We start from the raw sequence: 55,574 nt of genomic DNA on the forward strand, positions 1-55,574 counted from the left end.
ATGCAGCATGATGAGGTGTGGATACGCCCAATACTATGTTGCCTTATGTCATCAGGTAGCTTGTCACCCGTGTCTTATGGAACATGATGAGGTGTGGATACGCCCAATACTATGTTGCCTTATGTCATCAGGTAGCTTGTCACCCGTGTCTTATGCAACATGATGAGGTGTGGATACGCCCAATACTATGTTGCCATATGTCATCAGGTAGCTTGTCACCGTGTCTTATGCAGCATGATGAGGTGTGGATACGCCCAATACTATGTTGCCTTATGTCATCAGGTAGCTTGTCACCCATGTCTTATGCAACATGATGAGGTGTGGATATGCCCAATACTATGTTGCCTTATGTCATCAGGTAGCTTGTCACCCATGTCTTTATGATGAGGTGTGGATATGCCCAATACTATGTTGCCTTATGTCATCAGGTAGCTTGTCACCCATGTCTTATGCAGCATGATGAGGTGTGGATACGCCCAATACTATGTTGCCTTATGTCATCAGGTAGCTTGTCACCCATGTCTTATGCAACATGATGAGGTGTGGATACGCCCAATACTATGTTGCCTTATGTCATCAGGTAGCTTGTCACCCATGTCTTATGCAACATGATGAGGTGTGGATACGCCCAATACTATGTTGCCTTATGTCATCAGGTAGCTTGTCACCCGTGTCTTATGCAACATGATGAGGTGTGGATACGCCCAATACTATGTTGCCTTATGTCATCAGGTAGCTTGTCACCCATGTCTTATGCAACATGATGAGGTGTGGATATGCCCAATACTATGTTGCCATATGTCATCAGGTAGCTTGTCACCCATGTCTTATGCAACATGATGAGGTGTGGATACGCCCAATACTATGTTGCCTTATGTCATCAGGTAGCTTGTCACCCGTGTCTTATGCAACATGATGAGGTGTGGATACGCCCAATACTATGTTGCCTTATGTCATCAGGTAGCTTGTCACCCGTGTCTTATGCAACATGATGAGGTGTGGATACGCCCAATACTATGTTGCCTTATGTCATCAGGTAGCTTGTCACCCATGTCTTATGCAGCATGATGAGGTGTGGATATGCCCAATACTATGTTGCCTTATGTCATCAGGTAGCTTGTCACCCATGTCTTATGCAACATGATGAGGTGTGGATACGCCCAATACTATGTTGCCATATGTCATCAGGTAGCTTGTCACCCATGTCTTATGCAGCATGATGAGGTGTGGATACGCCCAATACTATGTTGCCATATGTCATCAGGTAGCTTGTCACCCGTGTCTTATGCAACATGATGAAGAGGGTATACGCCCAATACTATGTTGCCTTATGTCATCAGGTAGCTGGTTACGCGTGTCTTATGCAGCATGATGAGGTGTGGATACGCCCAATACTATGTTGCCTTATGTCATCAGGTAGCTTGTCACCCGTGTCTTATGCAACATGATGAGGTGTGGATACGCCCAATACTATGTTGCCTTATGTCATCAGGTAGCTTGTCACCCGTGTCTTATGCAACATGATGAGGTGTGGATACGCCCAATACTATGTTGCCATATGTCATCAGGTAGCTTGTCACCCGTGTCTTATGCAACATGATGAGGTGTGGATACGCCCAATACTATGTTGCCTTATGTCATCAGGTAGCTTGTCACCCGTGTCTTATGCAACATGATGAGGTGTGGATACGCCCAATACTATGTTGCCTTATGTCATCAGGTAGCTTGTCACCCGTGTCTTATGCAACATGATGAGGTGTGGATACGCCCAATACTATGTTGCCTTATGTCATCAGGTAGCTTGTCACCGTGTCTTATGCAACATGATGAGGTGTGGATACGCCCAATACTATGTTGCCTTATGTCATCAGGTAGCTTGTCACCCGTGTCTTATGCAACATGATGAGGTGTGGATACGCCCAATACTATGTTGCCTTATGTCATCAGGTAGCTTGTCACCCATGTCTTATGCAACATGATGAGGTGTGGATACGCCCAATACTATGTTGCCTTATGTCATCAGGTAGCTTGTCACCCGTGTCTTATGCAACATGATGAGGTGTGGATACGCCCAATACTATGTTGCCTTATGTCATCAGGTAGCTTGTCACCCGTGTCTTATGCAACATGATGAGGTGTGGATACGCCCAATACTATGTTGCCTTATGTCATCAGGTAGCTTGTCACCCGTGTCTTATGCAACATGATGAGGTGTGGATACGCCCAATACTATGTTGCCTTATGTCATCAGGTAGCTTGTCACCCGTGTCTTATGCAACATGATGAGGTGTGGATACGCCCAATACTATGTTGCCTTATGTCATCAGGTAGCTTGTCACCCGTGTCTTATGCAACATGATGAGGTGTGGATACGCCCAATACTATGTTGCCATATGTCATCAGGTAGCTTGTCACCCGTGTCTTATGATGAGGTGTGGATACGCCCAATACTATGTTGCCATATGTCATCAGGTAGCTTGTCACCCGTGTCTTATGCAGCATGATGAGGTGTGGATACGCCCAATACTATGTTGCCTTATGTCATCAGGTAGCTTGTCACCCGTGTCTTATGCAACATGATGAGGTGTGGATACGCCCAATACTATGTTGCCTTATGTCATCAGGTAGCTTGTCACCCGTGTCTTATGCAGCATGATGAGGTGTGGATACGCCCAATACTATGTTGCCTTATGTCATCAGGTAGCTTGTCACCCGTGTCTTATGCAACATGATGAGGTGTGGATACGCCCAATACTATGTTGCCATATGTCATCAGGTCACCCATGTCTTGTCACTATGTTGCCTTATGTCTTATGTCACCCATGTCATGATGAGGTGTGGATACGCCCAATACTATGTTGCCTTATGTCATCAGGTAGCTTGTCACCCGTGTCTTATGCAACATGATGAGGTGTGGATACGCCCAATACTATGTTGCCTTATGTCATCTTGTCACCCGTGTCTTATGATGAGGTGTGGATAGCTTGTTGCCTTATGTCTTATGTCAATGTCTTATGATGAGGTGTGGATACGCCCAATACTATGTTGCCTTATGTCATCAGGTAGCTTGTCACCGTGTCTTATGCAACATGATGAGGTGTGGATACGCCCAATACTATGTTGCCTTATGTCATCAGGTAGCTTGTCACCCGTGTCTTATGCAACATGATGAGGTGTGGATACGCCCAATACTATGTTGCCTTATGTCATCAGGTAGCTTGTCACCCGTGTCTTATGCAACATGATGAGGTGTGGATACGCCCAATACTATGTTGCCATATGTCATCAGGTAGCTTGTCACCCGTGTCTATATGATGAGGTGTGGATACGCCCAATACTATGTTGCCTTATGTCATCAGGTAGCTTGTCACCCATGTCTTATGCAGCATGATGAGGTGTGGATACGCCCAATACTATGTTGCCTTATGTCATCAGGTAGCTTGTCACCCGTGTCTTATGCAGCATGATGAGGTGTGGATACGCCCAATACTATGTTGCCTTATGTCATCAGGTAGCTTGTCACCCATGTCTTATGATGAGGTGTGGATACGCCCAATACTATGTTGCCATATGTCATCAGGTAGCTTGTCACCCGTGTCTTATGATGAGGTGTGGATACGCCCAATACTATGTTGCCATATGTCATCAGGTAGCTTGTCACCCGTGTCTTATGCAGCATGATGAGGTGTGGATACGCCCAATACTATGTTGCCTTATGTCATCAGGTAGCTTGTCACCCGTGTCTTATGCAACATGATGAGGTGTGGATACGCCCAATACTATGTTGCCATATGTCATCAGGTAGCTTGTCACCCGTGTCTTATGATGAGGTGTGGATACGCCCAATACTATGTTGCCATATGTCATCAGGTAGCTTGTCACCCGTGTCTTATGCAACATGATGAGGTGTGGATACGCCCAATACTATGTTGCCTTATGTCATCAGGTAGCTTGTCACCCGTGTCTTATGATGAGGTGTGGATACGCCCAATACTATGTTGCCTTATGTCATCAGGTAGCTTGTCACCCGTGTCTTATGATGAGGTGTGGATACGCCCAATACTATGTTGCCTTATGTCATCAGGTAGCTTGTCACCCATGTCTTATGCAGCATGATGAGGTGTGGATACGCCCAATACTATATGTCATCAGGTAGCTTGTCACCCATGTCTTATGATGATGGTGTGGATACGCCCAATACTATGTTGCCTTATGTCATCAGGTAGCTTGTCACCCGTGTCTTATGCAACATGATGAGGTGTGGATACGCCCAATACTATGTTGCCTTATGTCATCAGGTAGCTTGTCACCCGTGTCTTATGCAGCATGATGAGGTGTGGATACGCCCAATACTATGTTGCCTTGTGTCATCAGGTAGCTTGTCACCCGTGTCTTATGCAACATGATGAGGTGTGGATACGCCCAATACTATGTTGCCATATGTCATCAGGTAGCTTGTCACCCATGTCTTATGCAGCATGATGAGGTGTGGATACGCCCAATACTATGTTGCCTTATGTCATCAGGTAGCTTGTCACCCGTGTCTTATGCAACATGATGAGGTGTGGATACGCCCAATACTATGTTGCCATATGTCATCAGGTAGCTTGTCACCCGTGTCTTATGATGAGGTGTGGATACGCCCAATACTATGTTGCCTTATGTCATCAGGTAGCTTGTCACCCGTGTCTTATGCAGCATGATGAGGTGTGGATACGCCCAATACTATGTTGCCTTATGTCATCAGGTAGCTTGTCACCCGTGTCTTATGCAACATGATGAGGTGTGGATACGCCCAATACTATGTTGCCATATGTCATCAGGTAGCTTGTCACCCGTGTCTTATGCAGCATGATGAGGTGTGGATACGCCCAATACTATGTTGCCATATGTCATCAGGTAGCTTGTCACCCGTGTCTTATGCAACATGATGAGGTGTGGATACGCCCAATACTATGTTGCCTTATGTCATCAGGTAGCTTGTCACCCGTGTCTTATGATGAGGTGTGGATACGCCCAATACTATGTTGCCTTATGTCATCAGGTAGCTTGTCACCCGTGTCTTATGCAGCATGATGAGGTGTGGATACGCCCAATACTATGTTGCCTTATGTCATCAGGTAGCTTGTCACCCGTGTCTTATGATGAGGTGTGGATACGCCCAATACTATGTTGCCTTATGTCATCAGGTAGCTTGTCACCCGTGTCTTATGCAACATGATGAGGTGTGGATACGCCCAATACTATGTTGCCTTATGTCATCAGGTAGCTTGTCACCCGTGTCTTATGCAGCATGATGAGGTGTGGATACGCCCAATACTATGTTGCCTTATGTCATCAGGTAGCTTGTCACCCGTGTCTTATGCAACATGATGAGGTGTGGATACGCCCAATACTATGTTGCCTTATGTCATCAGGTAGCTTGTCACCCGTGTCTTATGCAACATGATGAGGTGTGGATACGCCCAATACTATGTTGCCTTATGTCATCAGGTAGCTTGTCACCCGTGTCTTATGCAACATGATGAGGTGTGGATACGCCCAATACTATGTTGCCTTATGTCATCAGGTAGCTTGTCACCCGTGTCTTATGCAACATGATGAGGTGTGGATACGCCCAATACTATGTTGCCTTATGTCATCAGGTAGCTTGTCACCCGTGTCTTATGCAGCATGATGAGGTGTGGATACGCCCAATACTATGTTGCCTTATGTCATCAGGTAGCTTGTCACCCGTGTCTTATGCAGCATGATGAGGTGTGGATACGCCCAATACTATGTTGCCTTATGTCATCAGGTAGCTTGTCACCCGTGTCTTATGCAGCATGATGAGGTGTGGATACGCCCAATACTATGTTGCCTTATGTCATCAGGTAGCTTGTCACCCGTGTCTTATGATGATGAGGTGTGGATACGCCCAATACTATGTTGCCTTATGTCATCAGGTAGCTTGTCACCCGTGTCTTATGCAGCATGATGAGGTGTGGATACGCCCAATACTATGTTGCCTTATGTCATCAGGTAGCTTGTCACCCGTGTCTTATGCAACATGATGAGGTGTGGATACGCCCAATACTATGTTGCCTTATGTCATCAGGTAGCTTGTCACCCGTGTCTTATGATGAGGTGTGGATACGCCCAATACTATGTTGCCTTATGTCATCAGGTAGCTTGTCACCCGTGTCTTATGCAGCATGATGAGGTGTGGATACGCCCAATACTATGTTGCCTTATGTCATCAGGTAGCTTGTCACCCGTGTCTTATGATGAGGTGTGGATACGCCCAATACTATGTTGCCTTATGTCATCAGGTAGCTTGTCACCCATGTCTTATGATGAGGTGTGGATACGCCCAATACTATGTTGCCTTATGTCATCAGGTAGCTTGTCACCCGTGTCTTATGCAGCATGATGAGGTGTGGATACGCCCAATACTATGTTGCCTTATGTCATCAGGTAGCTTGTCACCCGTGTCTTATGATGAGGTGTGGATACGCCCAATACTATGTTGCCTTATGTCATCAGGTAGCTTGTCACCCGTGTCTTATGCAGCATGATGAGGTGTGGATACGCCCAATACTATGTTGCCTTATGTCATCAGGTAGCTTGTCACCCGTGTCCGCCCAATACTATGTTGCCTTATGTCATCAGGTAGCTTGTCACCCGTGTCTTATGATGAGGTGTGGATACGCCCAATACTATGTTGCCTTATGTCATCAGGTAGCTTGTCACCCGTGTCTTATGCAGCATGATGAGGTGTGGATACGCCCAATACTATGTTGCCTTATGTCATCAGGTAGCTTGTCACCCATGTCTTATGATGAGGTGTGGATACGCCCAATACTATGTTGCCATATGTCATCAGGTAGCTTGTCACCCGTGTCTTATGCAGCATGATGAGGTGTGGATACGCCCAATACTATGTTGCCATATGTCATCAGGTAGCTTGTCACCCGTGTCTTATGCAACATGATGAGGTGTGGATACGCCCAATACTATGTTGCCATATGTCATCAGGTAGCTTGTCACCCGTGTCTTATGCAACATGATGAGGTGTGGATACGCCCAATACTATGTTGCCTTATGTCATCAGGTAGCTTGTCACCCGTGTCTTATGCAACATGATGAGGTGTGGATACGCCCAATACTATGTTGCCTTATGTCATCAGGTAGCTTGTCACCCGTGTCTTATGCAGCATGATGAGGTGTGGAGGTGTGGATACGCCCAATACTATGTTGCTTATGTCATCAGGTATGTCATCATGATGAGGTGTGGATACGCCCAATACTATGTTGCCTTGTCACAGGTAGCTTGTCACCCGTGTCTTATGCAGCATGATGAGGTGTGGATACGCCCAATACTATGTTGCCTTATGTCATCAGGTAGCTTGTCACCCGTGTCTTATGCAGCATGATGAGGTGTGGATACGCCCAATACTATGTTGCCTTATGTCATCAGGTAGCTTGTCACCCGTGTCTTATGCAGCATGATGAGGTGTGGATACGCCCAATACTATGTTGCCATATGTCATCAGGTAGCTTGTCACCCGTGTCTTATGCAGCATGATGAGGTGTGGATACGCCCAATACTATGTTGCCTTATGTCATCAGGTAGCTTGTCACCCGTGTCTTATGCAACATGATGAGGTGTGGATACGCCCAATACTATGTTGCCTTATGTCATCAGGTAGCTTGTCACCCGTGTCTTATGCAACATGATGAGGTGTGGATACGCCCAATACTATGTTGCCTTATGTCATCAGGTAGCTTGTCACCCGTGTCTTATGCAACATGATGAGGTGTGGATACGCCCAATACTATGTTGCCTTATGTCATCAGGTAGCTTGTCACCCATGTCTTATGCAACATGGTGTGGATACGCCCAATACTATGTTGCCTTATGTCATCAGGTAGCTTGTCACCCGTGTCTTATGATGAGGTGTGGATACGCCCAATACTATGTTGCCTTATGTCATCAGGTAGCTTGTCACCCGTGTCTTATGATGAGGTGTGGATACGCCCAATACTATGTTGCCATATGTCATCAGGTAGCTTGTCACCCATGTCTTATGCAGCATGATGAGGTGTGGATACGCCCAATACTATGTTGCCATATGTCATCAGGTAGCTTGTCACCCATGTCTTATGCAACATGATGAGGTGTGGATACGCCCAATACTATGTTGCCTTATGTCATCAGGTAGCTTGTCACCCGTGTCTTATGCAACATGATGAGGTGTGGATACGCCCAATACTATGTTGCCTTATGTCATCAGGTAGCTTGTCACCCGTGTCTTATGCAGCATGATGAGGTGTGGATACGCCCAATACTATGTTGCCTTATGTCATCAGGTAGCTTGTCACCCATGTCTTATGCAACATGATGAGTGTGGATACGCCCAATACTATGTTGCCTTATGTCATCAGGTAGCTTGTCACCCGTGTCTTATGCAACATGATGAGGTGTGGATACGCCCAATACTATGTTGCCATATGTCATCAGGTAGCTTGTCACCCGTGTCTTATGATGAGGTGTGGATACGCCCAATACTATGTTGCCATATGTCATCAGGTAGCTTGTCACCCGTGTCTTATGCAGCATGATGAGGTGTGGATACGCCCAATACTATGTTGCCTTATGTCATCAGGTAGCTTGTCACCCATGTCTTATGATGAGGTGTGGATACGCCCAATACTATGTTGCCATATGTCATCAGGTAGCTTGTCACCCATGTCTTGCTCCCATGCAGATTTTGTATTTGCCAAGGAAGGCGGATTAATATTCTGTATTATGTCGTACAATCTGGAGATTGTGCCCTTCAGATACGGGTTAAGATCTAAGCACCTCTCGACTGGACACTATGAGGCTCGAGTGGAAATGAAGGGAAATGTTCTTTAGCAAAGCTGTGAGTTTGCAGGTACCTAAAAAAGTGGGTATTGGGAATATTATGGTCAACCCCCAGAGTATTGAATGAGTCTGATGTGTTGTCAATAAATAGGTTACAAATAAACACCAGACCGTTCCTATGCCAGAACTGGAATGCCATGTCAATCTGTGATGCTGGGAAGAGATGATTAGATGTTAATGGAGAGAAGCAGCTTGTTTAAGGCTAAAGTGATTATGGAATTGGGACCAGATCTTAAGGAATTTATTGACAATGGGATTCAAAACATGGGAGCCAAGGTCCATGGGCAGTGGGGAGCACAGGAGAGAGACAGGAGAAGTTGGAAGTCTTGACTGTAACCCCATGATGGCCCAAGTTGGACCATCCTTATTTTCAAATGTAGAAACCCAATAAACACATGTGACATATTTGCCAATAGTAGTGTAAAACATTGGGAAGGACCAGTCCACCTGCGGTCTTTGGTCTCTCTAGATATACCTTTCTCATTTGTGGATTTGACTTATTCCAAATGAAGTCGGAAATGCAGCTGTCCAGTTGATTGAACATCAACTTTGGCAGAAAAATGGGAAACATTTGGAATAAGTACAAACACATAGGTGGTACAGTCATGTTAACAGAATTCTTCCGACCTGCTAATGAAATGGGAAGAGACGATCACCTTATGAAATCCTGCTTAGTGCGCTCCAGGAGTGTTTTGAAGTTATGTTTCAACAGAGCCGTAAATGAGTGTGTGACCTTTAATCCCAAATATGTAAAGACCTGATGCTCCACCTTAAATGGAAAATTGTCATACCCAATACCTTCTGCTAATTCATTATTGGGGAGGAGCAGACTTGTTAGGTTTCACTTTTAACCAGATAATGTCCAAAACCTTGTAGCATGTCCAAGAGATGGGGTATAGACTCCACAGGGTTAGAGATGGGGTATAGAGATGGGGTATAGAGATGGGGTATCGACTCCACAGGGTTAGAGATGTATAGAAGAAGATTGTTTGAATATAAGGACACCTTGTGAGCAATGTTCCCCTTAATATTCCCTTAATCCTCTCCTCCGCATGCAGGCCGATAGCAAGAGGCTCACTAGCCATATCAAATAGGAAAGGGGATAAACAACAACCCTGCCTGGCCCCCCTGTGGAGAGGGAAGTAGCTGGAGGTAACAGTGTTGGTGCGAACAGAAGCCACTGGGAATCTTCATCCAGGAAAGGAATGACGGGCCAAACCCAAATCTCTCTGTACTGTAAAGTGATATTCCCTCTCAACCCAGTTGAAAGCCTTCTCATCATCAGGAGAGATGACGACCTCTGGCTGTTGAGTTGAGTGGACAGAATAGAGAACGTTAAATAGCTGGCGCATAATATAGAAAGATTGTCTACCTGAGATAAATCCGGTGTGGGCCGAGTCACTGTCTCTAAACGGCACAAGAGGACCTTAGTGAGAATTTTATAATCACAGCACAAGGGGCTTATAGGGTGGTATGAGCCACAGTCTAGGGGATTCTTGTCCTTTTTAAGCAAAACCAAAATAGTCGCCTGGGTAAGTGTCTGGGGCAGTTTCTGATTAGAAAGGATGTCATTGTACATTGAGCTGAGGATAGGGGATAGTTTTGAGGAGACTGGTTTATAAAATTCAATAGGGAAGCCATCAGGCCCAGGAGCTTTACCGCTCTGCATGGACTGGATTGCCAGAGTAGCTTCCTCATCACTTATTTAGGCATCCCATGTTAGTTTGTTCATCAGAATTGAGACAGGGGGTGTACAGAGTGTCTAGAAATGCATGTATACGAGATGTGTCAGGAAGAGCCTCTGACGAGTAAAGAGCAGAGTAGAGTTGCTTAAATTGATTGTTGATTTCTTTGGGATTGGTAGAAGTTAAATCAGCTGCAACACAGATTTCAGGTTTGGTGCTGCGAGCAGCGGATTGTTGAAGCTGGTGAGATAACAAATTGCCAGCTTTCTCTCCTTGTTCATAAAATGTCTGCCTCGACTTAAACAGAAGCTGCTCCATTTGTCTAGTGGAAAGCTTGTCAAATTCCAATTTGGTGTAGCAGTCTCTCTTTGTAGAGTTCAGGAGTCGGAGAAGAGGCATATCTGTTGTCCACATCTAGAATGAGTTGAGATGGCTCCAATAAGCGTTTAGTGTGCTGTTGTCATACTCTGTGTATGAAATGATTTCCCCTTAGATAAGGTTTTATAGGCTCCCACACAGTAGAGTGAGACATGTCAGGGGTGACGTTGATCTGTAAAAAGACATCAATGTGAGTTGTATTTTTAAAAGACGCTACAGGATAGTAGTAGTGGGTCAAGTCACCACACGCGTTGTGACACAGTACTGTCCGGAAAGCGGATATTTAGCTGGACAGGGCTGAGATGGTCTGAGATAACAATGCTGTGATTGGCTATTAGTTACAAAAGGAAGAATTCTATTGTCCAGAAGGAAAAAGTCAAAGAGTATGAGTGGTGGACTGGAGAAAAAGGAGTATTGTTTAGCAGTGGGATTGCTCCTTATCTGTGCATCAGACAAATGATAGGATTCTAGAAATGAGTTGATCACTGCGACTGATTTTGAAATGACATTGTTGGGCTTTGGTCTGGATCTGTCTAGACATGGATGTAATACACAATTCAAATCTCCGCCCAATATCAAATGATGAGAGTTGAGGTGGGGAAGTATTGCAATGAGGCCAGATAAAACTGTAGCGTCATCCCACTTAGGAGCATAGAGGTTAGCCAGAACAACCTGTGTGCTAAACAATTTCCCCATTACTATAACATATCTGACATTAGTATCTGAAATGACTGTGGAGGATACAAACAGGGCCTTTTCTGATAAGGATGGCTGCCCCTCTGAACTCGGCACCAAAGTTGGAGTGAAATATTTGGTCGACTCATCCTCTCTTTAGTTTGATTCCTAATAAAATATTACTAAATTAACACGGTAGGGGAGGTGTTCGTAAAATATTAATAGTAAAATGTTCGCCCTTGTCACGACTTCAGCCGAAGTCGGTTCCTCTCCTTGTTCGGGTGGCGTTCGGCGGTCGACGTCACCGGTCTTCTATCCATCGCTGGTCCACCTTTCATTTTCCATTTGTTTTGTCTTGTTTTCCCACACACCTGGTTTACATTCCTTCATTACGTGACGTGTATATAACCCTCTGTTCCCCCCATGTCTGTGTGTGGAATTGTTTGTTGTAAAGTGTTTGTGCATTTCTAACTGGTTTGCGGCGGGTTATTTTAACCCGTATTTTGTTGTTTCTGGGTGCAGTTTGTTTTGCCTAAATAAAGTGTTCCGGTTGTTACCTATGTCTGCTCTCCTGCGCCTGACTTCCCTGCAGCCAGTTATGCACCTCTTACAGCCCTGGACAGGAGCACCGATAAAACGTGTCTTCACATGTTGCTGCTCACCAGCGCCCCCTCGCAAGTCACTTCTTTAATGTTAGCAGAAAACAACGGGGTGTTTTCCAGGGTCAACTCCAAGGTTCTTTGCACTCTGGGAGGGTGACACCGTGGAGATGTTAACCGTGATGGAGAGGTATTGGAGCGGGCAGGCCTTCCTCGGGAGGACGAGCAGCACAGTCTTGTCAAGGTTAAGCTTGAGGTGTTGGGCTGACATCCAAGCTGAGATGTCGGCCAGGCATGTAGAGATGCGTGCCACCACCTGGGTGTCAGAAGGGGGGGAGGGAGAAGAGTAGTTGAGTGTCATCTGCATAGCAATGATAGGAGAGGTCATGTGCCAAAATGATGGAGCCGAGTGTAGACTGGCAGAGAGATGCTGCTAACAGAAGATGCTACTTAATCATGGATACTTCATCTTCTATTTAATCATGGATATGGAGATTATTCAATAAACACACGTTGCTATACATTGGTACAGTAAATTAGAGGAAGATGGCAGTGTGTGAGCTTTTAATTTATTAGGTGAGTGAGAGGATTATCAGTACAGAATGAATCTTTGTTTTGGCTCCACTTATACTGACTGAATGCTTCTGCTGCATAGTGACAATGTTGAATGGTTACTCATTATATTACTGTGGAGCAGCACAACATGTAGCACCTGCTCAGTGGAGAATGTATTCAGAATGCTATGGAAATGGGTTAGCTGTTAGCTACGGGAGAGTCTACTCTGTGGTGCGGTGGCGTTTTGCAGGTGTGTCAAACAGTTCGTACCTCTGTTTGTGTCAGTAACTGTATTTTGTCTGCATGTTGCATCATGCTGGAGCGCGGGGCTGGGGCCCTGTGAATTATAGGTGTGAGTGTCAGAAAGCTTTCAGGTCCCTGGCTGTAATTGCTACCTAGCAGAACAGGAAAGAGGAAACCCCTCAGTCTGTCAACAAAAGCCCCGCTCCCCACCTCCCCCTGTCAACCAATAGGAATACCACTTCCACTCCGGGGCTTGACGTTCGTCCTTCAAAATAGGGGCGACTTCCTCTCTTTCCTCCTTTACCCTTCTCATTACAGGAGGGTCACTTGCGAGTGACTTTATGAAGTCAGCATCATTATGCACCAATCAGGTCCTTTTCTGAGGAATGTGTTGACCCAGCACTAAATATAACCCTGGTAATTAGAGCTATCTCTAGCAGCTCTCCTCTCTCTGTCTCCGTCTCTGGCTGTGCTAGTGGCCCACTCCAGATCAGGCTCACGAAAACGCAGGCAGGAGAAAACTGGTATAATTGGCTTCTTTTAAGAGAGAGAGAGACTGAGGGAGAGTGGACGAACGCGGCAGGGCCGGTTGTGTGTGTGTGATAGAGAGAGAGAGAGACAGCCAGTGAGTGGATGAGATGAGTTTTCTAATTGGCCAGTGTGGAGATAAGGGACCCCTGGGAGTGCTGTGTAGTGCTGTGCGGAGCCATGCACGAAGAAGTAGAGTAGCAGCACAACTGCTTGTTGTGTTTTAGTACACTGAGTGTCTTTCCATGACACAGACTGACCAGGTGAAAGCTATGATCCCTTATTGATGCCACTTGTTAAATCCATTTCAATCAGTGTAGATGAAGGGGAGGAGATGGGTTAAAGAATGATTGATACATGGATTGTGTATGTGTGCCATTCAGAGGGTGAATAGGCAAGACAAAATATTTAAGTGCCTTTGAATGAAGTATGGTAGTAGTTGACAGGCACACCGGTTTGAGTTTGTAAAGAACTGCAGAGCTGCTGGGTTTTTCATGCTCAACAGTTTCCCATGTGTATCAAGAATGGTCCACCACCCAAAGGACATCCAGTCAACTTGACAACTGTGGGAAGCATTGGAGTCAACATGAGCCAGCATCCCTGTGAAATGCTTTGGACACCTTGTAGAGTCCATGCCCCGATGAATTGAGTCTGTTCTGAGGGTGAAACTCAATATTAGGAAGGTATTCCTAATGTTTTATACCCTGTGTATATTGTATACAGTGCACAAAGTATCTGTTTCTCTGAGGGGTTTATTCAGACCTACAGTCAAGTATCTGTTTCTCTGAGGGGTTTATTCAGATCTACAGTCAAGTATCTGTTTCTCTGAGGGGTTTATTCAGACCTACAGTCAAGTATCTGTTTCTCTGAGGGGTTTATTCAGACCTACAGTCAAGTATCTGTTTCTCTGAGGGGTTTATTCAGACCTACAGTCAAGTATCTGTTTCTCTGAGGGGTTTATTCAGACCTACAGTCAAGTATCTGTTTCTCTGAGGGGTTTATTCAGACCTACAGTCATTTAATTGTCGAGAGCCATTCATCCTATTACGTTTCACTATGGCAACTGAAGCTTTCTGTTGAGATCTGGATAGCTTCCCTGAACTGTAAAGGACAATGTCCCGCCTGTCTGCTTTTCTGCCTGGTGTTTAGGCCATTCACCACAGTAATTATATTGTCTGTGGCATAATGCAAGGCATTGTGGAGATATTCATGAGTTATCTTCAGAAATGCAGAGTGAGTGAGTGAGTGAGAGTGAGTGAGTGAGTGGTGAGTGAGTGAGTGAGTGTGAGTGAGTGAGTGAGTGGTGGTGGTGAGTGAGTGAGTGAGTGAGTGGTGAGTGGTGAGTGTGAGTGAGTGAGTGAGTGAGAGAGAGAGAGAGAGAGAGAGAGAGAGAGAGAGAGAGAGAGAGAGAGAGAGAGAGAGAGAGAGAGAGAGAGAGAGAGAGAGAGAGAGAGAGAGAGAGAGAGAGAGAGAGAGAGAGAGAGAGAAATGTCTCATTCTGAAAAAAAGTCTGGAGTGGTAAACACAGATAAACAGTCTTGCTGCCTCAGGTCACCACACAGTCAAAACACAACACTTCCAGAAGAACCTTGTCATTCATGAAGAGGCTTGAATATAGCCACACACACACACACACACACACACACACACACACACATGTACTCTACCCACACACAGACCTTTTCCAGCGAGCCCTTCATTCTCTAGTATGGCCTTTGTGTGTTTCTCAGCAGGCATTAGCATGGTTATAACCACTCCCATTTCCAGGTAAAAGACACTCTTCAGGGCCTCCCGAGTGGCTCAGCGGTCTAAGGCACTGCATCGCAGTGCTAGCGGCGTCACTACAGACCCGGGGTTGGTTCCCAGGCAGTGTCTCAGCCGGCTGCGACCGGGAGACCGATGAGGCGGCGCACAATTGGCCCAGCGTCGTCCAGGTTAGGGGAGGGTTTGGCCGGCCGGGATGTCCTTGTCCCATCGCTGTCTAGCGACTCCTGTGGCGGGCCGGGTGGAGTGCACTGTTATGAACCCCCTTTTCACATCAGTTTAGGGGGGAGGGAAACGAGACCCTAACATATCTCATGCAAATCACAACAGTGAAAAGGAACAGTGAGAACTAACAGGAATCCACAGACAACCTAAACCTACCATCAAACACTTTAGGTTTATTGTCAAGCACAGGGTAATGGGGTGTGGGGAAAAGGGGCTGAGCTGGACCCAAGGAAAGAAATAATAAATATCCCAAAACCCCTAAGCTAGTCTTACTGGGTAAAGAACTGCTAGCTAACTAACCAATAAAATACAGGGGTGGTCCACCCAGTTCTAACTGGGGTATTTAGACAAAGATTTGCCCAAGGGTGACTTGGCTGGTTATCCCCTTTTCCCACCAACCAACCAATAATGTACATACTGCCCAAAGGGTGACTTGGCTGGTTATCCCCTTTTACCACCAACCAACCAATAATACACCACAGCAGTACATACTCACATGATAACAGACAACGTTTTCCTACGGGTAATGTATGCCCAAGGGTGACTTGGCTGGTTATCCCCTTTTCCCACCAACCAACCAATAATACACCACAGCAGAACATACTCACATGATAACAGACAATGTGAGATGTATCTGCACAAACAAACTAAACTGTGGGGTATGAAAGAATATGTGGTCTTCAGCAAATCCATAGAGAGAAAGCGAGAGAGACACTGGGAAAACAACGGACTGGGTTTTTAAACCAAGGGAAAGGGGATGTAATTGGGTAAGGGAAACAGGAGGAGGTGTGTCTTCAGAATGATATGACTGATGACTGCCACCTGTTACTAGAACAGAAGAGAAATACAAATACCCCCAGGATACCTGTATCCGTAACATGCACGCTGACACGGTCGCCAGGTGTACGGTGTTTCCTCCGACACATTGGTGCGGTGGCTTCCGGGTTAAGCAGGCATTGTGTCAAGAAGCAGTGCGGCTTGGCGGGTCGTGTTTCGGAGGACGCATGGCTCACGACCTTCGCCTCTCCCGAGTCTGGGAGTTGCAGCGATGGGACAAGACTGTAACTACCAATTTGATATTGCATAATTGGGGAGAAAAACAAAAATACAAAACCAAAAACCAGTCTTATTAAAGAAGGGTCTTCCTATAGGGAGAGGAGCGCTGTTGAAGACTGTTTTGTATTATTATTCATCATCATCAGGATATTATTCATCAGAATGGTTCTCCACAGTACATTGAATATGGACGTCACTCTCACTGGCCCTCTGTCCGTCTGTATGCCTTTCTCTGTCTCCTCTCGCTCACTCTCCCCTTCTCTCTCTATTTCACTCTCCCCCTTCTCTCTCTCTATTTCACTCTCTCTCCCCCTCTCTCTCTCTACTCCTTTCATCATTTCCTCTGAAGCAGCACTAATGCAGCCATCCTGCCGTAGCCAGTTTGTTGAGCAATCAGACAATATCTGCCCAGCATTGAGTTCATTTTTCTGAGGCAAATCTATTCTGAATATATTTAAGCCTAGTTCTTTTCTGAGGATTTTTGTACCGTACTTCACATTTCTTTATGTAAAACTGGGAGTTTTTTTGACTGCATGGTTTATTTTTGTCAGGTAATTTTTGTCAAGGTGAAATCTGCTGCTCATTGTATTCCAGATGACAGATAATGATGTGTCATATTATCACTGTCATTCTCCCTTGGTAGATGTACCTATCTATTCAAAGCTGGATGGTTCCTCTGAAGACTCAGGTGTTTATTGTGGAGAGAGCGTTGCTCTCAGATGGCAGCACAGGGTTCAACTACCTGCCCTGATCCGGGGTGACCGGTCAGACAGAGAAGAGCGCTCTTGAGAAACTGTCTGAAAAGGTTATTCTGTCTTTATTAAAGACGAAGCAGATTATTCATACACTCTTAATATTTCAACAAGGCATGGCAAACAAAGCACTAGACAGGAGAAGGCAAAGGTTTTGTGTCAGTGGAAAGAGATGATATCTTTCTGTAGTAATTGGGATGGAGGAGACGTATGATTTGTAACTCAGTGATATAACTGTATCATACAGACTGTCTAGAGGGGCATCCTCCATGTGCAAAAAGCACCCAGTTCGCATTTACGTTTTTCTGTCATTATTTGTCTATTTTCTATCATAATATTGCTACCAATGGAAGCATCTCGAGGTTTATATATGATCTAATGTCCTGTATAGATCATACTGGAGGAAGTAGCCCATCAGTCAGAGAGAGCTACTCTCTGTGATGTATCATAAAGGGCCTTCTCTCAAGGCCTGAAACTGGTTCATGTACTTCATCAATGGAAGAAAAGTGCAACTTCATTTTAAGTAGAGTGAGTTGTATTGAGGCCTTGTAAAACACCAGCTTGTACTTTAAAACTCTGTGTGGTGGAGCCATTGGTTCTTTGTTTATGTCCTCTGGCACCAGCTAAAGCCTCTTGTTTGTGTTCCAAATGGCGCCCTATTCCCATAGGGCTCTGGTCAAAAGTAGTGCACTATATAGGGAATATGATGCTATTTGGGACACTGCCTTTGTTTGATCCTCTTCATCTTGTGTGTGTTGTGTTTTAATCAGATCTGGTCATCCTTCATGCTGTGTGTGTTGTGTTTTAATCAGATCTGGTCATCCTTCATGCTGTGTGTGTTGTGTTTTACTCAGGTCTGGTCATCCTTCATGCTGTGTGTGTTGTGTTTTATTCAGGTCTGGTCATCCTTCATGCTGTGTTGTGTTGTGTTATATTGTCTGTGTGTTGTGTTTTATTCAGGTCTGGTCATCCTTCATGCTGTGTGTGTTGTGTTATATTCAGGTCTGGTCATCCTTCATGCTGTGTTGTGTTGTGTTATATTCAGGTCTGGTCATCCTTCATGCTGTGTGTGTTGTGTTTTATTCAGGTCTGGTCATCCTTCATGCTGTGTGTGTTGTGTTATATTCAGATCTGGTCATCCTTCATGCTGTGTGTGTTGTGTTATATTCAGATCTGGTCATCCTTCATGCTGTGTGTGTTGTGTTATATTCAGGTCTGGTCATCCTTCATGCTGTGTGTGTTGTGTTTTATTCAGGTCTGGTCATCCTTCATGCTGTGTGTTGTTGTTTTATTCAGGTCTGGTCATCCTTCATGCTGTGTGTGTTGTGTTTTATTCAGGTCTGGTCATCCTTCATGCTGGTCATCCTTCATGCTGTGTTGTTGTGTTATATTCAGATCTGGTCATCCTTCATGCTGTGTGTGTTGTGTTTTATTCAGGTCTGGTCATCCTTCATGCTGTGTGTGTTGTGTTTTATTCAGATCTGGTCATCCTTCATGCTGTGTGTGTTGTGTTTTACTCAGGTCTGGTGGAGGTGGTCTGCAGTGTCTTCAGCGAGGCAGCCGTCCTGTACGTGGAGAGAGAGGAGAGGCCTGGGAGAAAGAGTAGCCATGATCTCCTGTTGTCTCTACTGGACACTCTGCACAATGTACTGACCAGCACATCCAGAGTGGTGCGCATTGCACTCCAGGTATGCTAAACGTACAGTATCTAGGGCTGCACAATTACTCCACTTCACATCGGAATCATGTGCAATATCCATATCGCAAGAGATCCATATTGCATGCAATACCTTGAAGCGCCACTCAGCCGCGTGTAACGTCTGTTTTCATCGTTTACTCTGTTTGTCGTCTCTCTCCCTTTCTCTTGGGGCTGCTTCCCACACATACCAAGCCCCGCCCCCTGTCACTCAAGCAGCACAGCTCCTCCTCCTTCCTGTTAGAGTCGTTCTATATTTGCATGCTGCTCCGTTACCCCGTTCCGCTAATGGAACCCCTCGCCAACAGCCAATGAAATTGCAGGGTGCCAAATACAAATCAACAGAAATCTCATAAATCATATTTCTCAAACATACAAGTATTAGGCAGCATTTTAAAGATACAATTCTCGTTAATCCAGCCACAGTGTCTGATTTCAAAAATGCTTTACAGCTAAAAGCTCCACAAACGATTATGTTCAGTCACCACCAAGCCACAGAAAAACCCAGCCATTTTTCCAGCCAAAGAGAGGAGTCACAAAAAGCACAAATAGAGATAAAATGAATCACTTACCTTTGATGATCTTCATCAGATGTCACTCATAGGGCTTCATGTTACACAATACATGTATGTTTTGTTCAATAAAGTGGATATTTATATCAAAAAATCTAATTTCACATTGGCGCATTACGTTCAGTAGTTCTAAAACATGCAGTGATTGTGCAGAGAGCCACATGAATTCACAGAAATACTCATTATAAATGTTGATGAAAATTCTAGTGTTGTGCATGGAACTTTAGATACACTTCTCCTTAATGCAACCGCTGTGTCAGATTTCAAAAAAACTTTACGGAAAAAGCATAATCTGAGAACGGCACTCAGAGCCTAAACCAGCCAGAGCAATATCCGCCATGTTGGGTAGTCAACATTAATGCTATTTATGAATATAAATATTCACTTACCTTTGATGATCTTCATCAGAATGCACTCCCAGGAATCACAGTTCCACAATAAATTCTTGTTTTGTTCGATAATGTCCATCATTTATGTCCATTTATGTCCAATAGCTTCTTTTGTTAGGGCGTTTGGTAAACAAATCCAAAAGCGCGATCTGGTCCAGTCGGACGAAACGTTCAAAAAGTTATATTACAGGTTGAAGAAACTTGTCAAACTAAGTATAGAATCCATTTTTAGGATGTTTTTATCATAACATTTCAATAATGTTCCAACCGGAGAATTCCATTGTCTGTAGAAAAGCCATGGAACGAGAGCTAACTCTCGTGACCGCGCGTCATAAGGCTGTGACACTCTGCCAGACCACTGACTCAAAGAGCTCTCATCCGGTCCCACTTCACAGTAGAAGCCGTATTCAAGTTTCTAAAGATGGTAGACATCTAGTGGAAGCCTTAGGAAGTGCGTCTTGACCCATATCCCTCTGTGTATTCGATAAGGCTGAGTTCAAAAACTACAAACCTCAGATTTCCCACTTACTGTTTGGAATTTTTCTCAGGTTTTTGCCTGCCATATGAGTTCTGTTATACTCACAGACATCATTCAAACAGTTTTAGAAACTTCAGAGTATTTTCTATCAAATGCTAATAATAATATGCATATATTCGCATCTGGGACTGAGTAGGAGGCAGTTCACTCTGGGCACGCTATTCATCCAAAAGTGAAAATGCTGCCCCCTATCCCAAATGAGTTAATATAAATCATTATATTTCTATGATTCCAACAGTTCACGCAGGGGTTTTAGTGTATATCGCATGTCAAATTGCAATCGCAATATTCCGTAAGACAATCGCAATATTTGGTAAGAAAATCGCAATTTTATTTTTGGCCCATATCGAGCAAATCTACCTGTATCCATAATCTCTTTTCGAACAGGCCGGTGAAGGGGAGGTTAAGTGTGTGTGTGTGTGTGTGTGTGTGTGTGTGTGTGTGTGTGTGTGTGTGTGTGTGTGTGTGTGTGTGTGTGTGTGTGTGTGTGTGTGTGTGTGTGTGTGTGTGTGTGTGTGTGTGTGTGTGTGTGTGTATTTATTAGGGATCCCCATTAGCCAACACTTCTTACAAAAACAAGTAGTGATGAAGTCAATCTCTCCTCCACTTTGAGCCATGAGAGACTGACATGTTAGCTCCCTATGTATTTTTAAGGGCCAGCCGTGCTGCCCTGTTCTGAGCCAATTGTAATTTTCCTAAGTCCCTGTTTGTGGCACCTGACCACACGACTGAACAGTAGTCCAGGTGTGACAAATCTAGGGCCTGTAGGACCTGCCTTGTTGAGAGTGCTGATAAGAAGGCAGAGCAGCACTTTATTATGGACAGACTTCTCCCCATCTTAGCTACTGTTGTATCAATATGTTGACAGTCAACTTGCTCAATTTCCACACCAACTGCACCCGTGGTTCCGGTGAAGGTTGATAAACATGACACGGAAGCTCTATTAGACTCCGGAAATATGGTTACCCTTGTAACCACGAGCCTGCTGTACCAGTATACTGAATGTGGCAGGGAGATGTCCATTTCCTGTGTTCACGGGGACACAAAGCGGTATCCAACCGTTTGAGCCAACATCGTGACGCCACAAGGGAACTGCCAGATGATGGTGGGTGCAATAACAGAGTTGCCGGTACCTCTCCTACTGGGACAAGATTGTCAGCTGTTTGCGGCCCTGTGGGGGCACGAGCTGAGGAAGAAGGTTAGAGCCCGCCGAAGACGAGAGCGAGGACGACCCATCGCCTTTGCGGCCCGGGAGCAAACGGTTGATCAACCTATATCTACGGGTCCGGAGTCAGAGTGGGTGCCGGAACCCAACCCACAGGAGGAAGAGCCCAGCCTCACCCTCCTCGATTTCGAGGGGCCAGTCGAGACACCCCCTGGAGGCCAACTGAGGGGACAATTCGGGACGGCCCAGTGGGAGGATCCTAACTTGAAAGCCGCCGCAGCCCAAGTGATAGCGGTGGATGGACAGCTACTTCCGGGGGTGAGTGACTGGCGATACCCCCATTTCCAAATCAAGAATAACCTTTTGTATCAGGTGTCGCGCCAACAGGGGGAACTTCGAGAGGTTTTGTTGCTACCCCGACGGTACGTGGGCACTGTTCTTCAGCTGGTCCACACCCACCTGTTGGGGGCGCACCTGGGAATGGAGAAGACCTGGGAACGGATCGCCGCACGGTTCCACTGGCCCGGGATGAGGAGGGCCGTGGAAGATTACTGCCGCAACTGCCCAGAGTGTCAAATGACTGCCCCAAAGGCACACTTCCGAAACTCACTGGTCCCCCTACCGATCATCGGGGTGCTCTTTGAACGCATCGCCATGGACATAGTGGGACCCCTGGTAAAAACAGCACGAGGACACCGGTACATCCTGGTAATAGTGGACTATGACACCCGTTATCCTAAGGCTATTCCCCTATGGGGGTATCCAAGGGAATCGCCCGGTAGCTGTTCCACCTCTTTAGCTGGGTGGGCATCCCGAACGGGATCCTGACAGACCAAGGTACTGAGTTTATGTCCCGCCTCATGAAAGATTTGTGTGCTCTCCTGCAGATCAAGCGGATCCGGACCGCCGTCTTCCACCCGCAGACGGATGGGCTCGTTGAGCGGTTCAATTAAAACGCTCAAAGAAATACTGCGGAAGGTCATCGAGCAGGACGGGAAGAACTGGGACCAGCTACTACCCCACCTAATGTTCTCAATCTGAAAAGTACCCCAGTACACTGGATTTTCCCCTTTCGAACTCTACTGGACCTCGCCAAGGTGGTGTGGGAACCCCAACTGACCCCCTTACGCAGCGTGGTAGAGCACGTGGAGACGATGAGGGAGAGGATGACAGCCATATGGCCAGTCGTGAGGGAACATTTGGAGAAGGCCCAATGCGCCCAAACCCAGGTCTACAATCAGAGAGTCCAGCCCGAGAATTCCAGGTGGGAGACAGGGTATTGGTCTTAATCCCCACGGTCGAAAGTAAGTTCCTGGCAACATGGCACGAGCCATACGAGGTGATCGAGAAGCTGGGACCTGTCAATTGCCGCGTACGGCAGCCGGGGATGCGGAAGCCCCAACAGATTGTAGAAGTGGCACGAGAGGACAGCCTTGCCGTGTTATGGTCAAGACCCAGGACGCCAACGGTACCAGTGGTGGACCTGAGCAATGAGGACCTCAACCCGGCCCAGAAGCAAGAGCTCAGGGAGCTCGTCGATCGGAACATGGCTGTGTTCTCCGAGAAGCCAGGCCGCACGACCCTCATTGAACACCACATCTGTACCCGGACCAGGGAAACGTTATGAAAGAGGCCATAACGGATTCTGGAGGCCCTAAGGAAGGCAGTTTAAAAGGAAGCGGAGGCTATGCTGAGGATGGGGGTCGTTGAAGAGTCTCACAGTGCATGTTGCAGCCCCATCGTGTTGGTGCCCAAACCGGACGGTAGCCTGCGCTTCTGTAATGATTTCCCGGGGTGTGAACGACATAAGCTTGTTCGACACCTACCCCATGCCGAGGGTGGACGAACTCATAGACCGATTGAGAAAGGCCCGGTACATCAGCACCCTTGACCTGACCAAAGGATATTGGCAGGTACCATTGGCAGCCTGGGGTTATCCCCAACTTTGCGGCTATAGCTTCCCCCCCCATCACCGATCTAACCAGGGCCCACCTCCCGAAAACAGTGAAATGGACGGACGAGACAGAAGTGAGCCTCCTGAAATAAGCACTGGTCTCCCATCCGATTCTCGTAACGGCCGATTTCCAGGTGCCGATGGGGAGGAGCACCCCATCATGTACATCAGCCGAAAGCTGATACCTAGAGAAAAAAAGTACTCTATTGTTGAAAAAGAGTGTCTAGCGGTGAAGTGGGCACTAGACACTCTCAAGTATTACCTGTAAGGTACCCACTTCACCCTGGTCACGCACCATGCTCCCCTGGTCTGGATGTCCAGGGGAAAGGACTCAAACGATCGGGTCACCAGGTGGTTCTTGTCCCTTCAACGCTTCTCTTTTTCTGTTGTGCAGAGGTCAGGGGCGAAGCATGGAAACGCGGATGACCTATTGAGAAGGGAGACATACGTCACACTGATGACAGAGTTAGGGGGGGGGGTGTGCTGGACGTGCCAGGTCCCGACGGGCTCTCCGGCCAGGACTACTTGGGGCTGATTGGGGATTGGTGAGGAATCAAGGGCTGATTGCTCACCACCTGTACAAGTCGCATAAAGTTGCCAGAAGGGCAGCACACAGGGGAGGGACTGGGGAAGGAAAGGACTCCCGTATAGTTGGGGACGGTACCAGAGGTAACAGGAGGGAGTTCAGTTTTTTACATTTTGTCAATGTAAATTGTCCGGTGGCGATTTTAGGAGTTGTTCAGCAGTCTTATGGCTTGGAGGTAGAAGCTGTTGAGGAGTCTTTTGGTCCTAGCAAAGCACCCCCACACCATCACACCTCATCACCGTGCTTCACAGTGTCTCTGAATGTCCTTGAGTGGCCCAGCCAGAGCCCAGACTTAAACCTGATCAAACATCTCTGGAGAGACCAAAAATATAATTGTGCAGCAATTCCTTCCAAACCTGACAGAGCTTGAGAGGATCTTCAGAGAAGAACGGGATAAACTCCCCAAATACAGTTGTGCCAAGCTTGTAGCATCATACCCAAGAAGACTTGAGGTGCTTCAACAAATACTGAGTAAAAGGTCTGAATACTTATGTAAATGTGATATTTCAGTTTATTTTTATTTTTATACATTTGATAAAAACTTGTTTTTGCTTCGTCATTATGGGGCATTGTGTGTAGATTGAGGAGGGGAAAACACTATTTAATGCTGTAACGTAGCAAAATGTTGAAAAAGTCAGGAGGTCTGAATGCTTTCTGAATGCACTGTATTTTATATATTTGCCTCTTCTCAACTTCCAGTGGGATGAGCAGTAAGAAGCAAATATATCCCATTGAAGTTCATCTTTTAGACACTAAGGATTCACAAGGTCCCCCACCCGAGGGACACTCCATTGTCTCCCACTGCCCCTCATTAGCTTTAGTTGTCCTCTACAGAGCCTTCGTCCACTTCCTGGTATACATATTTATGCAGCCCGGACATTGGGAGAACAGAGGAGACGAGAGGAGAGGGGAATGACATAATGGAAATCAATTCTCTCACTGGAATGAAAAAATGCAAAGCTCATTAAAAGGGCTTCTGCACAAACCAAATTCATTTAGGTAATAATGATAAGGAAGGAAGAATATGTGGCCAGTGTCGTCTTCAAGTTGTCTCGCTCTCTCTCTCTCTCTCTGATTCACTCAGAATTAATATTTTAAATGGATGAGGAAGTTAATCGAGAAAGTTCTACATGCTTCACAATTAAGCAAAAGAAGAAGAGCTGAAAAAATAGCATGGAATAATAATCACATTAACTGCAGACAGCCAATCTTCCTTCCCAAAGTTTTGTGCTGACCGAAAAACCTGCTTAAAATAAGCCAGCAGTCCCTCAGAAGGAAAGAGAGAGAGAGAGAGCAGGGAGAGGAGAAGAGGGAGGGAGTGAGAGGAGAGGAGGGAGAGGACAGAGGGGAAAGGAGAGGAGGGAGAGAGAGAAAAGGAGGGAGAGGAGAGGGAGGGGTTGAGAAACCAGAAGAGAACCAGATGGAGAGTGTCTTTCAGTCTAACCCAACCAACCAGCCAGTCTTATTTTGATTTGTTCTACATCTATTTCCATCCACCAAAGGGAACAGCCAGTTTGTCATAGAAATGAAATCTACCTCCCAGGAGGTGACTGCTGTTAAGGCCAGGCATTTGTTTTAAAGGAGATTTGAAGATTTGAATATGTTAAGGGTGAGACTAATGGTGCTACAGCTGTCTAACAGGACTAGTAATACTGTTCTACTGTACTAACCTAAACAACACTGTTACAGCTGTCCAACAGGACTAGTAATACTGTTCTACTGTACTAACCTAAACAACACTGTTACAGCTGTCCAACAGGACTAGTAATACTGTTCTACTGTACTAACCTAAACAACACTGCTATAGCTGTCCAACAGGACTAGTAATACTGTTCTACTATACTAACCTAAACAACACTGCTACAGCTGTCTAACAGGACCAGTAATACTGTTCTACTGTACTAACCTAAACAACACTGTTACAGCTGTCTAACAGGACTAGTAATACTGTTCTACTGTACTAACCTAAACAACACTGTTACAGCTGTCCAACAGGACTAGTAATACTGTTCTACTGTACTAACCTAAACAACACTGTTACAGCTGTCCAACAGGACTAGTAATACTGTTCTACTGTACTAACCTAAACAACACTGCTACAGCTGTCCAACAGGACTAGTAATACTGTTCTACTGTACTAACCTAAACAACACTGTTACAGCTGTCCAACAGGACTAGTAATACTGTTCTACTGTACTAACCTAAACAACACTGTTACAGCTGTCCAACAGGACTAGTAATACTGTTCTACTGTACTAACCTAAACAACACTGTTACGCTGTCTAACAGGACCAGTAATACTGTTCTACTGTACTAACCTAAACAACACTGTTACAGCTGTCTAACAGGACTAGTAATACTGTTCTACTGTACTAACCTAAACAACACTGCTACAGCTGTCCAACAGGACTAGTAATACTGTTCTACTGTACTAACCTAAACAACACTGCTACAGCTGTCCAACAGGACTAGTAATACTGTTCTACTATACTAACCTAAACAACACTGCTACAGCTGTCTAACAGGACTAGTAATACTGTTCTACTATACTAACCTAAACAACACTGCTACAGCTGTCTAACAGGACTAGTAATACTGTTCTACTGTACTAACCTAAACAACACTGCTACAGCTGTCTAACAGGACTAGTAATACTGTTCTACTATACTAACCTAAACAACACTGCTACAGCTGTCTAACAGGACTAGTAATACTGTTCTACTGTACTAACCTAAACAACACTGCTACAGCTGTCCAACAGGACTAGTAATACTGTTCTACTATACTAACCTAAACAACACTGCTACAGCTGTCTAACAGGACTAGTAATGCTGTTCTACTATACTAACCTAAACAACACTGCTACAGCTGTCTAACAGGACTAGTAATACTGTTCTACTGTACTAACCTAAACAACACTGTTACAGCTGTCCAACAGGACTAGTAATACTGTTCTACTGTACTAACCTAAACAACACTGTTACAGCTGTCTAACAGGACTAGTAATACTGTTCTACTGTACTAACCTAAACAACACTGCTACAGCTGTCTAACAGGACTAGTAATACTGTTCTACTGTACTAACCTAAACAACACTGCTACAGCTGTCTAACAGGACTAGTAATACTGTTCTACTGTACTAACCTAAACAACACTGTTACAGCTGTCTAACAGGACTAGTAATACTGTTCTACTGTACTAACCTAAACAACACTGCTACAGCTGTCTAACAGGACTAGTAATACTGTTCTACTGTACTAACCTAAACAACACTGCTACAGCTGTCTAACAGGACTAGTAATACTGTTCTACTGTACTAACCTAAACAACACTGCTACAGCTGTCTAACAGGACTAGTAATACTGTTCTACTGTACTAACCTAAACAACACTGTTACAGCTGTCCAACAGGACTAGTAATACTGTTCTACTGTACTAACCTAAACAACACTGCTACAGCTGTCTAACAGGACTAGTAATACTGTTCTACTGTACTAACCTAAACAACACTGCTACAGCTGTCTAACAGGACTAGTAATACTGTTATACTGTACTAACCTAAACAACACTGCTACAGCTGTCTAACAGGACTAGTAATACTGTTCTACTGTACTAACCTAAACAACACTGCTACAGCTGTCTAACAGGACTAGTAATACTGTTCTACTATACTAACCTAAACAACACTGTTACAGCTGTCTAACAGGACTAGTAATACTGTTCTACTGTACTAACCTAAACAACACTGCTACAGCTGTCTAACAGGACTAGTAATACTGTTCTACTGTACTAACCTAAACAACACTGTTACAGCTGTCCAACAGGACTAGTAATACTGTTATACTATACTAACCTAAACAACACTGCTACAGCTGTCTAACAGGACTGGTAATACTGTTCTACTGTACTAACCTAAACAACACTGTTACAGCTGTCTAACAGGACTAGTAATACTGTTCTACTATACTAACCTAAACAACACTGCTATAGCTGTCTAACAGGACTGGTAATACTGTTCTACTGTACTAACCTAAACAACACTGCTACAGCTGTCTAACAGGACTAGTAATACTGTTCTACTGTACTAACCTAAACAACACTGTTACAGCTGTCTAACAGGACTAGTAATACTGTTCTACTATACTAACCTAAACAACACTGCTACAGCTGTCCAACAGGACTAGTAATACTGTTCTACTGTACTAACCTAAACAACACTGTTACAGCTGTCTAACAGGACTAGTAATACTGTTCTACTGTACTAACCTAAACAACACTGCTACAGCTGTCCAACAGGACTAGTAATACTGTTCTACTGTACTAACCTAAACAACACTGTTACAGCTGTCTAACAGGACTAGTAATACTGTTCTACTGTACTAACCTAAACAACACTGTTACAGCTGTCCAACAGGACTAGTAATACTGTTCTACTGTACTAACCTAAACAACACTGTTACAGCTGTCCAACAGGACTAGTAATACTGTTCTACTGTACTAACCTAAACAACACTGTTACAGCTGTCCAACAGGACTAGTAATACTGTTCTACTGTACTAACCTAAACAACACTGCTACAGCTGTCCAACAGGACTAGTAATACTGTTCTACTGTACTAACCTAAACAACACTGCTATAGCTGTCTAACAGGACTAGTAATACTGTTCTACTGTACTAACCTAAACAACACTGTTCTACTGCTGTCTAACAGGACTAGTAATACTGTTCTACTGTACTAACCTAAACAACACTGTTACAGCTGTCCAACAGGACTAGTAATACTGTTCTACTGTACTAACCTAAACAACACTGTTACAGCTGTCCAACAGGACTAGTAATACTGTTCTACTGTACTAACCTAAACAACACTGTTACAGCTGTCTAACAGGACTAGTAATACTGTTCTACTGTACTAACCTAAACAACACTACAGCTGTCTAACAGGACTAGTAATACTGTTCTACTGTACTAACCTAAACAACACTGCTACAGCTGTCCAACAGGACTAGTAATACTGTTCTACTGTACTAACCTAAACAACACTGCTACAGCTGTCCAACAGGACTAGTAATACTGTTCTACTATACTAACCTAAACAACACTGCTACAGCTGTCTAACAGGACTAGTAATACTGTTCTCTATACTAACCTAAACAACACTGTTTACAGCTGTCTAACAGGACTAGTAATACTGTTCTACTGTACTAACCTAAACAACACTGCTACAACTGTCTAACAGGACTAGTAATACTGTTCTACTATACTAACCTAAACAACACTGCTACAGCTGTCTAACAGGACTAGTAATACTGTTCTACTGTACTAACCTAAACAACACTGCTACAGCTGTCCAACAGGACTAGTAATACTGTTCTACTACTAACCTAAACAACACTGCTACAGCTGTCTAACAGGACTAGTAATGCTGTTCTACTATACTAACCTAAACAACACTGCTACAGCTGTCTAACAGGACTATAATGTAATACTGTTATACTGTACTAACCTAAACAACACTGCTACAGCTGTCCAACAGGACTAGTAATACTGTTCTACTGTACTAACCTAAACAACACTGTTACGCTGTCTAACAGGACCAGTAATACTGTTCTACTGTACTAACCTAAACAACACTGTTACAGCTGTCCAACAGGACTAGTAATACTGTTATACTGTACTAACCTAAACAACACTGTTACGCTGTCTAACAGGACCAGTAATACTGTTATACTGTACTAACCTAAACAACACTGTTACGCTGTCTAACAGGACCAGTAATACTGTTATACTGTACTAACCTAAACAACACTGTTACGCTGTCTAACAGGACCAGTAATACTGTTCTACTGTACTAACCTAAACAACACTGTTACAGCTGTCCAACAGGACCAGTAATACTGTTCTACTGTACTAACCTAAACAACACTGTTACAGCTGTCCAACAGGACCAGTAATACTGTTCTACTGTACTAACCTAAACAACACTGTTACGCTGTCTAACAGGACTGGTAATACTGTTCTACTGTACTAACCTAAACAACACTGTTACAGCTGTCCAACAGGACGAGTAATACTGTTCTACCCAGGACAAGACTTGCACTTGGTTCATCTCAGACCTCAGCCAATATTTAGCAGATGTGATGAAACCTAGCTCAACACAGTGCTGCCTGTGCCTGTCCGCCTGTGTGTCTGTCCGTCTGTCTGTCTGTTTGTATGTCTCAACACCCAATATATAATATATATAATAATATATGCCATTTAGCATTAACATCTCTCTGTTTTACCTCTTTCCTACAATATTGATTTCTCATTGTCTTTACTGCTGAGACGAAAACAATAACCTAGTGTTGTCAATCAACAGTTCTGATCTGAAGCCAGTCAACTGATCTCTCTCTCTGTGTGCTTGTGTGCTACAGGGAGCTGAGTCCCAGGGAGAGACCCAGGCTGCAGAGGACCTCCTGCTCATCAACAAACCTCTGACACAACTCACATCCCTGCTCATTCAGATGGTAAGACATGGTGTCTGTCTGTCTGTCTGTCTGTCTGTCTGTCTGTCTGTCTGTCTGTCTGTCTGTCTGTCTGTCTGTGTACCTGTCTGTCTGTCTGTACCTGTCTGTCTGTCTGTCTGTACCTGTCTGTCTGTCTGTACCTGTCTGTCTGTCTGTACCTGTCTGTCTGTCTGTCTGTTTGTACCTGTCTGTCTGTCTGTTTGTACCTGTCTGTCTGTCTGTTTGTACCTGTATGTCTGTCTGTACCTGTCTGTCTGTCTGTCTGTACCTGTATGTCTGTCTGTACCTGTATGTCTGTCTGTACCTGTCTGTCTGTCTGTCTGTACCTGTATGTCTGTCTGTACCTGTCTGTCTGTCTGTCTGTATGTCTGTCTGTACCTGTCTGTCTGTCTGTCTGTCTGTCTGTCTGTCTGTCTGTCTGTCTGTCTGTCTGTCTGTCTGTTTGTACCTGTATGTCTGTCTGTACCTGTCTGTTTGTACCTGTATGTCTGTCTGTACCTGTCTGTCTGTCTGTCTGTTTGTACCTGTATGTCTGTCTGTACCTGTCTGTCTGTCTGTCTGTTTGTACCTGTATGTCTGTCTGTACCTGTCTGTCTGCCTGTTTGTACCTGTATGTCTGTCTGTACCTGTCTGTCTGCCTGTTTGTACCTGTATGTCTGTCTGTACCTGTCTGTCTGTCTGTTTGTACCTGTCTGTCTGCCTGTTTGTACTGTCTGTACCTGTCTGTCTGCCTGTTAGTACTGGATGTGTTATTATTACAGTTTAAAAAACAGTGCAGTGTATTTATATAGGATATCCAAAAATACTTGATATAAGTTGTTTGAAAAGTGCTGGAGCCCTCAGATCAAGGGGTTTGGAAGAGCTAGCCACTGCCAGGTAAATGCTGGTTCATCTTTGCCAATATTATTCAACATGACACAAATATGTTAGGAAAAAGTAATGATCCATTCCCAGTGTATTTTTGATGTGATTTCCATTCTAATTGAGTGTAGCTAGTCTTATGATAATACATCAAATAGTCAGCTTGAAATAATTCATTTCAAACAATATTAAATCATATTTTCATTGTCAGTCATGACTTTTGACCAAGCCCCTGAAAACTTGACCTGTTGCTGATACAACATCATAAACTGAGTGGATTCTGAACGCATCATCAATAATGGACGACCCATTGTGGTTTAATGGTTTCTGCTGGTTCTGTGATATAAGAATCTATAGAAATAGATTTATGAATAATGATGACAGCGTCTTGAGATAGATGGCTCCTGCGTTTTAAAATGAAGAGTTGAGGTTATTACATAGTTAATTGTATTATTAGCCCCATCATTCCACTGTGAAATAGGCTTAAAATAAAAAGCATTTGGGATTTCCGCCGGCCTTCGTATTTCTCAAAAGTATTTCTCATTCACGGCTAACTTTGGCCTTGAGGTTAGGTCAAGGTAACTCACCTTCATAAAGTACCAGGGGCTTGAAGGATTGACGACTTCCAGTGGACAGGTTGTATCTGTTGCACATGGTAGTGCCACACTCCTACACAGTACACACACATAGCAAAGCAAAGAGGTCACACACACACAGAGTACACACACACCATATAGCCTCCCCCCTAGAGTACCTCTGGTCCACCATACTCTCAGTTGGTATTTCTGAGTGAGTGAACTGAGTGAACACACACACATAGGAACACTCTGCAAGCCTCCCCTCTGGCCATGTAAATCACACAGATGGCATAGGAGAACAGACCCACTGGGAGGGCCTTTTAAACGCTTTATGCCAGCACGCCCCGTGGTGCTGCATGGAGCCCACTCTGTGTTTACCCCTGGCCACAGACACGCAGACAGCCTGTACTCAGACCCAGGATTCATCCACCTCCACAGCCCCAGTCTCAGGCCCAGCCAAGCTGTCCCTCTGAGCCGTAGGGGAGTGACTCAATCTACCAGCCCCACCCACCTCCCTCCACCACAATCACTACCACCACCACCACTCAGTGCACCAGCAGCCCAGACTGCTAGCCTTGTGTCAACATATTTCTGCATAAAAACAGTGAGCTGAGAGCATGACAATGTGCCTGTCTGGAAGTCAGCGACCTGCAGTTGAACCACACTCAACCTCTGTCTGAATAGGCTTCTGTTTGACTGGGGCTTTGTTTGTGTGTGTGTGTGTGTGTAAATTAATACATTTGTTATGGGGAGGGGGAGTATGTTGTGTCATTATGGGGGAGGGGGGGGGCTGAACAGAGTGTGTCACAACAGGGTCTGAAACACAAACCTGCTCTCTCGGTGACCTCCACTTGTGGTCTGTCACAAACAGATTGCACACTAAAAACAGCCATGTCTTGGAAGGAGACAACCAAACCTCTAATCAGTGTTATACTGCTGATATAACCCTGCCTCTTTTTACAGCAATAGCAAAGGATTTTATGGGAAATTATGCAAATACATACAAACTTAGCATGAGCTCCCAAACTCTGTGCCTGATAATATGCAATTTTACAGCGACTGTAAATTAACATTTGCTCCGCATGTTGAAGAATGTTTATGAATATATCTAGCCCTTCACCAGCACAGTGCATCAAGAAGACGTATGTGTTTTGAGGCAGAGAGAGGCCTTATTGAATACATGTTAAATACAGACTTCAACAACACAGGCAGGTGTCCTAGTAAATACACCTCAGGATCCCTCTCAATGTTACTTACTGACAAAGAATTAGAGTATGCCTGGGAGAGTTTGTGTGTGTTTGCGTCTGTGTGTGCGTGTGTGAGTTAATGAATACATTTGTTTAGGGCAGGGGAAGTATGTTATGTCATGATGGGGGCAGTACGCTGAGAGCAGCAGCAGCACTCTGAGGGCAGCAGCAGAACTCTGAGGGCAGCAGCAGCACTCTGAGGGCAGCAGCAGCACTCTGAGGGCAGCAGCAGCACTCTGAGGGCAGCAGCAGAACTCTGAGGGCAGCAGCAGATCTCGGAGGGCAGCAGCAGATCTGAGGGCAGCAGCAGATCTCTGAGGGCAGCAGCAGAACTCTGGGGCAGCAGCAGAACTCAGCAGCAGAACTCTGAGGGCAGCAGAACTCTGAGGGCAGCAGATCTCTGAGGGCAGCAGCAGAACTCTGAGGGCAGCAGCAGCACTCTGAGGGCAGCAGCAGATCTCTGAGGGCAGCAGCAGATCTCTGAAGGCAGCAGCAGCAGCACTCTGAGGGCAGCAGCAGATCTCTGAGGGCAGCAGCAGCACTCTGAGGGCAGCATTAGAGGGCAGCACTGCCACACGTCAGTCCACTAGTTGCTCCCCTCTCCTCTTTCAGCCCACTTTAATAGCTTTTATTTCATGCATTGGATTCATTGCATGTTATTTCTTATCCTTCTTTAGATGCATCTACTACCACTGTTGAGTAAACAGGATATTGATGTAAAGCCTGCTGAGCAGGTGTTAACTCTTGTCTGTTTTGACTTAGTATTGGCATCTGAACAATACTATCAGCACAGGACTGCACAGTGAGACTAAAGAGCCTTTCAGTGGTGGGTTTGGCTTGAGCAGGGAGTTTAGAATGCTGGGCCTTTTGGGATAGACCTGGGGGCGGGCTCTTTCTGGATCATTGTTTGGGATTTCGGCATTTGGCTCGTGCTGAGTGGCGGCCGACGTACAAAAGAGGGGCAGGATTAGGCCCTCTCTGCGCCCCTGGCCCCTTAGCCCCATGGGACTGGGGAAGAGGAGAAGAGGGCAGCAACGAATCAGCGGTGAAAGGAGCCTAAACCCCAGTGATTACGCCCCTAGCTTTTAGCTTTTACTGAAATAGAGGACTGGGTGGGGACTAGAGGGAGAAGCCCTGAGCTGAGCTCAGTTTCATTACTAGGTCACAGTGATGTGATGGGTTCCTATAGAAGGTCTATTGCTTATAACCCAAAGTGTGTCTCTCTCTCACTCGATGATGAAGCTTCAAAGCCCCCTACCCTATCCCCCTAGCCTATCCCCCTAGCCTAGCCCCTTAGCCTAGCCCACTAGCCTAGCAGCCCCCTAGCCTAGCCCCCTAGCCTAGCCCACTAGTATAGATCCCTAGGCTCCTAGCCTAGCTCCCTAGTCTAACCCCCTAGCCTCTAATGTCCACAGCAGGCACACATCAGGGCAGGGCCACTATACCTAACCTAGCTCCCTAGCCTCTAATGTCTATGGCAGGCACTCTCATCAGGACCACTATACCTAGCCCCCTAGCCTTAGGCTCGCTCCCTAGCTTAGCCTCCTAGCCTAGCTCCCTAGTCTAACCCCTTAGCCTCTAATGTCCACAGCAGGCACTCATCGGGGCAGGGCCACTATACCTAACTATACCTAGCCTCCTAGCCTCTAATGTCAACAGGAGACACTCTCATGAGGGCAGGGCCACTATACCTAGCCTGGTCCCACATCTGTTTGTTTTGTATAGCCAACTCATATGTTTGTTATTGCCAAATAATGATCATAGGAGTTCGCTATACAGCACAACCAGACATGATACCAGGCTACTATTACACCTAGTTGCACAGATAGTCCTCCCATGGATGTTTCATCAGTCAGTCAGTACTGTTTGACACAGAAATATAGAAATGGAACAGAAACTATGGAACTGCCTATCACAGTAACCCCCCCATATGTACCTTCAGCACAGACCTGCGTTATTTTTTATCAGTCTCAGGATACATTCTAAATCTCCTTCCGAGACGTCATCATGGCTCTTATTCAGCACCAATATGGGCTGAGCTGTCCATGGAATAGCAGCATGGCAAAGGGAGTGTCCCAAATGGATTCCTATTCCCTTTATAGTGCACTACTTTTGACCAGGCCCTATATAAGGAATGGGGTGCCATTTGGGACGGAGACACTTATTACAGAGTATGAAGAAGTGGAATGGAAGAGGGAAGGGAAGACGAGACAGCTGAGTTAATGGAGATTTCTCCCACTGATTGATATGTCACTCATCGCTGCCATGGCAGCCTGTCACTATCAGTGGTATTTGACACCTGGCAACATGAAGAGAAGGGAAATACAGAGATGATGATGACAGGGAAATGGTGAAGGAACCAAATCCAGTTTGAGACCAGATTGAACCAAAGAATAAAGTGAAAATTAATTGGGATGTTTATCACCTCTTGGAATGGTTATTTTCTAGACTGACAAGGCTGTAGTTAGCATGCTAGTGGCTAGATTGTAGTTAGCCTGCTAGTGGCTAGGCTGTAGTTAGCCTGCTAGTGGCTAGGCTGTAGTTAGCCTGCTAGTGGCTAGGCTGTCGTTAGCCTGCTAGTGGCTAGGCTGTCGTTAGCCTGCTGGTGACTAGGCTGTCGTTAGCCTGCTGGTGACTAGGCTGTCGTTAGCCTGCTGGTGGCTAGGCTGTCGTTAGCCTGCTGGTGACTAGGCTGTCGTTAGCCTGCTGGTGACTAGGCTGTCGTTAGCCTGCTGGTGGCTTGGCTGTCATTAGCCTGCTGGTGGCTAGGCTGTAGTTAGCCTGTTGGTGGCTAGGCTGTAGTTAGCATGCTGGTGGCAAGGCTGTCGTTAGCCTGCTGGTGACTAGGCTGTCATTTGCCTGCTGGTGGCTTGGCTGTCGTTAACCTGCTGGTGGCTAGGCTGTAGTTAGCATGTTAGTGGCTTGGATGTCTTTAGCCTGCTAGTGGCTTGGCTGTGGTTAGCCTGCTGGTGGCTAGGCTGTAGTTAGCATGCTAGTGGCTTGGCTGTAGGTCAGTGGAAGGGGAGGGAAGAACAGCTCATAATAATGGCTGGAATGGAATAAATGGAATGGTATTCTACTCCATCCCAGCCATTATTACGAGCCGTCCTCCCCTCACAGCTTCCACTACTGTAGTTAGCAGAAGTGGTTTGGTGATTATACACAGGACCAGGTGATGATGAGTCAGTCTAATCACATCACAGTGGTTTACATTGTGTTATCTCATTACAGGTGTCAAGGTTGACATTTCTCTAAGAGCAGAAACCAAAAGACTTTCTGAAAATAAAGTACAGTAGAGCTGAATAGAACAGTTGTATAAAAGCAGTAACCATAATTAATTAACACGACTGGTCTTGTGTTGCGTAGAAGTATTGCAGAAAGCTATCCCAGATGAGCACCCCATTCCTGGAGAACTTTTGGTAGCCCCGGCACATCTTAATAATATTCAGTTGACTCTGAGTTCGCGCCCAGGCTCTGTCGTAACCAGCCGCGACCGGGAGGTCCGTGTGGCGACGCACAATTGGCCTAGCGTCGTCCGGGTTAGGGAGGGTTTGGCCGGTAGGGATATCCTTGTCTCATCGCGCACCAGCGACTCCTGTGGCGGGCCGGGTGCAGTGCGCGCTAACCAAGGTTGCCAGGTGCATGGTGTTTCCTCCGACACATTGGTGCGGCTGGCTTCCAGGTTGGATGCGCGCTGTGTTAAGAAGCAGTGCGGCTTGGTTGGGTTGTGTATCGGAGGACGCATGACCTTCAACCTTCGTCTCTCCCGAGCCTGTACGGGAGTTGTAGCGATGAGACAAGATAGTAGCTACTAAAACAATTGGATACCACGAAATTGGGGAGAAAAAATAATAATAATAAATAAAGAATATTCAGTTGTCTTTGTGTGTGTTCCCTGTTATGTAGCTGCCGTGTGAGGATGCGGAGGTGTATGAGGAGACCAGTCAGTGCCTGTCCCTGCTGATGCAGCTGTATGGAGGGGACAGCCCTGACTCCCTCAGCCCCCTGAACCTCCAGAGCCTCAGCCACGCGCTGCAGCTCCAGACCCAACCTAAACAACACAGACTACTGCTCCGTATCATCAAACGCCTGGTGAGTAGAGAACCCTCCCACCTATAGCACTAGTTACAGCTTAAGATACTACTGTGTTATAATAGTAGCAGTAGTAGTAGCAGTATTAGCAGTAGTAGTAGTAGTAGTAGTAGTAGCAGCAGTAGTAGCAGTAGTAGTAGTAGTAGTAGTAGTAGTAGTAGTAGTAGTAGTAGTAGTAGTAGTAGTAGTAGCAGCAGTAGTAGTAGTAGCAGTGGTAGGAGTAGCAGTAGTAGTAGTAGTATTAGTAGCAGTAGTAGTAGCAGTGGTAGCAATAGTAGCAGTGGTAGCAGTAGTAGTAGGAGTAGTATAGTGTAGTAGCATTAGTAGCAGCAGTAGCAGTAGTAGTAGTAGCAGTAGTAGAAGCAGCAGCAGCAGTAGTAGTAGCAGCAGTAGTAGCAGTGGGTAGCAGCAGTAGTAGCAGCAGTAGTAGCAGTGGGTAGTAGTAGTGGTAGTAGTATAGTGTAGTAGCAGTAGTAGCAGTAGTAGTAGCAGTAGCAGTAGTAGTAGTGTAGTAGCAGTAGCAGCAGTAGTAGCAGTGGTAGCAGCAGTAGTAGTAGGTAGTAGCAGTAGTAGTAGCAGTAGGGTAGCAGCAGTGTAGTAGTAGTGTAGTAGCAGTAGTAGTAGCAGTATAGTGGTAGCAGTAGTAGTAGTAGTGTAGTAGTAGCAGTAGCAGTAGCAGTAGTAGCAGTAGTAGCAGTAGTAGCAGCAGTAGTAGCAGCAGTAGTAGTAGTGGGTAGTAGTAGTGTAGTAGCAGTAGCAGTGGTAGCAGCAGTAGTAGTAGGAGTAGTATAGTGTAGTAGCAGTAGTAGCAGTAGTAGTAGTATAGTGGTAGCAGTAGTAGTAGGAGCAGTAGTGTAGTAGTAGCAGTAGTAGTAGTAGTAGTAGTAGTAGCAGTAACAGTAGTAGCAGCAGTAGTAGCAGCAGTAGTAGTAGTAGTAGGAGTAGTATAGTGTAGTAGCAGTCGTAGCAGTAGTAGTAGCAGTAGTAGCAGCAGTGGTAGCAGTAGTAGCAGCAGTGGTAGCAGTAGTAGTAGGAGTAGAGGTGTCAGCAGCACCTCGAAAGAGAGAGGGAAAGAGTGATTAAAGGAAGAGAGAGCCAGTTTGTGTGTGTGTGTTCATGTGTGCGTACGCTTGTGTGTATGTTCTTCTTTACTGAATAGGTCGGGTGGCTGGGGGCCACGAACTGTACTGTTGTTCCAGTGTTTGTGGTGGGGAGTGATTCAGAGCTGGCCTGGAGGAATGGCAGGGCAGCTGACCTCAAGCCTGCCTTGTTGTCTCTCTCTCTCCCTGGGGGTGGGAAATCGGGGGACTATCCATTCCAAAATAACTCCTGTGAACAAAGAAGTGAGAAATATGGAAGTAATACTGTACAGGAGCCACAGTTACAGTGATTGGGCTTCAGGAATGTCATCACTTCACTCACTGTTTTCTGCTTTAATTGATGCATTATTTGAAACAGTCTTTAACCTGTTGGTTCAGCTCAGATACCCAGACTACAATGCACTTATGTGATGTGAGCCTATGCAGTTACTTACATTATCGGGGACCATGAATTGATATTGTGGTCTGGTTGTATGTTCAGGCTTTTTGATATGTCTCAAAAGTGTCTTCAACCTGACTGATGACTGAATGTAATGGATAACAACACCGTGAGACATTGCTTTTTGATATCAGTATGAAAGCAATTAGTTGGGAAATGGGAGATTTTCAAAGGAGCCTCTGGGCAGGAAGAAAGAGAGTGATGTTTGATATTAGGTTTGTTGCCAAGCAACTCCCAACCTTTACATTTCAACTGAAGCTCTGCTAAGGACATTGTTAAGGTAAACCATCCAAGGGTAAATGCTCTGGAAAGAATTGCTGTAGTTTATAGGGAATAGGGTGCCATTTGGGATTCACATATTGTTGACTGGTCTGTGTCTATACTATCTATGTAATGCTTGTATTGGGGAGGAGAGGTAAGGTAGTCAGTAGCCAGCAGAAGATGGGTAGAGAGGAGGAGTGAAGGGTCTGAGTGACAGAGGAGAAAGAGAAGACGTCATTTTGTGGCGAGTGCCCCTTCACCTCATTACTGTGTTAACCAACCTGCTCTCTCTCCTTTTCTCTTCACTTTTACCCCCTCCTTCCTTCCTTCTCTCTCTCACTCTCTTTTTCTCTCTCATTGATGTCCTGTGGTTTCTCACCTGTCAGCCTGTTGCCTTCCACAGCAGGAATCCCTCGGGCTGTAGACCAGACTTCTCTCTGCCTCCTCTCTGTCCTCACCCCACCATCCACTTCATGTAGCAGTAATACAGCCCACCACTGGATCTTCGAACCTTACAATCTTTTTAAAAAAGGTTCCAAAAGGGTTCTTTGGCTGTCCCCATAGGAGAACCCTTTTTGGTTCCAGGTAGAACCCTTTATGGTTCTAGGTAGGACCCTTTCCATCGAGGGTTCTACATGAAACTCAAAAGGGTTCTACCTGGAACCAAAATGTGATCTTCAAAGGGTTATCCTATGGGGACAGCCAAAGAACCCTTTTAGGTCCTAGAAAGCACGTTTTTCTAAGAGTGTAGAGAGCCATCACATTCTCTTGAGTCACTGATGTAATATAGTGGTCATTTGTGGTGCTGTCTGCCAGTATGATGCATTTTACCAAAAGTTAGTTTTGGGAAAGAGTTTTCCTTTAAGTGCCTACAGTGTCTATGTGTTTTTTATTTTCTTAGTTGGACGGTTTGTGTATTATAGATACAGGCTACATTCTACAGGACATGATGTATTATAGATACAGGCTACATTCTACAGGACATGATGTATTATAGATACAGGCTACATTCTACAGGACATGATGTATTATAGATACAGGCTACATTCTATAGGACATGATGTATTATAGATACAGGCTACATTCTACAGGACATGATGTATTATAGATACAGGCTACATTCTACAGGACATGATGTATTATAGATACAGGCTACATTCTACAGGACATGATGTATTATAGATACAGGCTACATTCTACAGGACATGATGTATTATAGATACAGGCTACATTCTACAGGACATGATGTATTATAGATACAGGCTACATTCTACAGGACATGATGTATTATAGATACAGGCTACATTCTACAGGACATGATGTATTATAGATACAGGCTACATTCTACAGGACATGATGTATTATAGATACAGGCTACATTCTAGGACAGGACATGATGTATTATAGATACAGGCTACATTCTACAGGACATGATGTATTCTACAGGACATATAGATACAGGCTACATTCTACAGGACATGATGTATTATAGATACAGGCTACATTCTACAGGACATGATGTATTATAGATACAGGCTACATTCTACAGGACATGATGTATTATAGATACAGGCTACATTCATGATGTATTATAGATACAGACATGATGTATTATAGATACAGGCTACATTCTACAGGACATGATGTATTATAGATACAGGCTACATTCTACAGGACATGATGTATTATAGATACAGGCTACATTCTACAGGACATGATGTATTATAGATACAGGCTACATTCTACAGGACATGATGTATTATAGATACAGGCTACATTCTACAGGACATGATGTATTATAGATACAGGCTACATTCTACAGGACATGATGTATTATAGATACAGGCTACATTCTACAGGACATGATGTATTATAGATACAGGCTACATTCTACAGGACATGATGTATTATAGATACAGGCTACATTCTACAGGACATGATGTATTATAGATACAGGCTACATTCTACAGGACATGATGTATTATAGAGACATGATGTATTATAGATACAGGCTACATTCTACAGGACATGATGTATTATAGATACAGGCTACATTCTACAGGACATGATGTATTATAGATACAGGCTACATTCTACAGGACATGATGTATTATAGATACAGGCTACATTCTACAGGACATGATGTATTATAGATACAGGCTACATTCTACAGGACATGATGTATTATAGATACAGGCTACATTCTACAGGACATGATGTATTATAGATACAGGCTACATTCTACAGGACATGATGTATTATAGATACAGGCTACATTCTACAGGACATGATGTATATTATAGATACAGGCTACATTCTACAGGACATGATGTATTATAGATACAGGCTACATTCTACAGGACATGATGTATTATAGATACAGGCTACATTCTACAGGACATGATGTATTATAGATACAGGCTGATGTATTATAGATACAGGCTACATTCTACAGGACATGATGTATTATAGATACAGGCTACATTCTACAGGACATGATGTATTATAGATACAGGCTACATTCTACAGGACATGATGTATTATGATGTATTATAGATACAGGCTACATTCTACAGGACATGATGTATTATAGATACAGGCTACATTCTACAGGACATGATGTATTATAGATACAGGCTACATTCTACAGGACATGATGTATTATAGATACAGGCTACATTCTACAGGACATGATGTATTATAGATACAGGCTACATTCTACAGGACATGATGTATTATAGATACAGGCTACATTCTACAGGACATGATGTATTATAGATACAGGCTACATTCTACAGGACATGATGTATTATAGATACAGGCTACATTCTACAGGACATGATGTATTATAGATACAGGCTACATGACATGATGTATTATAGATACAGGCTACATTCTACAGGACATGATGTATTATAGATACAGGCTACATTCTACAGGACATGATGTATTATAGATACAGGCTACATTCTACAGGACATGTATTATAGATGTATTATAGATACAGGCTACATTCTACAGGCTACATTCTACAGGACATGATGTATTATGATGTACATTCTATAGATACAGGCTACATTCTACAGGACATGATGTATTATAGATACAGGCTACATTCTACAGGACATGATGTATTATAGATACAGGCTACATTCTACAGGACATGATGTATTATAGATACAGGCTACATTCTACAGGACATGATGTATTATAGATACAGGCTACATTCTACAGGACATGATGTATTATAGATACAGGCTACATTCTACAGGACATGATGTATTATAGATACAGGCTACATTCTACAGGACATGATGTATTATAGATACAGGCTACATTCTACAGGACATGATGTATTATAGATACAGGCTACATTCTACAGGACATGATGTATTATAGATACAGGCTACATTCTACAGGACATGTATTATTACAGGCTACAGGACATGATGTATTATAGATACAGGCTACATTCTACAGGACATGATGTATTATAGATACAGGCTACATTCTACAGGACATGATGTATTATAGATACAGGCTACATTCTACAGGACATGATGTATTATAGATACAGGCTACATTCTACAGGACATGATGTATTATAGATACAGGCTACATTCTACAGGACATGATGTATTATAGATACAGGCATTATACAGGACATGATGTTTGTGTATTATAGATACAGGCTACATTCTACAGGACATGATGTATTATAGATACAGGCTACATTCTACAGGACATGATGTATTATAGATACAGGCTACATACAGGACATTCTACAGGACATGATGTATTATAGATACAGGCTACATTCTACAGGACATGATGTATTATAGATACAGGCTACATTCTACAGGACATGATGTATTATAGATACAGGCTACATTCTACAGGACATGATGTATTATAGATACAGGCTACATTCTACAGGACATGATGTATTATAGACATGATACAGGACATGATGTATTATTGATTGCTTCATTCAGGTTCATTATTCATTTTCTGACAAAGTGAGTCATCACCCGTATAGAAATACCTGCCATGCTGCGCTACTATACAATTTACAACACAAAACCCTCAGGCTAAGCCAGATATATATTTAAAACCTGTTATATTGCTGTATCTTCTGCCTTAAAGCTATCTCATTCTCCTTTATCCAGTCCAAGCTGTGGCAGGTTAACATGCCACCTTGTACATGATGTTTTAATGCAGCAGTTTTATTGATTTGGTAAACTGTAGCTGTCAGTAAAGTATGAAGACTCATGAAAACTTTATTTCACATTATAGCAGTAGATAGACTGACCTTTCTCAATTTAGTCTTTCCAAATTAACCTTCACCTAATTTAGCCTGCTCTTTGTGATGGAAAATTGCAAAACAATATTCATATCACTATGGTGATGTGTAACAAAAGTCTTTAATCTATTATAAAATGCAAGCTATATTTTGTTGTGGATAATGGATAACTCAATCCCAAAGATTTAGGCAGAGACTATTTAAGGTATAATATACAAATATTTAATACAAGCAGCTATGAGGGAGATCTGTCTGATTTACAGTCAGGGAAGAACTCACTAGGGAGATGGTCCCTCATATAGAGGAGGGCTGAAAATACAATCATGTTGTTTACACAACAGTTATTTTATAGGAGCAACAGTTCCAGAACACAATGGCCTTGTGTTAGGGTGCAGACATGACAGGAGTCTATGAAAAGCAGAACATCACAGTTCAACACAGAAGAGAACAGCTCAGCCCACAACTATAACGGCTGTATAACACATGTCAGGTTACCCTATTACAGCTAAACAGGACTTGCACCTGGCTCTATCTGACTTTAACAAGGGGCCCCGGGGCTAATTTATCATCAGACATGTTACTATACTCTGCGCTGCTCTCTCGCTGCTCTCCCGCTCAATGAAAGTTTATTAACAATTTACAGGCCGTAGTCTCTGGACACTCCTCTTGCTCCGTGAAGACGGATCCAACCCGAGGTCTTCTCCTGCTATCTCCTTTACCCTCTCTACTAATGAGCTGCAGTGTGTTCCTAGCATTGTGAATAATATATCACACTAAAATAAAGACCTTGCTACTCCACCACTGTTGCTTTGTCTTGGATGGCACGGTAGTGAGTGTCTGTGTAAGTAGCTGTAACAGAGGATGGCACGGTAGTGAGTCTCTGTGTAAGTAGCTGTAACAGAGGATGGCACGGTAGTGAGTCTCTGTGTAAGTAGCTGTAACAGAGGATGGCACGGTAGTGAGTCTCTGTGTAAGTAGCTGTAACAGAGGATGGCACGGCAGTGAGTCTCTGTGTAAGTAGCTGTAACAGAGGATGGCACGGTAGTGAGTCTCTGTGTAAGTAGCTGTAACAGAGGATGGTACGGTAGTGAGTCTCTGTGTAAGTAGCTGTAACAGAGGATGGCACGGTAGTGAGTCTCTGTGTAAGTAGCTGTAACAGAGGATGGTACGGTAGTGAGTCTCTGTGTAAGTAGCTGTAACAGAGGATGGCACGGTAGTGAGTCTCTGTGTAAGTAGCTGTAACAGAGGATGGTACGGTAGTGAGTCTCTGTGTAAGTAGCTGTAACAGAGGATGGTACGGTAGTGAGTCTCTGTGTAAGTAGCTGTAACAGAGGATGAGTCTCACAGAGGATGGTATTATAGATACAGGCTACATTATACAGTGAGTCTCTGTGTAAGTAGCTGTAACAGAGGATGGCATGGTAGTGAGTCTCTGTGTAAGTAGCTGTAACAGAGGATGGCACGGTAGTGAGTCTGTCTGTGTAAGTAGCTGTAACAGAGGATGGCACGGTAGTGAGTCTCTGTGTAAGTAGCTGTAACAGAGGATGGCACGGCAGTGAGTCTCTGTGTAAGTAGCTGTAACAGAGGATGGCACGGTATAGATACAGTGAGTGTCTGTGTAAGTAGCTGTAACAGAGGATGGTAAGTGAGTGTCTGTAACAGAGGATGGCACGGTAGTGAGTCTCTGTGTAAGTAGCTGTAACAGAGGATGGCACGCAGTGAGTCTCTGTGAGTGATCTGTGTAAGTAGCTGTAACAGAGGATGGCTACAGTGACTGTGTAAGTAGTGAGTCTGTCTGTGTAAGTAGCTGTAACAGAGGATGGCACAGCAGTGAGTCTGTCTGTGTAAGTAGCTGTAACAGAGGATGGCACGGCAGTGAGTCTGTCTGTGTAAGTAGCTGTAACAGAGGATGGCACGGTAGTGAGTCTCTGTGTAAGTAGCTGTAACAGAGGATGGCACGGCAGTGAGTCTGTCTGTGTAAGTAGCTGTAACAGAGGATGGCACGGTAGTGAGTCTCTGTGTAAGTAGCTGTAACAGAGGATGGCACGGTAGTGAGTCTCTGTGTGTAGCTGTAACAGAGGATAGTGAGTCTGTCTGTGTAGCTGTAACAGAGGATGGCACGGTAGTGAGTCTCTGTGTAAGTAGCTGTAACAGAGGATGGCAGAGTGATCTGTGTAAGTACTGTACAGAGGAGTGAGTCTCTGTGTAAGTAGCTGTAACAGAGGATGGCACGTCTCTGTGTAAGTAGTGAGTCGGTAGTGAGTCTGTGTAAGTAGCTGTAACAGAGGATGGCACGGTAGTGAGTGTCTGTGTAAGTAGCTGTAACAGAGGATGGCACTGCAGTGAGTCTCTGTGTAAGTAGCTGTAACAGAGGATGGCACGGTAGTGAGTCTGTCTGTGTAAGTAGCTGTAACAGAGGACAGAGGAGTCTCTGTGTAAGTAGCTGTAACAGAGGTAGTGAGTCTCTGTGTAAGTAGCTGTAACAGAGGATGGCACGGTAGTGAGTCTGTCTGTGTAAGTAGCTGTAACAGAGGATGGCACGGTAGTGAGTCTCTGTGTAAGTAGCTGTAACAGAGGATGGCACGGTAGTGAGTCTGTCTGTGTAAGTAGCTGTAACAGAGGATGGCACGGTAGTGAGTGTCTGTGTAAGTAGCTGTAACAGAGGATGGCATTATACGGACATAGTGACTGCAGTGAGTCTCTGTGTAAGTAGCTGTAACAGAGGATGGCACGGTAGTGAGTGTCTGTGTAAGTAGTGAGGTCTGTCTGTGTAAGTAGCTGTAACAGAGGATGGCACGGTAGTGAGTGTCTGTGTAAGTAGCTGTAACAGAGGATGGCATTATAGTGAGGCAGTGAGTCTGTCTGTGTAAGTAGCTGTAACAGAGGATGGCACGGACAGTGAGTCTGTCTGTGTAAGTAGCTGTAACAGAGGATGGCACGGTAGTGAGTCTGTCTGTGTAAGTAGCTGTAACAGAGGATGGCACTGCAGTGAGTCTGTCTGTGTAAGTAGCTGTAACAGAGGATGGCACGGCAGTGAGTCTGTCTGTGTAAGTAGCTGTAACAGAGGATGGGACGGTAGTGAGTCTGTCTGTGTAAGTAGCTGTAACAGAGGATGGCACGGTAGTGAGTCTGTCTGTGTAAGTAGCTGTAACAGAGGATGGCACGGTAGTGAGTCTGTCTGTGTAAGTAGCTGTAACAGAGGATGGCACTGCAGTGAGTCTGTCTGTGTAAGTAGCTGTAACAGAGGATGGCACGGCAGTGAGTGTGTCTGTGTAAGTAGCTGTAACAGAGGATGGCACAGTAGTGAGTCTGTCTAAATCAAATCCAATTTTATTTGTCACATACACATGGTCAGTAGATGTTAATGCAAATGTAGCGGAATGTTTGTGCTTCTAGTTCCGACCATGCAGTAATATCTAACAAGTAATCTAACAATTTCACAACAATTGCCTTACACACACAAGTGTAAAGGAATGAATAAGAATATGTACATAAAGATATATGAATGAGCGATGGCCGAACGGCATAGGCAAGATGCAGTAGATGGTATAGAGTACAGTATATACATATGAGATGAGTAATGTAGGATATGTAGACATTATATAAAGTGGCATTGTTTAAAGTGACTAGTGATACATTTACTACATCAATTGTTCATTATTAAAGTGACTAGAGATGAATCAGTATGTTTGGAAGCAGCCACTCAAAGTTAGTGATGGCTGTTTAACAGTCTGATGGCCTTGAGATAGAAGCTGTTTTTCAGTCTCTCAGTCCCTGCTTTGATGCACCTGTACTGACCTCGCCTTCTGGATGATAGCGGGGTGAACAGGCAGTGGCTCGGGTGGTTGTTGTCCTTGATGATCTTTTTGGCCTTCCTGTGACATCGGGTGGTGTAGGCGTCCTGGAGGGCAGGTAGTTTGCCCCCGGTGATGCGTTGTGCCGTACCACGCGGTGAAACGTTTGGGAGTGTTTTTGGTGACAAGCCGAATTTCTTCAGCCTCCTGAGGTTGAAGAGGCGCTGCTGCGCCTTCTTCACCACGCTGTCTGTGTGGGTGGATCATTTAGTTTGTCCGTGATGTGTACGCCGAGGAACTTAAAACTTTCCACCTTCCCCACTACTGTCCCGTTGATGTGGATAGGGGGGTGCTCCCTCTGCTGTTTCCTGAAGTCCACAATCATCTCCTTTGTTTTGTTGACGTTGAGTGTGAGGTTACTTTCCTGACACCACACTCCGAGGGCCCTCACCTCCTCCCTGTAGGCCGTCTGTAACAGAGGATGGGACGGTAGTCGTTGTTGGTAATCAAGCCTACCACTGTAGAGTCGCCTGCAAACTTGATGATTGAGTTGGAGGCATGCATGGCCACGCAGAGTCATGGGTGAACAGGGAGATCAGGAGAGGGCTGAGAATGCACCCTTGTGGGGCCCCAGTGTTGAGGATCCGCGGGGTGGAGATATTGTTTCCTACCCTCACCACCTGGGGCGGCCCGTCAGGAAGTCCAGGACCCAGTTGCACAGGGCGGGGTCAAGACCCGGGGTCTCGAGCTTAATGACAAGTTTGGAGGGTACTATGGTGTTAAATGCTGAGCTGTAGTCGATGAACAGCATTCTTACATAGGTATTCCGCTTGTCCAGAAGGGTTAGGGCAGTGTGCAGTGTGATTGCGATTGCATCGTCTGTGGACCTATTGGGGCGGTAAGCATATTGGAGTGGGTCTAGGGTGTCAGGTAGGGTGGAGGTGATATGGTCCTTGACTGGTCTCTCAAAGCACTTCATGATGACGTCGCCTCTTGGGAATTGAGGCTGGCCAGGACAGATAGTCATTTAAAAGTGAGTGCTACAGGACGATAGTCATTTGGCCCAGTTACCTTTCTTAGTCTTGGGAACAGGAACAATGGTGGCCCTGTTGAAGCAGTCTGTGTGTAACATAGCAGACTGGGATAACATTGTAAGTAGTGCAGTGTAACATCGTGTGGCTCGGCAGTGAGTCTGTCTGTAAGTAGTTGTAAATCGTGTGGCTCGGCAGTGAGTCTGTCTGTAAGTAGCTGTAACATCGTGTGGCTCGGCAGTGAGTCTGTCTGTAAGTAGCTGTAACATCGTGTGGCTCGGCAGTGAGTCTGTCTGTAAGTAGCTGTAACATCGTGTGGCTCGGCAGTGAGTCTGTCTGTAAGTAGCTGTAACATCGTGTGGCTCGGCAGTGAGTCTGTCAGTGATCGTGTGGTCTGAGTCTGTCTGTAAGTAGCTGTAACATCGTGTGGCTCGGCAGTGAGTCTGTCTGTAAGTAGCTGTAACATCGTGTGGCTCAGCAGTGAGTCTGTCTGTAAGTAGCTGTAACATGGAAATATGGGGCAGTGAGCAGCAGCGTAATGCAGCAGCGTTGGTATGGTAGTATACTTATAGCAGTTGTTGTGCTTCCTCAATTGGAACCAAACCAGACATTTGTTGTGATTCAATGCTTGTTTTGTACTGTAGTTAAGCTGCTTTTTTAAATGGACAGATAGCTGTACTGCTGTATGGACATATTCATATTAAGTCTGTTGGTCTAGCGCCAGTTCTGTGTGGTCTTAAGCTCTCCCAATCCTTCCTTCCTATGGAGAAGAGTGGGTGGATGTATAGAACCTCTAATCTGTGGAGAAACTCTTAACAGATTGTGTTTCATCATTCCCTGGTTCCCTGGCAAGTCATTTAAAATGTATATCTGGGCTCACCATTGTGTTGTTCACTAAATCCCTCCTTTTTTCTCTGTGATGGTCTGATCATGGGGCTGAGCTGGAATTACACACACGCACACACACTGGAATTACCATTAACGCTACAGCTTAATTAGCCTTGTTAGTCATTAGGATGCAGAATCAGAGATGGGCTGTCATTTGGCAGACAGGCGTTGTTGTTGTTGTTTGAGTCTGTATTTCCGCCTGAGAACACCTGCCCTGGTGGGCGTAAGGGAGAAAGAGCCTGGCTGCTTTGACCCCCTGTTTGTGTTCAACTAAAAAGTGCTGTGATGAAAGTGCGCCGTAGAGAATGAAGTGGAGGCTCACGCAGCGGCAGTGTGTGTTCTTCTGGCTTGTCTTCATCTGAACATGTGAATGTGCATGCCCTTGAATGTAGGCTACATCAGTGAGCAAATGCATCTGTGGCAGTTTAAAATGTGGCGCAATGAAAGATGGGTGTGGCAGTCAAGAATGCAAGGTTTGGACCAACGCCACCCTATCTGCACCAGTCTTGGTGTTCATCAAGGTTTGGACCAACACCACCCTATCTACACCAGTCTTGGTGTTCATCAAGGTTTGGACCAACACCACCCTATCTGCACCAGTCTTGGTGTTCATCAAGGTTTGGACCAACACCACCCTATCTACACCAGTCTTGGTGTTCATCAAGGTTTGGACCAACACCACCCTATCTACACCAGTCTTGGTGTTCATCAAGGTTTGGACCAACGCCACCCTATCTACACCAGTCTTGGTGTTCATCAAGGTTTGGACCAACACCACCCTATCTGCACCAGTCTTGGTGTTCATCAAGGTTTGGACCAACACCACCCTATCTACACCAGTCTTGGTGTTCATCAAGGTTTGGACCAACACCACCCTATCTGCACCAGTCTTGGTGTTCATCAAGGTTTGGACCAACACCACCCTATCTACACCAGTCTTGGTGTTCATCAAGGTTTGGACCAACACCACCCTATCTACACCAGTCTTGGTGTTCATCAAGGTTTAGACCAACGCCACCCTATCTGCACCAGTCTTGGTGTTCATCAAGGTTTGGACCAACACCACCCTATCTACACCAGTCTTGGTGTTCATCAAGGTTTGGACCAACGCCACCCTTTCTGCACCAGTCTTGGTGTTCATCAAGGTTTGGACCAACACCACCCTATCTGCACCAGGCTTGGTGTTCATCAAGGTTTGGACCAACACCACCCTATCTACACCAGTCTTGGTGTTCATCAAGGTTTGGACCAACACCACCCTATCTGCACCAGTCTTGGTGTTCATCAAGGTTTGGACCAACGCTACCCTATCTGCACCAGGCTTGGTGTTCATCAAGGTTTGGACCAACACCACCCTATCTGCACCAGTCTTCTTGTTCATCGGCTTTGGACCAATCGCTACCCTATCTGCACCAGTCTTCTTGTTCATCGGGTTTGGACCAACACCACCCTATCTGCACCAGTCTTCTTGTTCATCGGGTTTGGACCAACGCTACCCTATCTGCACCAGTCTTGGTGTTCATCAAGGTTTGGACCAACACCACCCTATCTGCACCAGTCTTGGTGTTCATCAAGGTTTGGACCAATGCTACCCTATCTGCACCAGTCTTGGTGTTCATCAAGGTTTGGACCAACACCACCCTATCTGCACCAGTCGTCTTGTTCATCGGGTTTGGACCAACGCTACCCTATCTGCACCAGTCTTGTTTTTCATCTCAATAGTGTGAAATGAGTTTGGGCTTGACAGGCATTGGAGTGGACAGACCGTAGGACAGGCAGCGGAGGCTCCATTGGAGTGGACAGACCATAGGACAGGCAGCGGAGGCTCCATTGGAGTGGACTGACCGTAGGATAGGCAGCGGAGGCTCCATTGGAGTGGACAGACCGTAGGATAGGCAGCGGAGGCTCCATTGAAGTGGACAGACCGTAGGATAGGCAGCGGAGGCTCCATTGGAGTGACAGACCTTCAGGATAGGCAGCGGAGGCTCCATTGGAGTGGACAGACCGTAGGATAGGCAGCGGAGGCTCCATTGGAGTGGACAGACCGTAGGATAGGCAGCGGAGGCTCCATTGGAGTGGACAGACCGTAGGACAGGCAGCGGAGGCTCCATTGGAGTGGACAGACCGTAGGATAGGCAGCGGAGGCTCCATTGGAGTGGACAGACCGTAGGATAGGCAGCGGAGGCTCCATTGGAGTGGACAGACCGTAGGATAGGCAGCGGAGGCTCCATTGGAGTGGACAGACCGTAGGATAGGCAGCGGAGGCTCCATTGGAGTGGACAGACCGTAGGATAGGCAGCGGAGGCTCCATTGAAGTGGACAGACCGTAGGATAGGCAGCTTGGAGGCTCCATTGAAGTGGACAGACCGTAGGATAGGCAGCGGAGGCTCCATTGAAGTGGACAGACCGTAGGCAGGCAGCGGAGGCTCCATTGGAGTGGACAGACCGTAGGATAGGCAGCGGAGGCTCCATTGGAGTGGACAGACCGTAGGACAGGCAGCGGAGGCTCCATTGGAGTGGACAGACCGTAGGACAGGCAGCGGAGGCTCCATTGGAGTGGACAGACCATAGGACAGGCAGCGGAGGCTCCATTGAAGTGGACAGACCGTAGGACAGGCAGCGGAGGCTCCATTGGAGTGGACAGACCGTAGGACAGGCACCAGTCTTCTTGTTCATCGGCTTTGGACCAGCGGAGGCTCCATTGGGAGTGGACAGACCGTAGGATAGGCAGCGGAGGCTCCATTGGAGTGGACAGACCGTAGGATAGGCAGCGGAGGCTCCATTGGAGTGGACAGACCGTAGGACAGGCAGCGGAGGCTCCATTGGAGTTGGACAGACCGTAGGACAGGCAGCGGAGGCTCCATTGAAGTGGACCAGACCGTAGGATAGGCAGCGGAGGCTCCATTGGAGTGGACAGACCGTAGGATAGTGCAGCGGAGGCTCCATTGAAGTGGACAGACCGTAGGATAGGCAGCGGAGGCTCCATTGGAGTGGACAGACCGTAGGATAGGCAGCGGAGGCTCCATTGAAGTGGACAGACCGTAGGATAGGCAGCGGAGGCTCCATTGGAGTGGACAGACCGTAGGATAGGCAGCGGAGGCTCCATTGGAGTGGACAGACCGTAGGACAGGCAGCGGAGGCTCCATTGGAGTGGACAGACCGTAGGACAGGCAGCGGAGGCTCCATTGGAGTGGACAGACCGTAGGACAGGCAGCGGAGGCTCCATTGGAGTGGACAGACCGTAGGACAGGCAGCGGAGGCTCCATTGGAGTGGACAGACCGTAGGATAGGCAGCGGAGGCTCCATTGGAGTGGACAGACCGTAGGATAGGCAGCGGAGGCTCCATTGGAGTGGACAGACCGTAGGACAGGCAGCACTGTCGGGTGTAATGAGTGTATTGGGTGCTACATATTATATGGTGAGCTGAGCTCTCTGGCTCTGTTCTAAATTGCACCCTATTCTCTATAGGCCCTGGTCGAAAGTAGTGCACTGTATATGGAATAGGGTTCCTTTTGGGCCTCAGCCTCTCCTCTATCTCCTATTGATTCATGTCTGTCTGTCCCTGTCCTAATTAGCACACAAGCACTTCTTCCACCTGGGTGTTAATGCGATTAAGTGACCTGGCCTTATTCAGTTGGTCTCACTCTCACACACACACACACACACACACACACACACACACACACACACACACACACACACACACACACACACACACACACACACACACACACACACACACACACACACACACACACACACACACACACACACACACACACACACACACACACACTCTCTCACACTCTCTCTCTCACACTCTCTCTCTCACACTCTCTCTCTCTCACTCTTTCACTCTCTCACTCTCTCACTCTCTCTCACACACACACACACACACACGGCACCTGCCTGTATGTATGTATCAAATGTATTTATATAGGCCTTCTTACATCAGCTGATATCTCAAAGTGCTGATGTAAGCCTAAAACCCCAAACAGCAAGCCATGCAGGTGTAGAAGTATGTATGTATCCGGGACAACACACTACACTGAATGCATCGTAAGTTATGGGTGGAATTTAATCAGCCTCCCCTTTCCAGTCTGGATGTTAGCCTCCCCGCTTCAATGACATCATGTGTGTCACAGGGGTGCCACTTCTGTTACGCTGGCTCTATATTGGACACCTCTATCTGGATATATTCATGAATTGGATTAAATATGATTCATGTTGTGTCCCCTAATTCACCCTCCTCATCTGTTCTATTCATAACTGATCATCTTCTCTGTGAAATGTAGACACAAAATGTAGGATTATATTTGTTCTTCTCCACAATGCATGAACAGCCTCACCTGGCAGGGGAATTGATAATTAAAAGTAGAAGGTTGCTCCAGCCAGAGACTACACCGCAAAGACTGAGGGCTTATTTCCACTGTGGTCCTCTGGAAGGAAACCAGAGTTGATTATTTGTTTTGCAGAATCGACCGCTAGCGGCGATGTCCTCTTTCTAATCCTTGTACCTGCAGTCTGAATCCTCTGTCTGTCCCTCCTGGAGGAATTGGTCCTGGATATATTCCACCTCCCTCCCTCTTGGTCCCTGGTTCCAGATGTTACATCCTGACTCCTGTGACCCTGGGATGCTGCTAGCTGCTTCTCTCTCTTCTCTTTCAGCCATCTTGTGTCTAGTCAGGCCTAGTGGGAGCTCGCAGGACAGAGACATATGTGCGTCCCAAATGGCTTCCCTATTCCCTATATAGTGCTCTTCTTTTGACCAGGGCCCATAGGGGATATATAGGGGATAGGATGCCATTTGGGAAGCAGATAGAGAAACTGAGGCTAGGAGGAGGGTCAGTCGCTCCCCATATTGAGCCGATGAATAATTCAGAGCAGAGACAGTCCACTAGTGTAGCAGACAGTATGAACCCTCTCTCTGGAGACACACCATTGGTGCTCATTAAGTCCTGTGGATAGACTGGACTATAGTTTTCTTCTGATTCACTCTTTCTCTCTTCCTCCGTTCCTCTCTCTCTCCTGACCTGGGTATTGTGCCTCGGGGCAGTGGTCAGAGTTCACAATAAGGGATTTGCACAACAGACTTTCATGGGCACCATGAACTTGCATTAATTTAGTCTTCAGTGATGTAAAATAGAGGATACAATATTACTATAGGCCTCACCATCACCTACTTCACTAAATATACAATGCATCGATTCCAAAGTAGCTTCTTCACTAGTGACTGCTTTGACCGTTTGGTCATTTTAGTCATGATAGCATTTGATTCGTTCTCACTTGTACAATTCTACATGGAGCTTTCTATCAATGAATAAGTGGACGTTTACTGCTCCCTCTGACACGTTACTTCTTGAGAGTAGATGGATGCCCGAGCAGTTCAGTTTGGCTCAGTTCTGCTACCAGGCAGCTGCTAGTTTGTATGCCACCCTGCTCTCTGTCACTGCCACCCATTCAGCTGTTTTCACTTCCTCTGGCCGTATCTCCTTTACTGGCATTATGGTTGGGACAGCCACAGATGTTTTTATTCACTTTTGTTTAACCAGCTCAGTTGAGACCAGGGTCTCATTTTCAATGGTGCCCTAAGGCAATAAATAGAACAAGATACAATAACAAGGACATTACATTACATTAGAACATCACTTACATCACAGCCATCATAAACAAGTTATTCAATCAATCAATCAAAACATTTGGGCTGAGTGATTACAGCATTGTGTCTGTGTGCCAACAGAATCCTCTCAACAAGCCCATTCTATCTCTCTGTTATCACCATGACAATCTGCTTTAATGAACCCAACTGCAGCTTCTTATCAGAGGGAACAAGCTGACAGAGAACAGCTTGGCGGTCGGTCTAGGCCAGGTGATGATAAGATTGTGGTGTCGATTGGCTGTATCCCAAATAGTACAATATTCCCAATATAGTGCACTACTTTTGGGCTCTGGTCCTATGGGCCCTGGTCTACAGTAGTGCACTATGTAGGGAATAGGGTTCCTTTGGGACGTAGACACTGTCTGGTACTGTAATACACATTATTACCCATCACACTCAAAACCAACAGTTCTGTCAGACATCAAATCACTATCGCGATGATGGGGTTTAACTCGACAAAAAGTTAAACATGTTTACTGGAGGATGATGGGGTTTAACTAGACATATGGTGGTTAAACAAGTTTACTGAGGATGATGGGGTTTAA

The 55,574-nt window shown here is 45.4% G+C and overlaps 1 protein-coding gene across 1 annotated transcript; it reads left to right on the forward strand.

The window, feature by feature from the left end:
* Positions 1 to 18,889: 18,889 nt before the first annotated feature.
* On the forward strand, positions 18,890 to 39,103 carry LOC127920426 (serine/threonine-protein kinase ULK4-like; the record flags this gene model as incomplete). The annotated part of the gene is made up of 4 exons (XM_052504512.1): positions 18,890 to 19,056; positions 30,684 to 30,776; positions 37,369 to 37,554; positions 38,714 to 39,103. Coding segments are annotated over 4 exons (677 nt in total), but the record flags the coding sequence as incomplete, so codon positions are not given.
* Positions 39,104 to 55,574: the final 16,471 nt, after the last annotated feature.

Source organism: Oncorhynchus keta, unplaced genomic scaffold, assembly GCF_023373465.1.
Source record: "Oncorhynchus keta strain PuntledgeMale-10-30-2019 unplaced genomic scaffold, Oket_V2 Un_contig_19499_pilon_pilon, whole genome shotgun sequence".
NCBI classification, from domain to species: domain Eukaryota; kingdom Metazoa; phylum Chordata; class Actinopteri; order Salmoniformes; family Salmonidae; genus Oncorhynchus; species Oncorhynchus keta.